Genomic DNA, 72,089 nt, shown 5'->3' with positions numbered 1-72,089 from the left:
AAAAATCATTGATTGAGGAGTCGATAAGGATTAATGAACTTTACAAGAGTGAAGCAATAGTCCCCATGCAGTTGATGACAAAAGAGCAACAGGAAATGTTTGAATCTACTACTACGTGTCATATCTGTGGAAATTTTCTTGGTGATGATCGTGTTAGAGACCATAACCATTTGACGGGTTTGTTTAGAGGAGCAGCTCACAACAAGTGTAACATCAATTTCAAAAAACCTAGGTTCATTCCTGTTTTCATTCATAATTTAGCAGGTTACGACACTCACCTATTCATTAAAGAGTTTGGTAAGTTCGAAAATCGCATATCATTGATACCCAACAACGAGGAGCGGTACATTTCCTTTACGGTCAGTGTGGAAGGTGGAATTGAACTACGATTCATCGATTCATTCAAGTTCATGTCACAAAGTCTCGATAGGTTGGCAAAGAATCTGACTAGATCTCAATTCAAACACATCTCAACATATTACAATGGTAAGGACCTCAATTTATTGCTACGAAAAGGAGTGTACCCTTACGACTACATGGACAGTATAGAAAAATATAGTGAAACATCACTACCTAGTCAAGAAGAATTTTACAATAGACTGAATAAACAACACATAACAAATGAAGATTACAAACAATGCGTGCGATGTATGGACCGCCTTTAACATTCAGAACATGAAAGAATATACAATGCTATATAACGAAACCGATGTCTTGCGGTCTGTGTAATCCTCCTCTTGGGCATCCACAGGATTGCTCACTGCCGTGATTCCAGAAATAAAGACCAGTCAACATTTAAACCAAAACATTTTTAATCATTTATTCATTATAAGAAATTAGGTTGTTAAACTATCATACAAACTGAAGAATAAGGAAGTATACAGAAACAAATTTATGGTCTTGCGTAACTATTTACAAATGCAACCGGTCTGCTACAATACGAAGAGCTCAAATCGAGGCCAGACGAAATTCTTTCACAAACAAATTTAGATGTTAGGGAGTTAAAATAGTGCGATAGGTCTATTCTACGATGGAGAGTAGCTGTTACAGGCTATTATTAACTCGTACTGAAGCGTGGTATCCTTGCAATAGGTTAATACAATGGCTACAAAAATTAATTTGAAACACTACTTATAAAATGGAACAATATTTACATTTGTGTGGCATTCTTCGTAGTACTCTTTTTAATTCTTATTTGCGGGAAATTCAGTCAGAACTTCTAAAGGTCCATTTTCAATTTCGATTTAAAATATTAGGTTTACGATTTTAGCTACACTTTTTTTTGCTAATGATGCTTCATTGACATCAGCAGAGTTTAAAATTCCTCCATTACGTTTCACAATGGCATACACCGCAAAATCATATAGGAAAGGCGCAGGGATCCCTCTAGCAAATTTCTCGCGAAGTAATAATAGGTTTCCAAATTATCTTTTTTAAACCGATTTTAAAAGATTGTAAGTTTTGATCTAAAAACTTTTACATGTTTATAAATTGTGTAACTTTCAATAATTTTCTCCTTTAACTTTTCAAATTCTCGAAAAATGAAATGTTTGGTATTGTATACAGAAAACTCGCCTTCGGCTCGCTGGGGGCTACGCCCCCAGGCCCCCATTTGGGTATTGGCTAACTTCGGGGATAAGCGGAATTCGGGGACAGGAGCGATTTGGTTGGTGGTTCAATTCGGACTTGATGTTTTCCATTTACGTGTCCCTTACTGTGTCATTTCTCGTGGTAAAACACATTATTAAACAGTATTTAGATGTTAGGGAGTTAAAATAGTACGATATTATATATTAATATCTTAGAATGTGATAACTCTTGGGTAGTATGAGTAAGTAGCTAAACTATTTACTTAGGCGTATGGAAAGTAATGATGAGTCAAATGGCGAGGATAACACAATAGGGCAGAAATTAGGTTGTTTACAGAAGAAACCGTACTTTTGGTTACTGTTTGAATATTGACTGGTCTTTATTTCCGGAATCACGGCGGAGAGAATGAAAAGGATCCCCGCTGGATTTAAGGGTTAAATCAAGCAGTGGCAATGTAGTTCCAGGACACATTGTTTATTGTTAAATAACCATCTATATTCTTTTCTTGTAAAGAAACCCCACTACGGAGGAAAATTTAAAAATATAGTTGGCCTCCATGTAGATAACAAAATTCACAGTATTTGTATGCTGGAATATATATGAATCGCTTCATGCAAAAAGGGCTTCAGTCAGCCAGTTTTACTTTTGAGTAATTCAATAAAAACTTTTCTATTTCTATAAACATTTTTTTTAAAAACCTCTTATTATTTTATATATTTGATATGAATACACACCTTTCAACAGTACTAGTGAGGGAAACTAAAATTGTTATTTTTCATAGTGAAAAATTTTTTTTTTACTAGCAGACTGAAGCCCTTTTTGCATGAAAATTAAAATGACCCTTTTAAATATGATATAAAACTTTATTTTTCTTTAATTATTTTTACTTTTTATTACATTAAAATGTATTTTTACTATTTCAAGCTTTTGATTATGAGTATCTGTAATCAAAATTCCAAAGGTATTATTAAACAACAGTTTTTTTTATACATTATTGATTGAAAAATGTACTACAACACCGTGTGGAAAAAAGAAAATTAGTACTAATAAAAATAATATGTTTGAAAACGTAATCAATCATCTTGGACTTCAGGTGCAATGTGGTCAAGTGTAGGCCAATTCATAATATCTTCGTAGAAGTCTATGTGTTCATGGGCAACGTACGGTAGAAGATTCCTGACGTCGTTGATTTTTGAAGCTTTTATGGGTACTTTACCAGCTGGATAACACACAGGTGGTGGCAATGTTGGTTTTTGGTTCTGGTCCTTACACATTTTAAAAGAATGAGTTACAATGCTGTCAATGGTTTTTACTGGCTAATATTATACCAAACTGATTTTTATCAAAGGTCAACTGCTTATAACTGCTTATTTCAAATCTGATTTTCTTTTCTTTTGGAACTCGCTTCGATCTTGTTTCTTGAGATATGCAGCTTTTTTTGTAGTATGTTTTCCAAAAGAGCTTGAAATCAAAGATGTCTTTTGTCTCAACTTCTTTGACAGAAAACTTATTGATTCCTGGTTTTGCGCTGCTGTTTTCTATGAGTTTTCTGATTTCACCCACAGAGTAAATTCTGTCATACTTTTTCACATGACGCTTTTATCGTTGCAAAGTCCCTGTCACAGGGCAAAAAAGAATGGCCTCTGACAGGAAAATACATTGTTATCTTGCTGAAACGGCCGGTGTCAGTAAGAAGCAACAAAAAATCTACTCAGTGCGTGATTTTTGTTCTGCCCGCTGCAGTTATCAGAGAACAGTCGTAACTCTGTATATTCTGGGGGGATGGATTTGAGATAATCCCATAAGAAAGAGCACACTTCATTAGGTGTCTTGCTGGCTGTACCTTCATGGTATACATACACTTTTGCTGACTCTTTTTTTATATCATGAATAGAGAATACATTAACCGTGATTTGTCTTAAATAAAACGTTTCTTGTACGGGAATTTGTGGTATACTGAGATTTTGCATGAAGTCCATACAAAGGGAAAGTACGTGTGGCTCGTTCTTTGAGTTAGCTTCATTTGTAATCTTGATAAAAAACTTTTTTGCTCGTCTTTTATGAATGATAAGCTCGGCAGCAGCTGATCTTTTTGCTACATCGTTCAAGTGAGGACTCTTTAGCTTTGTGTTGAGCTCTTCACACGTGCAGCAACAATCAATTTGCGGTCTGCCAAATCTTAAATTGTAGTTTTCATTGAAAAACTCATAAAAGTAAGCAGAACTACAAATTCCTGGATGTTTGTCGACCAATGCACGATATAAGGCGTTTGTGCAGAGTCTAGCATCTAAATATTTTCTAGTTTTCCCAGAATAATGACTAAGTTTAGTTGGGTAACTTTCAATATGGTCCCTAATGATTTGTTGTTTTTCAATACTCAAAGTGTTTGCGCTCTGAGACTTTCCTCTTTTATCAATAGGGTTTTTTCCTTCCTTGGCAAGGGCTCTCAACCGTTTAACTCGTTTGTCGCTTATTGATAACAGAGACAAAAAAGCTTTGTAACATACCTGCGTCCTTTGGTTACCAACCAGGAGAAAGTATGTATACATTTTGTCAACATTGCGTGCGTCTTCTCCTTTCCTTGGACGTCTTTTCTTGACGTCATGAATTTCAATCAAGTTCTGGATGTACAGGTCCTGATCATTTTTTGATGGAAGGTCAAGAAGGCGTTGCAATATGTTGATTTGGTCAAGTTCAGTCAATCCATCAAAGCATTTAAATCTCTTGCAGCTGAAAAAAAATATTAAAAATTAGTGGTGACAAGTACAGTACATATTAACAAAATAAACCTTAATAAATTTAGGAAAATTTATAGTTTATAAAATTAGGTTAGATTGGGTGTGCAATATACGTACTAATATGACCATTGCAAGAAATTCAAGCTAACAAAATTGTTAATAAATTAAAATGTAAGGACTCTTACTTGCATGGAGGCCCTGTTGTTTTAGCTGGAACTATCCTCCCTTTATAATCTTCATACTCCAATCCCTTGCACCTTGACACTCTCTTAGTATTTCTTTTCCATTCTGATTCTCTTTTTACACGTTTCCTCCCAACTACTACTTCATTTTCTTGGTCACTCTCGGAATCCGTCTCACTAACCATATTGAATACCTATTATCTATAAACTTTAATAATTAAGTGATTTTCAGATCAGTGTAATAACAGTTAAGCAACACATAACCTCAAAATGAAAACCTAACTAAAACAAAGCAGGTCTACCAATCGAGCGAGACATACAACTAATGACCAACAATGCAATCAAAACAGATGTTTTTAATATTCTAGGCAAAAAGGACTTCAGTCACTGACTGAAGGCCTTTCTGCATGGAATATTAAAATTTTACTCTGGTTTTAAGACATTGGAGCAATGGGACTAAAGCCCTTTATGCGTAAAAATGTTGGTACAGTCATTAGCAACGATAACCTATAGCTAACTCAATTTCGCCATTTTGGTGACTGAAGCCCTTTCTGCATGAGGCGATTCATATGTGGAAAGAACTTCGTCTAGCCTCAATTTAAGCTGTTCATAACGCAGCAGACCTGTTGCATTTATAAATATCCATGCACGACCATAAATTTGTATCTGTTTAAATTCTTATTCTTCAGTTTTGTATGGTAATTGAACATCCTACTTTTTTATAGTTTTTCTGACCGGAATTGGCAGAAAACAAGAGCCGATCGTCACAATGACATGTAATCTTTACAGTAAGTCGAATAAAGTCTGTTCTTCCTATTAATGTAGTATTTTAATCCCCACTTAAGAATTCTTCCAAAAATATTGGCTTCAGGATAATGGTAATTGAACAACCTACTTTTTTTATAGTTTTTCTGACCGGAATTGGCAGAAAACAAGAGCCGATCGTCACAATGACATGTAATCTTCACAGTAAGTCGAATAAAGTCTGTTCTTCCTATTAATTTAGTATTTTAATCCCCACTTAAGAATTCTTCCAAAAATATTGGCTTCTGGATACCAGAGTACCATTCTTTTGTAAAAAAATATAGCAAAATCTTCCATACTTTATGCCAAATGATACATCACAAAAATTTATTAGGTAACAAGATTCATTAATCAATACTTTTTGTAGGTTTTAAACCCTGTATATATTTTAAGTGTGGTGCATCGGTTTGAAAACTTTCAGACCGAAAACGATGTAACACGGACATTTGTTTCAGTCTTTTTGTGATATATTAGTAAAGTTATTGTTATCACGTGTTATAGATTGTTTGGTATCCTTTGTAAAAATATTCTTTGTCTGACATCGAAGTAGTGAATAAAATGTTGAAACTGAGCTTTATTTTTGTAACTTTCTTGTGTTAGGATAGTAAATGTTACAGTGTCCTGTAGTTTTTTACTAGTATTAAAATGCGTTTTGTGGTAAAAGCGGGCATTTTTGTTACCTTATTGGATAAATATGTCGTCAAGCATATGTCCAAAAACGGATAACGGACGCACAACCAGTGGCAATTTATGAAGTACAGTTTACTAACTAAATTTATCTGCGAACTATAAACATTAACTGTAGGGCTTTAGCAACTTTATAGTCTAGTATCGAGGGAGCTGTTAGTTGTGGGCACATTTGTTTCAAAGCTAAGGGGGGCGATCTACATAAATACCGCAGATCCTGAATAATTCCCGTTACGTACCGCAGGTGGCCGAGAGGTTAATTACGAGGCCGCTCTAGCTTTATTTATACCGCCATCAGGTATCGGTGGACATTCAATTAATACAAATATGCTTCATATCAACTGCATTGTTATAACGTGAAATTTGTTATTTACTGTCTGAAACATATTTCTATTTGTTGTTTAGAAATACCGGATGTTATAGGGTTTCTTTAATTACCCTGAGGTATATTTTAAGATACCGAGTGATTTCTTAACATGGGTTATATTGGGAATTTTTAACCGTAAGTTTGAATAAACCTTTAAATAGGTAATGGTTATTACTAGTATTTGTATTACTATTATTACTAGTAATAGTAATTTATTACTAGTATTTTATTATTTAGTATTTTATTAGTATTATTATTGTATTTATTACTAGTAATAATTATTACTAGTATTATTACTAGTAATTGTATTACTAGTATTTGTATTACTATTACTACCTAATACTTAGTACTTAGTGATTTACTTTAAAATTATATTTTGAAAATGTCGTAATTTGCCGTAATTTTACAATATGGTAAGCAAATTTGATTTATGTAAAAGAACACGAGGTTTTTTATGACCAATTTCGATTTTAATGCAATTTTAAGATTTGTACTAACTGTTGTCCTTATAATATTATAAAAGTGCTTTTGTTTATTTGTTTGGTTTTTACGCGGTTCCTGGCATGAGTATAGCGATATTCTTATTCCTAAAATTCCTCCTGGCTACGCCCCACTGGTTCTTAAAGTAGGGAATAATGCTATCTTGGTCACTAAAGTTTTGTAATATTAATTAAATGACCCTGTCAAATGTAATCAATTGTTATGTGTAAACATTATTTATTATTTGTTTATATTCATAGTGAATAAATTGTCTAAAAAGGAACCATAATCTTTCAGGCTGTTATAGATTTTCAGTGATTAGGTAGTATTAATCTACGTTATAAAACATAAGAAAGCCAGAATTTGAAATCGGAGACTGTCCTTGAAGCAGTCGGGAAGACCTATGCTAGATAAAATTTTGCTAGACTGTTCTTTCGAACTAATGTACCAATTCCAGGTCTAAAAGTTCTAAAATATTAACACTTTCACTACAAATTTAAAGACTGATATAAAACCAACATTATTTCTCTTTTGGCAGAAGTAGGTTTCTCTGATCTGTGATATATAGACTCTCGACCAACCATGTAGCAAAAACATACTAAGAACGAAATAATTTACATTGGCCATAATTTTTGCATATTTTCATCGAGTTATTAAACGTCCAATGTCTACTAAATTGCTTGCAGAGCAGCGGGTAACTGCTAGTTTCTGTATATATGTACTAGTTTAGGAGTTAGAGGGATTTACATGTATGTAATTCGCTCTTCGACGCACCGTGGTGAGCGTATGTTAGGTATATCCAATCGTTGAATGGTAGAAGACAATCTAGTCTAACTTGCACTATACGTTTAAAGACTTTTATGAATCCTGTCTAAGTTGTCTTAAGGCAAAAGTAGGCTTTTCAGAGGTGTGTATTTATATATATATATATATATATATTATATATATATATATATATATATATATATATATATATATATATTTTCTTGATCGAGAAATAGGCAAATCAGCTTTGGAACAAAAACTAATAAGAACAAAGTACATTAAAACGACCATAAATATACTCTTTTTGACATAATTTCTAGTTCGTGCCAAAAAATCAAACTCGACATTTGCATCGGAAGTATAATTCACTGGACAAATAAATGCTCATACAGGTGCAAAACCTATTAAATTGCGTGGGAAGCCGCCGGTAACTGCTAGTTTCTTTATATGTCTCCTAGTTAAGGATATAAATGTATGTAATTTACTTTTCGAAGCGCTGTGGTGAGGATATTTTTTGTATATCCAATCGTTGAAATCAAAATGAAAATACTCACAGTCCGAAATGTATAATTCTAGCTAGTGATAAACATAGGGTGTTCCATCAGAAAAATAAAATTAGCCCCTACACTGCAAAGTTGTCAAAATGTACTTTCAATGTGAGCCAAAAAGTAAGGACGGTTCTCCGTTAAAACTTTGTCGGTCTTACGATTTAAAAATTACCACTATAACTCATGTTAAAAAATCACTGTGTATAAATTTAATTCCATGCCACAATTTTGTCATATTAGAAGATACTATATATGGTAGGTAGTGTATACTTTATTAAAAAAAACTAAATATAAAATGATAATATAACGGCGGTAAATATGTCCTTACCTACGCGAATTCTAAATTAAACAGTTTGTAAAAGGAAGCCAACAACACAAGCTGGGTCGTATAATACAGCTATAAAATGTTTATTGTTAGGTGTCGTTTTTGTAATATCGTCGGGAGTTGGAACGAGTTGCTTTTATAGTTGTGTTTTTCTAATATTAATTTTCACAAGTAGACATTTATTTCTGAAATGGCTATATATCTAGTTTCTTATCGGTACGCCTTATTAGATGAGCGTTATCGAAGCCTATAACTCGAGAGTCTGGAAATGTAATTTCTGTCTTACCAACTATTACTAGAGAATTGAATTGACGTATAAAGTTAAAAATTTGCCAGAATCTTCATTTTTGTTTAGGCAACATCGATTTTGTGGTGCACGTGACTTAGATGAGGTGAACGTTGATAAACGTTTTTATATTTATCGGAGAGGTAATAAATGTATGTAAAAATTTGAACAAGAAACCTAGTCACATATGTAGCCTAACCATTCGTAAAATATCTGGCAAAATATATCATCTGTATACTTTGCTCGAATTTCATTTCTACAGACATTAAAAGTTCTCTTATGGTACATAACCAAAAATGAAGGGCGAAAATTATGAGCGGGGTGCTTAAATACTCCCCTTTCCAATCAATTTTGCAGGGCATCCGCGGTGTTCTCTCATTAGTCCAGCTGTATCAAACAATAGTCGCAACAAGACAAGTTCTAATCAATTCAAGGCAGTCAACCTGCCTTCCTAACAATTTAAAACTACCAGTACTAACTTGCCAAAGGATTACATGTTCGTTTTTACCCTGACTTTTCACAATCTAGTCTAAAATTAAATCCCAATATTTCGATCCCAAAATTTTCATTTAATTTAAGTTTTAATTAAAAAAATAAATCAATGTAGCTTTAAAAACGCTACAATTGGGTTTGCCTCATTGAAGCCTCGCACTCAATAATCAAACATCCACAACTTTTATGCAAGAACTAGTGTAATGAACGGATCATTATGCGAGTAGTATTGCATTGTTTGAAATTGTGCATTGAATTTTTGACAGCAGAGGGCACATAATTAGGATGAAATACCAACTTCCTTTGTCAGACAGTCAAAACGCGAAGCGTAATTAGATATAATAAAGGAAAAATTAATAGTATTTTAATGTTCCTCTCTACTTAGAGCTTTTTGAGTAATACCATTTTAAAATGCTATAGCACCGCAATTCTAAAATTAAGTAACAGAGTCAAACAATTTTTAATTAGTTATAAACTATTTTTTATTTGCTTTTTCTTAATTCGATCAAAATTTGTTGTGTACAAAAATGTCTGGAAAACGTCAAAACTGCCTGTTATTGCATATCAGTTCCTTCTATATCAGTTGTGTAATAGAAAAACTGTTACATTACTTGGACAAAGCTTGAAACAAGAAAATAGTTATCTGTTGAACCCTTAATATGAGACCTACTTAGTAAGATAGATTGGCAACTTTAATGAACTGCATTTTATCGTATTTGTAGTTTTATATAACACTCTCATATTATCTCCATTTACAGCTTTTACAAAATTAGATTAATAAGTTAGGTGTATTAATGTGTTTAAATGTAAGCTTTACAGAATTATAACAAACTTCTCGATACTAAACGCGAAATTATTCTTTGTACTATATTCTATTTTCTTTTGTCAACAAAAATATCAACAAAAACACCAACTCAATGTTTGGTGTTTTTGTTGACATTCTTAACTACATAACCTTTTCATGAAGTTTTGAAACTACCTTTCAAATTTATACTTAAATCCTATTGTACCTACTGAGCCGGTTCAATACCTATATCTCCCCGCCTCATGTGTGTTTTATATAGTGTATGTGTGTGTGGTTTATTGGCTGCAGAGGCCACTGACCTTTTGAAGGCGTTTGACCTTTCCGGTAGAGTGACGTCAAGACTCCGAGCCGTGGTGTACTGGTTAGGAGTAGCTCCAGTTTAAAATTTTGTTTAATTAATTGTTTTGTTAGTTTTGCTGAGCTATTTTCCTTCTGACATGTGCGGCTAAGTTTACGGCCCCTCACTGAATGAGGTCCAAGAGATGAGTTTGTTTTTCTCCTGTTATCTCTCTCCATCATGCGTGGTCGCAGAGAACCTTCGCTTTTGCGCTCTGCTGAAGGACGGCCACCATGATGGACATTTCTTCTAGTCAACATCTGTGATACCCTGCTCATATTCTTTATTTATTTGTTATTGTTATTGTTGCCATTTATATAGTTTATATTTTGTTATTTAATTTTAAGTTAGTTTTAGATATTATTTAGTTATTTCTTGGATTTCATTAGGAGCCCGCCCTTAGCCGAAGGATACCGGGTGGAATTGGCATTTCTTGTTTCAAATTATGGCGTTTCTAATTTTTGTATGCAGGTGCACCTGACAAGGATTGTTTGAGGTATATACTACTGCAGGCACTTTTTTTTATTTTATTTATTTTTTTTTTATTTATAGTATATATATATATATTTATCTTGACTGGATAGGCCTATGTTATGTCTTAGTGAATGAACCTGAGTATACTGACCACGGTGTTCTTTATTTTACCTAGTTAGTTTTGATCCGACATCCCGTTCGCCACCATGGGCGCGCGCTTCCCTGATGGTTTTGCTGTGGGTGTGCGAGCGGCGATGTACCGGTTTCAATGGTAGGTGGCAGCGGTGGGATAACGAACCCACGCCTCCGAAGAGACTGGTGCCTCAAACCAGACATTGAAACCGCCTCACTGATGAGTAAGTTTTGCTTTCTTTTAAATTTTAGTGATTATTTTTATTTTTCAAACTGTGAAGGTTAAGAGCACATGCTTTTTCCAAATTGTAGTTTTTGCTTTTTATTAAATTTTAGTACTTCTGGCTGTTAACTAAATTTTTAAATTGGCTTTCAAATTTATTCTCTTACACTTTATTTAGTTTTTTTATTTATTTTTATTTTTTTTTTACAGCAACTCTGATATTTACTTGTTGGACGATCCTCTCAGTGCAGTGGATTCTCATGTCGGAAAACATATCTTTGAGAACGTCATTGGGCATAAAGGTGTACTTAAGAAAAAGAACTCGTATACTAGTGACCCATGCCATCACCTACCTGGCCAGAGGTGGACCTGATAGTGGTGCTGAAGGAGGGCCAAGTGACAGAGAGTGGAACCTACAAAGAGTTGTTGGCTCAGAAGGGAGCCTTCGCAGACTTCTTGGTCCAGTACCTTCAGGAGGCTGGCGAGGAGGATCAAGTAGATTTACCAGAAGAGATGACAGAACTGTTAGAATCCAATGTTGAATTGAAACAGAAGCTGGCTCGACAAACGATCTCGAGACAGTGAGAGTTCAACACACTCTCTGCAGAGACAGAGGTCTTCATCGGAGAGTACAAATCCAGATACCAAACTGTTTGACTCAGAACCACACTGCCAAAAAACAACGAGATAAACTTATAGAAGCTGAAAAAGCCGAAACTGGTTCGGTGAAAAAAACATGTGTACATGCATTACCTGAAGTCAGTTGGAGCTGTACTGACATTAGTTACAATAACGGTTCTATATAATAGTTTCTAAAAACAGCAGAAAATATTATTTTTTATTGAAACTTTGGAGTGATTAAAAAAAGTCACATGTTTTGTGAATAATAATTGACATTAAACTAATAATACGCTAGAGACGTTGGTGGGGGGGGGGGGGGGTGGGGGGGGGGGGGGGTGGGGGGGGGGGGGGGTGGGGGGGGGGGGGGGTGGGGGGGGGGGGGGGTGGGGGGGGGGGGGGGTGACCGATCAATTAATTATTCAATTTTAATTATACAAACCTATAGCCTAACCTAATTCATATTGAAATCCCTAAGATTGTTCAATATCTTGTGATGTCGAGTGCATTCAGTATTTTTAATGTTAATGAAACATATTGAGTGTTATCTAATAAAAATTGTGTATTAAACAATATTATATGGAATAAAAGTGTGAAAATATTACAAACATTACTTTCCCTGTTTAAACAATACATTTTTTTCTATATCGGCCATGTTTTCAACTACTGAGTAGACCGATACTTCTTCCCAGGCTTTTCTTGTTGCATTTCTACCCTTATAAATATCTGAAGTGTTGTCCAATAACACAGCTTGTGATTTAACTAGTAATAGTAAAACAGGGCATACTCCTTCCATAACTTATAAACAAGCCACTGAATCACACAAAATGAAGACACCGCCAAAACGGAGCCTAGAATCACATAGGCCACTCAGCCAAAAGGACGACCAGTCTGGAATATTTATTAATAAAAGTAAACTATTGTAAATATTCACCACTGTAATTCATCAAAAGAGGCATAAGAAAGTGTATTAAAAATGAATCAACAAACATTTTTATCCTTAAATGTAAAAGGTTATAAAAAAGCAATAACACTAAAATGTATTATAAGGATTGCATATGCATATCAATCTTTATCCTTACCGGTTCATTTCTGTGCTGGGCACGTTTCAATATTCGCACACAGGCAACCGTATTTTTTATTATTTGTTATACAGATTATATAGGCTAAGTGTGGATGCGGTGTTAGGAGAGAATAGTCGGTTTACATACATTTTACATATTGTAATGCAGCAGTTCCAGTTTCCTCAGTCTTAAGATGGTGGTGAGAGGTGTGAGATTAATCGCTTAGTTGTTATAGAGCGCCACCTTGTTTATGAATAGTTAATGTGTGGATTAGAAACACCCAACAGCAAGAGATGGTGTTTGGTGTTTCCCACTAAATTATTACGGATGACAAATATTTACATTTTAATTTATACAGTATATTCTTACAAACATTTATTACTCATCATTACCAAGTATACAATCCTTGTTAAACATTTTCATGCTATCGTTTTCTTATAATGTTTTTATATCTACGGATAAAAATGTTTGTTTAGTATTAAACTATGCTTGATACATTTTTAACACACTTTCGTATGCCAGTTGCCTCTTTTGATGAATTACTGTGGTGAATATTTACAGCAGTTTACTTTTATTAATAAATATTCCAGACTGGTCGTCCTTTTGGCTGAGTGGGATATGTGAGTCTAGGTTCGGTTTTGGCGATGTCTTCAGTTTGTGTGATTCAGTGGCTTATTTATAAATTGTGGAAGGGATTTGCGCTGTTTTTAATATTACTAGTTGAATCACAAGCTGTGTTATTGGACAAACACTTTAGATATTTATAAGGGTAGCAATGCAACAAGAAAAGCCTGGGAAGAAGTATGTTTAGCAGTCAACTCGGAAGTTGAAAACATGGCCGAGACAGAAAAAATGTATTTGGTAAGTACTTTTTATTAAAACAAAGTAAATTATTGTTTAATAAATACAAATACATACTTTGGCATTTTAATTTATACAGTAAAATCCTACTAACATTTATATTCATCATTACAAGTACAACCCTTGTAAAACATTTTAGTGTTATATCTTTCTGATAATCGTACATCGACGGATAAAAAGGTTTGTTTTAGTTTTATCCTTGATAAAACAACTGCAGTATAAAATATGTTAAAGTATGTGTTCGTAGTCTGATAATAACACCGGTATGGTTTTGTTTCTATTTTATTTTTACAAAAGACAGTTTAATACCATTATCCAGGAAATATGCTGAAACATTTAAAAAAATATTAAACTGATGGTAAATAAAAATAAATGGCTTAAATTCAGAATCATTATCCTATATTATAAAAAAACAGTATTTAGAAGCATACAAAAATCTGAATTTGTCTGATAATTTATCGATGGTTGGAACAGCAAATTTTCAAAGTATTTTTTTATATTTTTTAAAAATTTGCCAAATTTTTGACAGAATACTACTTGTGATTGTTAAGTAAATAATACTGTTACTAAACCTTATTTCTAAGTAACCAAGTGATAAACGAAGATAACAATTTTATATTAATAAAAAAACCAACCCGGGCCGTAATGTACACGTTATATACACAGCATATGTAGGGATACATAAATACACCTAAAATTATACTTCATTGTGCTATAGAGACATCTAGTTTGCGCAGTTGTTGAGTTTTTTTTTGCCAAAACTACATAAAAGATTCAATTTAAAAGAGTTTCCATTTAACGATTTTGAGCTGCCTAAACTTTTCAAATATTTGTGCATGTGGACACATTGGACCATTCATGAAAAGTACATTTGTGTGTCTTATAAATACATTATAATGTGTTGGAGTTTAATCTAGATTACAATATACCAGTATGTCCAAATACACAGAGTATTCTGTTTCCCTTACTTATTTGTATTATTGATGCCCCCAATTTTAGTTCTCTCTCTGCATTCCTTAAGTATATAACCGGTAGCAATGCCCTTTGCTTTAGCAATCTGTACTTATATACCTAAAATTAAGCATTTTGACAATAATCAGAGTATAAACGATAAGAAGACTGAGAGTATAAGTTTTCATTCAAAAATAATGTAGACTTAAAATAATTAATGATAACTTTTTAAATTCATTTAAACTACTTGGCATTTCCCTACATAGTGTTTGTACACTCTGCTGGAATGAACATGACCATGCCCTTTTAGGAAATTGCCAAGAGTGATATTCTTTTTAAGGAAACTAAGGTATTGTGCCAGTCCTGATGTTTTACTGATAGCTTGTTTTGCTCTCTTTTACATTAATGTAATTTACGGTGTACACCTCTAGGGATTTACCGCAAAATAACTTCTACTTTGCAGAAGTGAGCATTAAATGTATTGGCTGGATTATCTAATTAATAATCCTGTAGAGCAAGTTTTCTCACATTTGTACATTTATATTAATGTAAGGGAAATATAAATAATTTTTACATACATTTTAATACAAAATTATCAAACACAAGACACAAGACCTTAATGTACACCGAGTATTAGATTAAGTAAAACAATTAAAAGTTACCAACACCAATAATTTAAATTATTGAATACGTTACCAGTTAAAATTAGCGTGTTACCAAATAATGAGTTTGAAAGTTTTATTTAAGTGGCTTAAATGTAACGAATTTCATATAATGAAAAAGTATATGTCATGAAAATTTAAGATTTTATTTTTTAATTTAAATCATCAACATTGTTCTAGTACATAATATATATTTTGGAAATTTAGATTTATTTTGACGAAGCCTATTGTAATTTGTTAACCTTATTTAAGGGCTAATAGATATTCGTATTTCTTGATATGTCAATACCAACAATTTTTTTAACGAAAGGCAAAGGTCGTTCTGGTCATCTTTTTGGATTTGTTGGCAAGTGGTTTTTTCGGTCAAATTTCTTTGTTAGTCTCCTTGTATTCTGGTAGGATTGACAATTCTAAGATATATTAACCTCAGTAATGATTTAATAAATATTCTTGTAGTGTTTTTCTTAGATCACTTTTCTTTTAGTGGAATTCTGAAAAAAACTGTCCGTACGAGTTTGTGTGAAAGTATACAAGATAAATATACAGAATTTTGTCATGATGAGTCTTGTATCAGTATATCTTCCTTCGTACTATCTCCAAAGCTTGTTCTCTTCCCTGGTTGGTTGATGCGATTGGAGGATACTTCTTATGAAGAAATTAAGAGGTTGTAAAGGTATTGGATTGTCTGCCCTCCCAGCGAAGCTTGCGTCTTTAATTTCTTCACAGCTCTCTTTTTGAACCCGAGGAGACACCAATTTGAGGCTCCAGAACTATCTAAAAGGACATTATATTTTTTTTACTACTTCCTCCCTTTTTGCTTCTTCTCCGTTTTGGGATACTTGCCAAATCAACTGGGAAAACCTCTATAAGTTGCAATTGGCAACTTCATATGATCCTCTTTGTGGTGGTGCAGTAAACAAACTATCTGTATTACTTGCATATTTCTTCAGGAACTACCGCCATGGAGCCCTGTCTCTTTTTAAATATTTAGAATAAATAGTTTTGTTCTTAATTTAAAATTGTATTCTTATATACCAAATAATATTTTCTTATTTGTTATTTGTACCATTGATTTGAAACACATTTAAGTACAGGATCAATAAATTTATTCAAAACAAAATACCGATTTATCTTTCATAAATTATTATATTTTCAGAGAAAATCATTAGGTTAAAACCATCACTCGATTACACTAAATCCGTGTTTAACGTAACAAAAAGTAAAAACCTTAAAAAATGAAATCGGCTCTTTGTCTATATAAACAAAATGTATTATACTACCAAATACATTTTTATATAAGTCGACATAATAAATCAATAGATACATCTTCTAAAAAGACTAAAGAATTTCTCACTGGAACAAACAAACTAAAACAGTAAAGTCAACTAAAATAAACTATTTTCTTAAATAAAAAACAAAGTCAGAATATAAATATACTTTTAATTACGAAATAACACATTTAACTGGAAAGTCAAATTCAATTAATATTTTTTCTGGAGCAAAATCATTGATCCTACACAAAACTTTCTTCAAATCGACCTACCCCCATCAGTGTCATAGTAACAAGAAGACGCTCTCCCCCTTCCAAACTTGTATAAAATGTTCAAACAATTACATCGATAATTGATTTGTCTATCAAAATCTCGGCTCATTTTCTCTTGTTTTTGCTCAAGAGATTTGATGGATAACATGAGCATTGATTGGGATTTTTGTATATTTGTCAGATGTTTGATCATTGAGACCTGATTACCGATAATCATGTCGAATGTGTACTGCATAGTCTGGATGGAGTAATCTTCTCTTAACTTGTGTGTATAATGGCAAGTCAATCCGTGTGGGCAATAATGTGCTTCTTTGAAGTACTTGCATTCCTCGGCTTTCTTAATATACTCTTTTTTCTTTTTTGGATTACGAGAACCAGTGTCCACCTTTGGAGGTTCAGAGATAGGAGAATTGTCAAGTTGATCAGTTGTTTTCTGGACTATAGCGGGTTGCTCAGGTGTTGGATAATAATTGATATACTGACCCATTTGAGCTCTAGTTTCAGGAGTTATCTGATAATATTGTACTCCTGGATGGCCGTCTATCGGCACATATTGGGTTTGCTGGTATCCTGACGTATATCTATACTGTGGATTAGGGTTGTACATTGGGGGATGACTAACAGGATTCTGATATGTAGTTCCTCTCCAATTTTGAGTTCCTTGGGTTATCTCCTCTGCTAGATCTGACCATGATTGAGGGTCTGGATCTTCAATGACATTTTCTGAATCTTGTATCTCCTCTGGCTTATCAGCATTGGATGCCATTTTCAACTTGGCGTAAGATTTTATATATTTGGTGGATTTGCTAACCACTGAGATATATCTTAACAGATTCTCTCGTCTGGAAGAGTTACATAGGAATTCACAACATCTAGGACAAATAATCAGCCTTACTTTCAGTGGTTTAAAATTAAGAGCGCTCCTATTTTTATATCTTAAAGATGGGTATCTCTCACCTATTCGATTGTAGATTGATTTTTGTCGATTGTAACACCAAGTAAACCAAGATACAATGCACCCTAAGATGAATTCTTTTACTATATCACTTAACCGAATATCCATGGGCCACTTAGAATAGGGCTACATAGAAAACACATGTTTCTTTTAAATGTTCTAGTTTTCCTATAACTAGAATTAACCTGTTCTACAATGAATAGAGCTTATGAACCTTATAGGTACACATGGTCTAGCATTATTCAACCTTTTTACTAAGTACTATAATTTTTATGTAACAAATATAAATTATTGTTTTTTTCTATAATATACAAACCGATACACTATCACAATGAAAATGCTTACTAATTTCGCAAACACGTTAAACCTACTGGATCGATAATAATAAAATTTTATTTGGACATTGATATCTAAATTTACGATAAATCCCATCTTGGTATCTAAATTTGCACAACGGCAAACGTTATTAATTGAAAGAGCATGTCGAGCAATGGACTATTCTGTGTAAAAATTATTTTATGATAGTACAACTATACGTTTACACATTTAACCACTGTTTTAAATTTTTACATTTATAGTGTTATAATCGTATAGTAAGCTTTCTTTTTATAAGAAATAATATAACATTTCTTTTTACAACATTTTTACAACGGTGGTTAATGGCACTACTAATAAAATAAAATAAAAAGAGTTGGTAAAAATATTTTTGCTATACATTTTAGTAAATATTAAGTATGCAGTGCTTGATCAGTACTGTAATGTACGTATAAACTATAAAGTTACAATATAACTTTTACCATTAATTTAAAGCCTCTTATGAAACTTATCTTAGTTTTCTTTTGACAGACAGGCTTCTCAGACCTGTGTATGTATATTATTTTCTTGATCGGGGAAACAAAGCAAAATCAACTTTGGCACTAAAAGAACTGACCTGAGTAAATTAAATGGCCATAAATATAAACTTCTGGCTTTGTTTTCTTGATCGTGGTAAGAAGGCATTTTCAAAATTGTCGTCGGAAATAAAATGCACTTGAACTAGAAGTGCTCATGCATTTTCAATACTTAACAAAACTGCCTGCAAAACCGCAGATAACTGCTAGTTATGTATAAAGAATGTAGTAAAATAGTAATAATCAGCAGCTTCAGCAATAACATTTTATTTGTGAAATAATATGAATAAATGAATTTATTTCCCATAAGTACAAGGCAGTAAGTACATATACAGTATTGGAAAAAAGCGAGAAATTAATCCGGCCACTTTATCCAGTAGCGTGACCAGTTGAAACTATATACAATACATTAACATAGTATATCATAGTCTAGAATTTAGAATATTTATAAAAGAAAATCGCTAACTGTAACATCTGTGAGTTCAACTACAATAATTTTGAAAGAAGAAAATAATATTAGTGGATGTATAAGTAATATGATGTAAGTTAAGCAAACAGATGAAACTAACTGTAATTAATATGAAAATAGTTATCCTATATATTAGTTAAGTAGGTGATAAATATGCCTAATAAATGGGTTAAAGTTATATCTTATATTAGAAAACTACCAGCAAGAAAATAACAATTATTTATACTACTTATTTATATGTCTTGTTTTACATATGACATGTAAATTAATATAAAAAATCATCAATAAGTTCAATTTGGAAGTATTCTCTAACGAATCTTTACACTGTTCCATAAAATTATATTTTATACCATCGCAGTATTTTTTTCATTAGCACATATAGCAAAACATTGAGAATATATGCTTGTTTTACTTATCAAATGAAACGGTGACATTAGGTTAAGTCAACGGTTGCTGTCTGATCCTTCAAATGATTTTTAATGTAAAATGAAATAAATACTGACAAAATATAATTCCCGCAGGTGCCTTGACGGTGACCCCAGGCACCCGACCCCACGGCCCGTGACCTCTCTGACCCGGTCTAATATGAAGAGCGCATGTGAGCGCAGCACATGGGAGACTGTGTCAGAGGGCTGGTCCACTGCCAGTACATGGGTCCTGCAGCATTCGCCCAGTGTTTCCACGATATGCGACTTCTTGGGCTGTGTTCTGTTCTCCATTCTTATAGTGCTAGCTTTGCGCATAGTCCGCCAAAGGGTGACTCCACTGCAGCTCCCTTACACTATACTGGACAACAAACAGGCTGCGTGACGTCATCCGTGCAGAGACTTGTGTATTGTAACAATTGTGTTGTTCGTATAAATTTAAAGCATTTAGTGATTTTGTAAGTAATATTGTTCTTTAGTACTTCATTGATATTTTTTTTATTTTCCCTGTTGTGTTTGTGAGTGTTTTACGGAACAATTGTACAATTTGTGCGTATAAAAACAAAGTTTGCTTGCTCGTTTATGTTCGATTAGTAAACCTCTAAGTTTGTATTTGTGATTGATAATGTTTGTAAAATACTTAATTGACCTAGGTATTTATTTTCAGAAAACAACTAGGCTAACAGTTTAAAATTAATCTTTTTGCTTGGTTTTGAGTTCTTTTTTGGAATTTCTCTCTTAATCTACCAGATAATGGTTCACCTACAATGGTATCTATTCTCGAACAATAAGAGTTGATTTTGTGGGGGCCAAAGATGTTTATGATCTTTTTGTAATTTATGTTTTTATTGTAAATAAAAGATTTTGTCGTCAAATATGGTTATCTTAAACATCCTTTTCATAATATTAAAATAAAGTAATATTGAAGTAAACTAAAATTTAAAACAGATTAATTTCTCATAAGATTTTATCCACTCGTGTCAGTAACTCTCTGAAAGTATACAACAAATTAAAACATCATATTATAAAAACTCATTAGTACGTCATATTTATAACGATTGTATAAAGTAAGAGAATCAATAATGGTGATTTGAAGTTTAATACAGAATAATATTTTCCAAGATTTTCCTTTATAGATACTTTCAATGAACCCAAAATAGGATTTTTAGTGGTTGTTTAAAAACCCCGAATAGTATTAGAAACTTTTTTTTAATTTGCAAAAGATTTTTTATTATTAATGTTTAAGAAAACCTTTATCTAAATACAATTTTCATATATGGAATATATTACAAACATTTCTGAACTCTAAAGACCCATTTTATATACTATAATCCCTTTTAAAAAAATGTTCAAAAATAATACCAGAACAGGTGGTTTTAATAATTTTATTTCTAATACCATCATTCTAATACTAACAAAGATTTCCAGTACAGATACTTCCAATGAAACCCAAAATGATTTTTAGGTGTATAGTTGTTAAAAAAATACCGGTAAGTATTTCATTTTCTCATTTTCGCATTTTCGGAACCTTGAAGAGCTGGAACATTACTACAAAGTTGGTGAGAGCTAATACTTTATCGTATCAGCAATCCACTATTCAGGTTCCAAGTCATCCACAGTCATCTTCATGGTCATGGAAGATTACTTAGTAACTCCTGATTCATTGTGGACCTCGTACGTGTTGTAGTCCTGATTAAGTGTTAGTAATTATTGTAGTTTGTGTGGATAACCTTGTAAAAAAACCACCTTATTTTAATGTAATGCTTACTGTCAGTTTCAATATTTTCATTAAACATGTATTGTGAAGTAAATATGGCTGGAGGAATTACAGGTTACCATTTATTTCATTAACTAAGTATCTTTTTTTCTGATTTAATATGTTCCAGATTGTTTTTTGTGTAATGGTTTTAAAAATAATTTGGGGTCCACGATATTGATGATTGGTCGATAGTTGTACAATCCGAAAATAAATTTAAACAATGAAAATGTTAATATTGAATAAATAGTACAGTAGGAATGTTGTGTGATGTATAATAAATTAATTTTCAATAAGAAGCAACCCGAATAATAGCGTCAATAGCGTTGGTATTAAATATTATATGCATAATGTTCTGTCAAAAAAGCATCTTTAGATTGATATTCATGCTGGATTTCGTGATGGTATCTGTAATGATTCCAGTTCCTTTCTTTACCAACCCATTGTAAGAAGAAAAATTTGCATCTGAACACACAACAGCCTCTCTGCAATTGGTTGTTGTAGTGTAATTACATTTTGCGGCCAGTGAAGGTCAATTGTTTAGTTCTTTACTAGTAAACGGGCATCTGTTTACTAATCAACCTTTGTAAATAACTATACTGGTATTTATTATTAGTATAACATGTATATTGAATTTAAATGTCGTGCTATAAAATAAAACTGAATAATAAACGAACACATAATTTTTACTATTTTACATTTTTACTATTTTAAACCTTCTTAAAAGTGAATCCCTTAATGATGGGCGGTAGTGTATTGTACTTATAAAGTTGTTCAAAATCGCTGTAATTGATTATGCCATTTCTATTTCATTTTTATACTCCCTGTTCAGGATCGTACGATGAAGTTTACCTTGTCCTTTCCAGTCTTACACGCGGCAACTCTCATCCTGTCGGATCACTGTTCCTTAACAGTTGCTCGTATTGAAGCAAGCTGTTTCAGGTAAGTGGGTTCAACAGTTTCCAAAACCTTACGACACTGTCTTGAGCCTACAGAAATCCCTCACTGAGAGCAAATTGGCCGCTTTCCTGTGTCGAAAAATATGATCAATATATGTTTGGATTTAAATAAAATATCGAGCACAATTTTTTCACTGGGAAATATAGATAGAATATTTGACTTTCTAAACTCAAGAAGAGCGTTACTTATTGTTGAAGATACAAAACATATAAAATAGTAAAAAGTGTTATACGTATAATCCTCCGCCATGTAATGTGATCTTCATATCTGTCATTTTCTCAGTTGTGGAACCTTGAAGAGCTGAAAAATTACTAGACATGTTGGTGAGGGCTAGTACTTGATAGTTTCAGTGACCCACTATTCAGGTTTCAAGTCACCCATGGACAGTTCAATGTGATCTTCATATCGTTCATTTTCTCAGTTTTGGAACCTTGAAGAGCTGAAAAATTACTAGACATGTTGGTGAGGACTAGTACTTGATAGTTTCAGTGACACACTATTCAGGTTTCAAGTCACCCATGGTCAGTTCAATGTGATCTTCATATCGTTCATTTTTTCAGTTTTGGAATCTTGAAGAGCTGAAAAATTACTATACATGTTGGTGAGGACTAGTACTTGATAGTTTCAGTGACACACTATTCAGGTTTCAAGTCACCCATGGTCAGTTCAATGTGATCTTCATATCGTTCATTTTCTCAGTTTTGGAACCTTGAAGAGTTGAAACATTGCTAGACATGTTGGTGAGTGCTAGTACTTGATAGTTTCAGCGACTCACTATTTAGGTTTCAAGTCACCCATGGTCAGTTCAATGTGATCTTCATATCGTTCATTTTCTCAGTTTCCGAACCTTGAAGAGCTGAAACATTACTAGACATGTTGGTGAGGGCTAGTACTTGATAGTTTCAGCAACTCACTATTCAGGTTTCAAGTCACCCATGGTCAGTTCAATGTGATCTTCATATCGTTCATTTTCTCAGTTTTGGAACCTTGAAGAGTTGAAACATTGCTAGACATGTTGGTGAGGGCTAGTACTTGATAGTTTCAGCGACCCACTATTCAGGTTTCAAGTCATCAATGGTCATGTAAAGTGATGTAGTTATTGTTGATTCACTCTGGACCTCGTACGTGTTGTAGTCCTGATTACTTTTTAGTTATTGTAGTTTGTTTGTTACAATACAAAAATCACCTTTTTTACATGTAATGCTTACAGTCAGTTTCAATATTTTCATGAAACTTGTATTGTGAAGTAAATATGGTTAGATCATTGCATTCTACCATTTATTTAATTAACTAATTATATTTTTTCTAGTTGAATATGTTCTGGATTGTTGCGTTGTAATCGTTTTAAAAAGAATTTGGGATCATTTGATGATTGGTCGATAGTTCTACCATCCGAATATAAATTTTGACAGTAAAAATTTAAATATTGAATAAATAAAATAGTGCAGTAGGAATGTTGTGTAATGTATAATAAATTAATTTTCATTAAGAAGCAACCCAAATAATAGCGTCAATAGCGTTTGTATTAAATATTATATGCATAATGTTCTGACACAAAAGCCACTTTAGATTGATATTCTTGCTGGATTTTATCCGTGATGATCCAAGTTCTTTTCTTTTAATGTTGAACATTTTCTTTACAAACCAATTGTAGTAAGAAATAATTGCATCTTAACACACAAACAGCTTCTCTGGAACCAGTTGTAGTGTACTTACAATTTGCTGGCATTTTAGGTCAATTCTTTATAAATAAATAAGTTCTTTATTAGTAAACGGGTCTCTGTTTACTAATCTACCTTTGTAAATAACTATACTTGTATTTAATATTAATATAAAAAGTATATTGAATTAAAATATCTAACTATAAAATAAAACCAAACATTAAACGAACACATAATTTTTACTATTTTACATTTTTACTTTTTTTAATCCCTATTAAAAGTGAATCCTTTAATGATGGGCGGTAGATTATTTTACTTCTAAAGTCTAAAGTACGATGAAGTTTACCCAGTCCCTTCCAGTCTTACACGCGGCAACTGTAGCTTCTCATCTTGTCGGATCGCTGTTCTCTAACAGTCGCTCGTGTTGAGGCAAGCCGTGTCAGGTAAGTGTGTTCAACCGTTTCCAAAACCTTACGACACTGTCTGCAGCCCACAGAAATCCCTCACTGAGAGTAAATTTGCCGCTTTCTGTGTCGAAAAATATGATCAAAATATGTTTCGATTTGAAACTAATTTTTGAACACAATTTGTCACTGTGAAATATAGATAGAATTTTTGACTTTGTAAACTCAAGAAAATCATTAATTTACCGTTGGAAGTACCAAAGGCTGAAATAGTTAGAAGTATTATACGCACAATCCTCCATCATGTAAGAGGATGTAAGTTATTTCTATACATGCCATTTTTTGAATAATTTGTAGTGTATCACCTTTTTTAGTATTAAAGTCCTATCATAGTCTATTATTTCAGTGTTGTAAAATATGTAATAAATCAATTGTCAATTATAAAGAACACTCATATTGCAAAAGGAAATAAGTAAGAAATTAAACGGTTCAGTTGCAATAGGTCAGTGACAGCAACATTAGTAGATAGGGAAAGAGTGAAAATCGTCTTTTGTTTAAATTTTTCTTACTGGTTTGAGATTGAATCTCTGTTTACTTGACAGTTAACCTTTTGGTCTACCTATTCATAAACGATATTTATTCTCCTTTCCGTTTTCTTTTTTCGCTTTTCAGACTAGTTCCTCTTAAATTTTTCTATTACAATTTAAAGTATATTTAACATAATATGTCTTTCTCTTGTGTTGTTATAGGCTCCTTCCATCAGGGACACGAACTGTTATTTCCTATGAGAAAAAACGCTCAGTGCACTGCGAATTCTGTTTGTGCCCTTGTATGCAAGGCTCTTGGTTTTGAGTTTTCTTCAACGGCCAAGGATACGATTCTCTTCGCTGTTGACTGTATTTACAGAACATTATGTGATCAGAATCGTATGGGTGGAAATCTGTACTTGTGCACTGATGAACTTCCAGACGAATTCTCCATCCAGGGCCAATCCGTAGCCGTTGAAGAAAATGTATTTGTGCACAACACCTTATATCCTGTGACAGAGGAGGATGTAAGCGAAAGTGTTATCTCTCTGTCCAATGATTTAGAATCTCTGATGGCCGAGGAATTTCAAAACATTGGGTCTTTGTTTACTGGACAAACAGTGACAGTTGCTTTTTGGCGCTCTCAGGAACAACTGTACCTATTTGATCCACAACCAGTAAACGAAAATCGAACACATGATTTGGAACATGAAGTGAAAATATTTGGAAATTTTCGCCTAAAAATTTATCTTACGGGCTTGATAGCGGCTAAATGGTTGGTCGTAGCCCAAAAGACGTATTTTAAATAGTTTTAGTAAATAACGTGACCTACAAAAAATGTCTAGTAACATTTTGCCTTATACTAAATGGTCTGGCCGAAAAACCTGTTTAAATGGAAATATTTTAAAATTTTTACGTGAGTATTTTGTTTCTGGAGACGGTAGCGGTCGAACCATTGGTTGTAACTTAAAAATTAAATTTTTAATAACTAGACAATGATTAGATCTACAAAAAAGGTCGAGCACTTTTTTCGTATATACCTATATAAGCCCGATAAACGCTCTCAATGGTAACATGCTTGTCGTGAATTGGCTATTTTAGGTGGTTTTAAGATCTATGCGACCACAATATGTAGAAATTGCTCCAGTTTGGGATTATATCTGGTTGATAAATTTCCCCATAAAAAACCACGTATTCTGATAACACTCACCCCCCTCCCAGGAATTACTCCTGAGTAACTGAAAGCCCCCTGATCAAATTAATAATCTGATAAAGACTAAAAATATGTGCAATTCACCCGGTTCAAGATTGAGTTTGTATTACTATGTAAACGTATGACTACTATACGTTTACTAGCCCACATCGTGAATTGGCTGAGCGTAAGTAAAGCGTCGATAGTAGATAGGGACAGAGTAAATTTCAATTATGTTCACAGACACAACACCCTCTACAAGAGACAGACGTGTGTCATTAACCCCCACCCGGCATTTTCTGGTATGACCAGATAATCTCTTGAGTAAATTAAACCCCCTGATGTCTTAACCCCCGGTAACATTAACCTCCCCCCCCAGGGAATTTCTTGACGACTAGATTTCCTGAGCTAATTAAACCCCCTAAACAAGTTAAAAATACTAACTTATTGTATGTTTTTTATTATATTTACACTCAACAATTCACACTAGCTGCCCAGTGCAGACTTTTCTCCCAAGCTAATTCTCTGATTTAATCTTACACTTTTCACCCTTGCAGGCTTTTCTTTGAAGCCCGATTGCGGGCGAACCGTTAGAGCTAGCTCAAATCTGAGGGGAAATCCTTCGTCAGGAATGAAGTGAACTACAAAAAAGGTCAACGACTTTTCTCTGTATCCTTATTGGTTTGGCCGCAAAACGCTCTGGTAACGTGTAAAATGTTTGTAATTTTCACTTAAAATTTAACTTCCGTGCCTTATGGCGGGTAAACCGTTTGTTGTAGCTCAAAAAACATCGAATCTCTTCTTAGTTGACAGTTAACCTACTGGTCTATCTAGATTTAAACTCCGATCAACGGTTCGGCCGTTATCGACTCCAGAAACTAAATTTTCACCCAAAAATTACAAAAGTATTGCATTTAAACCTGTTTTGCGGACAAATCATTGAGGATAGTAAAATTTAGATTCCGGACTCGATAACGGCGGAACCATTCGTCGTTAGCTCAAAACAAGTTGTCAACAAGATTTAGGAAATGACATAATCTACAAAAAAAAAACCCAGTAACGTTTTGCCCTATCCTCAATAATATGTCCACAAAACAGGTTTAAATGCAATACTTTTGTAATTTTTTGGGTGTGAAAATTTAGATTCTGTTGTCGATAACAGCCGAACCGGTGGTTATAGCTTAAGTCTAGGTGGACCAGTAGGTTAACTGTAAACTAAGAAGAGATTCAATCTGAAACCAGTAAGAATGTGAGAAAATTTAAACAAATGCGATGTACACTATGTCCCTATCTACCATTCTGCTGTTGCTGACACGGACCTACTTCGACTAAACCGTTCTAGGTAGAATAAAAAAGCAATCGCGATAGTTATCAACGTAGCATAGAATAACCACCAAGAAATGAAAATAATCAAAAACAGGTGAAATAATATAAACCTTTAAACCTTGTGTCCGGATGTAACCAATCACCAAATATATCTAATTCCCGAATTTTTAAGCACTTTGGAGGCTTGGGGGCGTAATTTTTACGTGAAATGTTAGACTCCGGGCACCATAGCGGCCAAACCGTTGATCGTAGCTCAAAAATAGATGTAGTACTGGGAATTAGAAAATAACGTGATCTACAAAAAGACTTCAGTTACTGTTTGCCCTATCGTCAAAATAGGAATTTTTTATTTTAAATCCCTCAAAAAAATTTATGAAATTTTACACTTTTCACCCTTGCAGGCTTTCCTTTGAAGCCCGATTGCGGGCGAACCGTTAGAACTAGCTCGAATCGGAGGAAAAATCGTTAGTCAGGAATGAAGTGAACTACAAAAAAGGTCCTATGACTTTTCTCTATATCTTTATGTATTAACCCTCGGTAACATTTACCCCCCACCCCGAAATTTCCTGGTATGACCAAAATAATCTCCTGAGTAAATTAAACCCGCTGACGTCTTAACCCCCGGTAACATTTACCTTCCCCCACAGGGAATTTCCTGGGATGAATAGTTAAACTCCTGAGCAAATTTTACTCCCTTAACATTTAAAAAGTTCTAACTTAGAATCGTTTTTTATCATTACACTAAACAATTCACAATAGCTGACCAGTGCAAACTTTTCTTTCATGCTGTGTATTGGCTAAACCAAAACTCGGAAGCTAAAGTCCGTAGTCATAAAATTACATTTCCGACAAGAAAGGTCTAGTTACTTTTTTTCGTATCTCTAATGGTTAAGCTACAAAACGCCCTCAAAGTCCAAAGTTTGGTTGAATACGGAATGAATCAATAAAATAGGTCTACTTTAAACTTCCATGCTATTTTAATGCTTGGACTTAACCTGTCTCCGAATTCCGCTTACCCCCTCATTTAGCCAACTCACCAATTAGGGGCCTAACTCAGTTAGCATTCACAATAGTATTGTATACAGTATACGATTTGAAACAAAATTTGAAACTAATAACAATACGCTGTGTTTGGATGCATATTAACTAAATTCAAGCAGTATTTATTTCATTTTACTTTGCAAATATAATCTAAATGTAGCAATGGTAATTAATCATATGTGCTAATAAACCTACGTGATAAAGATGCAGCAAAACTGATATGAATGTAGATGAAGGCTATAAGATGTAGGACAAAATAATGGTTGAACTTAAAAGAATGCAACAAAAATAATAGTTTATAAATCACGATGAAAATGAAAATTTGTTTATCGAGTTTTGGATTTGCTGGTAATGATCTTTATCTGTAGACACTTTTCTCAAAGTTTGTACGTTCCAGATTGCAATACTGCTGGCTGTCATCTACGGAGGATTTTCCGTCGACATCCAATGTCCAGAGGAAGGATGTGGGAACCTGACCATCTACCTCGGGCCTAACAGGGACTCCAAGATCGTTATCCTCACTCGCAGTGAAGGCAATCCAGAACATTTGAATGAACACCCGTCTCGACCACTCCCCACGAACACTCCTGTACCTAAAACTAGCTAAATTCCGAGGATCTTTAAATTGAATCAAAGTTTCTTTAAGACTACCTCGCGATATTTGAGGTCTTATACAACTACCTCGAAGCCTTTATTTCGTAACTCAACTTTCAGGTCGACCATCTCTCAAAGTGACCAAAGGCTTCTGGATTTGAGCTATAAAGATATCACAGGTGATCAATTACTTCTCGCCCTTTTTTATAACATTATATTATGGGTGGTTTTAAGATAGTTTGATATGTTTTATTTTTTGGTACCAATAAAAGAGAAATTTCTTGATCCTGATGTTATTTCTTATTTAGGACACCGTGTTTATTGGTTGACAGGTGAAGACCTAGCAGGTCTGCTTTCGCGATTGACTGAGACTGCCCAAGCCAATATCCGGTATTTGTACCTGAGCCATAACCGGATTAGCGATCTTCCGGTCTTCACGTTCATCAGGGCGAGACTCCAGCTGACGGTGCTACGTATAGATAATAATCACCTTGGGCAATCTTACACCACCTTCTCCGAAATATTTAACCTGCATACCCTCAGGGTAAGTTATTTAGCTGTTCTGTGTTCATGTATAGATAACACTGTCGTTAGTGACTACACCAATAATACATACTTTAAAAAGTGGTTTCTCTTGTCCAAATTCTCTGTCAGCTGTAGAAAAGTAATTTAATAGTAATGCTTAATTGTAAATGAACTTTTTATTACTTATGCTATAGAGCATCCACTTTCAAATACTACAGAGTATTAAAACAGAATGGTGCAAAAATAAGTTAAAGTTTATTTTCATAAGAAGAGCTATACGATATCTTGATAATCCGTTTTAAGCGGAACAACGGTTATCGCAAAATAACCGGATAAAGCAACGTCGATGAGTGACCGCTGAGCGATCCTGTCCTTGCAAGCAGCCTGCCTGCCCGGTCGTTGTGGTAGTTCGGAAGTCAATTTTAAGCCGTTGGTCCCCAGGTTAAGTGTTATAGACGGCTTCTTAGCCCTAACTTCGCGTGGTAAAATAAGACATCTTTACTTTATTTTACAATCTTTAAAACTGCATTAAAGAGAATTTATTATATTGGAATTTTTAATTACATTAGAAAAACTTAAATATGCTCTACAAATTAGCGATATGAGTACTGATTTTATTCTCTAAATATCCAGAAGATTTTGAAGAACTGTGCAAAACTAACCAGTTGGTACTCTGTCTCCATGAATTGCAACAGCTGATTGTTCCAACAACGAAAAGGGAATGTTTAAGTTTGTTATTGTCCTCCTCCGTAGACTAATGGTTATAGTCTCGGCTCTTGAACTGAGAGATCACGGGTTCTAATCCCGGGGATGGCTAATCATGTATATCGACGAAACAGTGTGTGTTTACTTTGAAAATAAACCAGTGTACATCGAAGCCGACATAGCTAAGGCTTAAAAGAGAGAAAAAAATGGTTTTGATAAGTTTATAAGTTTTGTCTTCGTTGCTTGGTTCACTAAAGCTAATCCGTTTATGAAATGGCTACCGTAGAGGAAGAAAAGAGTTTAGTGATTTGGAGTATATTGTATGAGACTTTTACTTCTTCCGACAGGAACTGAATATATCACGGTGTGGCCTCACGTCCTTGGAATGCCTGTACAATCCTTCGCTGGAGGTGCTGGACCTGAGCTACAATCGCCTCCAGAGTATCCCAACCTACCTGGATAGACTGCCCAACCTCAACCGCCTGATCCTGGACGGCAACCAGATCCAGTTCCTTCACTACTTCCCGCATAGTTCCAACCTGCAACATCTCTACCTTTCTAACAACAATCTGTCGTATATCAGCAACAACACCTTCCAGTCTTTCAGGGGTTGGTTTCAGGTTAGCTGCTTTTACACCGATAAATGTTACATAGGTTACGAGTAATATATCCTAAATACTATAATTAGTTAATATAATTTCTCAATTTTTAACCGGTTTTATTAACTACTAGGAGTTATCCGCGGCTTCCAACGCAATGTTTTAGGTTTTGCTCCTGTATAAGCACTTCTGGTTCAAGTGAATTATGTTTTGTTGAGTTTGCCTACCAACGATCAAGGAAATATGCAAAAAAGTGTACATTTATGGTAATTTTAATTTACTCTGGTTATAGTATTTTTTGTTCTAAAGCTGAGTTTTTTTTTTTTTCTTCCGATCAAGAAAATTATATTTTACATACTCAGCTGTGAGAAGCTGTATGAATTTTTACATACTTTAGGCAAAATTCAACTTAGATGGATTTTATAATAGTATTTAAATGTATAGTAAAGGTTAGACTACATTGTCTCATATCTGCACTGCTAGCAGTTACCCGCTCCTTTGCACGCAATTTAGTAGGCGTTGAACGTTTACGAACACTGCTGGTTCTAATAAAATATATTTCCTACGCCAATTTCGGGTTTACCTTGTTAAATGGTGTTAAAAAGTCATTGTTACTTATTAAAATATATACTCCGAAACAATGTAAACAATATTTAAAAAATAAACATTGTTTACATAGAACAGTTGATTACATTTGGCAAGATAATGCAATTAATAGTAAACAGATTTAGAGGCCAAGATGGCATTTTTCGCTACTTTTAAAGACCATTTTGAAATAAGAATAGGCCTATATTCATCTCCAAAATCCGCACGAATGGCGATGTAAATGTTCAGTACAATCGGTTGTGTAGTTTACGAGTAAAATCAAAGGCATTTATAATAGTAGTAGGCTCTACACATTAAGTAGTAGACTGCATTTGGTAAAAAGAAAATAAATGCTTTCGTATTACAAATTATTACACGTGGTTTTCAGTTGAGACTCAACAACAACTCGTTGGAGGATGCCAGTTTGATTCATGTAAACCGATTTTTCGTACTGTATCTTGGCGGTAACCCCTGGCAGTGTAGCTGTTCTCTACTAGACATGATGTCTTCCGCAGTCGACTCAGACAGCGTGACGTGAGTATTTACAGAATATTCACCAATGTGTTAATGTTGCTTATAATCTGAGTTGCGTTTTTAGTTTCTCAACTCGCCTTTTTAATCGTACGGACGCTTTGATTCCTTTAGATTTGCGTATCTTTTGACGTTTTTTTTATTTATGTATAAAAGGAGATGCCGATCCCCTTTCAAGCCTTATTCTGTCCGTCCTAATGGGCCACTGGCCTGTGCGAGGATCTTATCAAACGGAATAAGGGAAGAGTCAATACAGTACAAAGTCGATTGTGCTGATGAAAAGTGCTTCAGTCACAAGCAGGACCTGAACCTACGCTATCTCTAGCTCAGACCCAAAGTCCAATGTTTTAGACCGCTCGGCCATCGGCACTCCCATACAATCTACCTATTGATTCATAGATATCTCCTCTTTTTGACGAGCAATGCTCTGTATCTATTTCACAATTTCTGTTTTCGTGTATTATTTGGAAATGATTCTAATTATTGGACTTTATTAAACTACATATAAAATTAATATATCTAACCACAGTACACTTTGTATAGATGAAATAAGGCCCACGTGGACCACAGAGGCTTTGTTGTAGTAAAGAATCTACTTTTTCTCCGAAGTGTTTTATTATAAAAATTATCACGTCGTTAAAAAATAAAAGTTCTCGTAACAAAGTTGTAAACCGGGTCTTAAAACTATAATAATATATATGTAATTGAAATGCTTTAATTCACAGACCTCTTGAATTTATATCAAGAAAACTTCTTAGTATACTTTTTAATTAATATTTTTCTTATATCCCTAGACAAACAAGATTGAGCTATATCTGTTGCTTTGTTATTATTAAAGATGTGAGTTGTTTTCGTAAAAATTCCATCCTTCACGATGTACAACCTGAAAACAAATTAAGTCTTATCATTTTGAGGTTTTTGCTCTCAATAGTTAAGCAAAAGTATATCGAAGCTGCAAATTTGGTTTAATACTTCTCTAATATGTACTGACAAAATACCAAGTAAACAGCTACATGCAATCTTTTGCAATTTTCATATAACTGGCCACTGTCCTACTACTATTGTGTATATTATTTTGAAAGAGTGGCGTTATACCAGATTGTACAAATAGAAGAATTGAAATGTGTTTGTTATAAAGTCGTCGGCACTAGAAACCTCTGGGCGCTAAACGTTATCTATCTAAAAAGTTAATCAAAGTAAAAATTTTGGATACAGTGATAGACGACGCGACTGAGGTTCCGAAAGCGTTTAACAGATTTTACGCGTCTGTTGTTTGCGACAGGACCATTTTCTCAGCTCGAAACCTTTACGCTTGGCACACGACGTCCAGTAACCTCATTGACATTGGCTCCAGTAGTCGAGGGAGAGCTCAAAAAATCATTTAACAGATATATGCTAAAACGTTTTATGGCATTAATTTGATGCCTGTATGGCTAAAAAATACTTTAAACATGTTATGAGATCACTATATGGTCCAACATGCATTATTTCTTTAATTATATTATATTTTTATTACATATGTATTTATATTTTTTTATTTTTATTATTGGTTCATCTAGAATGAACCAGGTATGCGAACATTGCAAAAAATTTCAAGAAGCTGAGTATTTAGTGTTTTGTCAGTACATATTATAAAGGTATTAAACCAAATTTGCAACTTCGATATCCTTTTGCTTAACTATTGAGATAAAAAAACTCAAAATGATACTACTTTTCTCCTCCGGTCAATTTTTCCCAAAAATAGGGGTAACATTGCATTAATTCCCAGAAAGCTGAAAATTTGCATAGATTTTAGGGACACCACTGTTATGAAATTGTGAAAAGTCCCCATCGATCCCATATCTGCAAACATTTTTATTCAAGGTCAAAGTTCACAAAAATTGTTTTTTTTTTTAATTTTTCAGCGAAACGGTTAGTTTTATTTATAAAATATGACAGTCAAAAATTGTAGACCATGCAATTATCTAAAAAAATGTTCTAACGCTTTTTTTCATAACACTAACCATTTTTGAGAAAAAAACCATTACAAAATTTTCTTACGCTGTATTGTCTATAATTTGTAGACGTTTCACGTCACCTTTGAGGTAGTGTACCTAGCGTGCCTTTTTTAATGTTGTTTCACCGGTAGACCTATTCCACAGTCTATTCAGTCAAATTTAATGATTGATTGGTTATTCTTCTTCTTTTCAGTCGTTGCACTATTGTCAGAGTGGTCGTTGCCGATCAGGTACAGCTCGAGTGACAAGTTCCGTTATATACTTGGTTGTAAACATATTTTATTCATCATCATTTTTGAGAAAATACTATTACAGAACTTTCTTACGCTGTATTATTCGTAATAAGCATGACTTCTTTGTCTATGATATCATCGGGTTTGTAATATAAGTAAAACTATAAGTCTGCGTGACTAATACATTCGCATTGACCGATAATTCTGTGAATATGATGTTAAGAGAACGCAGGGACTTAGTTTTTACTATAGTTTTACTTATATTACAAACCCAGTGATATCATAGAGAAAGTAGTCATGCTTATTACGAATAATACAGCGTAAGAAAGTTCTGTAATAGTTTTTTCTCAAAAATGATGATGAATAAAATATGTTTACAACCAAGTATAACGGAACTTGTCACTCGAGCTGTACCTGATCGGCAACGACCACTCTAACAATAGTGCAACGATTGAAAAGTAGAAGAATAACCAATCAATCATTAAATTTGACTAGAATAGACTGTGGAATAGGTCTACCGGTGAAACCACATTAAAAAAGACACGCTATGTACACTACCTCAAAGGTGACGTGAAACGTCTACAAATTATAGACAATATAGCGTAAGAATATTTTGTAATGATTTTCCCAAAAATGGTTAGTGTTATGAAAAAAATCATAAAAAAACAATTTTTGTAGATAATTGCACGATCTACAATTTTTGTCTGTCATATTTTAACAACTAACTAACTGTTTCGCTAAAAAATTATAAAAAAAAACAATTTTTGTGAACTTTGACCTTGAATAAAAATGTTTGCAGACTTGGGATCGATGGGGACTTTTAACAATTTCATAAAAATGGTGTCCCTAAAATCTATGCAAACTTTCAGCTTTCTGGGAATATTTGCAAGGGTCAATGTCTAAATTGACCGGACTATTTCTGTTTTCGTGTTATAACTCGTGAAGGGTGGATTTGATTTGGTGGTACATGAGAAATATTAATTATACTAAGAAGTGTTTGTGACATACATTCAAGAGCTCTGTGAAATATGTCATTTTTATTAATTGCACATAGAGCAGAAGTACATTCATCACAACATCAAACCCTCTGTGCCAATGCCAATAAGGTTACTGAACTTACTATTTTGATAATTTTCCCAAGAATTTTATAGTGCTTACGAGTTTATGGCATACGACTGAGTTACTGCATAATTAGAAAACTGACAACTGCACTGGAAGTCGGAACCTTGGCAAGAATGAATGTGGGATTAGTAGAAGAGCTGTATGTGTTATTGAAATTTCGCTGTAGTGTGTTTAAGAAAATTGTAAATGGTGAATTAAAATTAATCTTGAATTAAAATTATAGGTAGCAATATTTGTGAAATGCGTTACTGCAATATTTAAATGCTCCACTAGCTGAAACAAATGGAGTTATTTCAACCTGAACATAAATTAGTGGTTCCTGGTGAATTGCCTTGTGAAGCCTAATGAATGAATAATCATTTCAACTCTCTGTACTGTACAGTCTTGTATATCTGGCGCATTTTCGATGTACTGTACATCATATTATACTGTACGAGTATATGTATGATAACACAGGCGTTAATACGTTGCAACAATCCAGTTAAAGTGAACTGTTTTAATGGTCTGATTTTAACAACGTTTATTTTTCTGTTATAACTTTTTTTCAAGTGCCAGTCAATTGTGCTGTGGTTATCATAAGCAATTTTTCGTGATCGTACATAATCTTTTTACTGTACAAGCAAACAGTGTGGTCCATGAGGTACATATAAACAGCTTTGATATTATATACTTATATATAGCATTTCGGTGGTCGTAAACGACAAAACACTTAAGAACAAAAATGCGATTGTTTCGACATGTCATGTGAGTGAAATTTACTTTTTTGCTCATTCTACTCGTCAGTTATAATATTTGTTGATAGCAAATTAGCGACAGTGTGTTGCTTAGTATAATTTTCTGACTTGCGTAAGGGTGAAGAAGAAGGAACATTAAGAGCTGAAGGTAATGAGTAGAATAGAGAGAGCTTTCACCATTCAGTGTGTTTTACGTACATCGTGTGTGGTTTACTTCCTGGAAGCTAGTTATTAGCGGAGTTTAGTGGTGAAGTTAAATCGTAGCCAACTGTGTATGATCTTATCTTGGTTAATGTTAGAATATTTTAAGGCAATGCTTAGATTAGAATGGGTTATTCGAGCTTGCGGTATATTGAAAGAATTCCATAGTATTTTATTAAAACAATCAAGGTAATACAAATTAGAAACTCTATGCTATCTTAATTCTTCTTATTGGGTTTCATTATGGGTCCTGCATCGTAAAACCTGGCGAAATTATTTGTTTCATCACATGCTTTTTCTTTAAGAGTAACAGATGTTTTAAAAAACTATTTGTATCTTAAAATCGGTATGGATTATACAAAAATAAATCTATTAAACGCTAAGTAATTGATTTCGAGAAATTCGCTATCAAGAATGTTAGTCTTGAGATAAAATCTTCGTTGTTTTCCAAGACTTATTAAAAGATTTTGACTTTGTTACAAATTTTCACTAAATTTGATACACATAACCAATTAATACTCTCTGTTATCACCAGTTTAACGAAAATATAGGATATGATTAATTTCTGGATTAGGATTTATGCTTTAGTATTTACCGCAACAATGTATCTAACTTATAACAAAATGACATAATTTTGCATCTCTTCACGATTCCCTTTCTTTATACTGGCTTCCTCTTCCGTACCGTGTAGTAAATAAATGTATTACACTTCTATATTCTGTAAATATAAACCAAAGGAAGTTACCGCATAATTAGAGTGTAATAAAAATAAGCATATAATTATTTTACAAATATGGTGTAATATTGTAGTATCAGGTACGTTACACCACGTGTCACGTAACAGGCTTCGATGAGGTTGTAAGCACAATTTCAAATCTACCGCTCATTTCATAACCATGATGTCCTGTGTATAAAAAAATAACAGATAATCATACGGATAAGAAATTGACACAAAAGTAATGCATCCTATTACATTCTTTTCAATGTAGGATTGAAGTGTCATGCAAAATGTAAAGTCTACAGATGATTAAGTACTGTACTTTTTGAGATATAATGCCACGTTATGTATTTACATTTTTGCTCCTAAGTTATATATAAATGTTACCCAGCAGGGATCACTTCTGGCTGGTTTATAACTACCAGTTGAAACCCACCACTGGGCACAACAAAAACCGATGTGCCATTTCAATCTGGGCAACCTTATGGATGTCCAGTAGCGGGACATCACTAACCTCAAATGTTGCGATTCTGGGGTTCATGGGCAATTCGATAAGTTTAGTCTACTTTGGAAGATGACTGTTGGAGTTGGTGGGGTTTGTTCCCTTACCTCAGAGGTTCTTGTTAACCTCAACAAGGGTGTTCCACCCCCTGCCTACTTTAACTGGAGAGGCTGGTTCAGAGCTGGCCTCCCCTTCTTCCGGGATGACTGAGATGTAGTGCCCTAATTCTTCCTCATGGATCTCGATAGGAGGCGGCCCCTACTCCCTAACCTTACCCATCCTGAATATCATGTCACTCCGGAAGCAGCGCAAAGGTTCTTACAGGACTAAGTGCAGTTTATAAGCTTCTTGCCCTAAGAGAAAAAAAATAAAAAAATAAAAAATGTAGGAATGAAGTGTCGTGCAAAATGTAAAGTCTACAGATGATACAAGTACTTGTCGAGATATTTTGCCACGTTATGTATTTACATTTTTGCTCCTAAGTTATTTTTCATAGCAATGCTCAAATAATAAAATTTACTGTGGATACAATTGTAAATGCCAAACACTCATTAAGAGCTGTTTAAAAAGAAATCAAAAAATAACTTTCAGGTTTCAAAATGACGGTCACACAAAATTTCAACTAAAAAAGGGAGTTTTTCAGACTAAAATGTGTAAGAGTAGTGAAGTAATGGTTGTACATTAAAACACGGGTTGTTACGAAACAACGTAGTTGACTACCATATTTTTAAGGCGGCTATTTACAAATATTTGAAATATATATATTAAGAAATAATCCCCAAAGCAATCGTAGGTTTCCAATATAGTGTTGTATATAAAATCCGTATTTTTCAGTATCAATTAGTGGCCATCTCTAGTCAATACCTTGCATTTACGATCTTACCGCATTATCCTCTACTGTTTTATTTAGTGTTATGTATAACATAATTGTGTATTTGTGCAGTTGTCTATTGCCCGAGTGGCCATCTCGTCAATACCTTGCATTTACGATCTTACCGCATTATCCTCTACTGTTTTATTTAGTGTTATGTATAACATAATTGTGTATCTGTGTAGTTGTCTATTGCTCGAGTGGCCATCTCTAGTCAATACCTTGCGTTAATGATCTTACCGCATTATCCTCTACTGTTTTATTTAGTGTTATGTATAACATAATTGTGTATCTATGTAGTTGTCTATTGCCCGAGTGGCCATCTCTAGTCAATACCTTGCGTTAATGATCTTACCGCATTATCCACTACTGTTTTATTGAGTGTTATGTATAACATAATTGTGTATCTGTGTAGTTGTCTATTGCTCGAGTGGCCATCTCTAGTCAATACCTTGCGTTAATGATCTTACCGCATTATCCACTACTGTTTTATTGAGTGTTATGTATAACATAATTGTGTATTTGTGTAGTTGTCTATTGCTCGAGTGGCCATCTCTAGTCAATACCTTGCGTTAATGATCTTACCGCATTATCCACTACTGTTTTATTGAGTGTTATGTATAACATAATTGTGTATCTGTGTAGTTGTCTATTGCTCGAGTGGCCATCTCTAGTCAATACCTTGCGTTAATGATCTTACCGCATTATCCTCTACTGTTTTATTTAGTGTTATGTATAACATAATTGTGTATCTGTGTAGTTGTCTATTGCCCGAGTGGCCATCTCTAGTCAATACCTTGCGTTAATGATCTTACCGCATTAATCCACTACTGTTTTATTGAGTGTTATGTATAACATAATTGTGTATCTGTGTAGTTGTCTATTGCCCGAGTGGCAATCTCGTCAATACCTTGCGTTAATGATCTTACCGCATTATACTCTACTGTTTTATTTAGTGTTATGTATAACATAATTGTGTATCTGTGTAGTTGTCTATTGCTCGAGTGGCCATCTCTAGTCAATACCTTGCGTTAATGATCTTACCGCATTATCCACTACTGTTTTATTGAGTGTTATGTATAACATAATTGTTTATCTGTGTAGTTGTCTATTGCCCGAGTGGCCATCTCGTCAATACCTTGCATTTACGATCTTACCGCATTATCCTCTACTGTTTTATTTAGTGTTATGTATAACATAATTGTGTATTTGTGCAGTTGTCTATTGCCCGAGTGGCCATCTCGTCAATACCTTGCATTTACGATCTTACCGCATTATCCTCTACTGTTTTATTTAGTGTTATGTATAACATAATTGTGTATCTGTGTAGTTGTCTATTGCTCGAGTGGCCATCTCTAGTCAATACCTTGCGTTAATGATCTTACCGCATTATCCTCTACTGTTTTATTTAGTGTTATGTATAACATAATTGTGTATTTGTGCAGTTGTCTATTGCCCGAGTGGCCATCTCGTCAATACCTTGCATTTACGATCTTACCGCATTATCCTCTACTGTTTTATTTAGTGTTATGTATAACATAATTGTGTATCTGTGTAGTTGTCTATTGCCCGAGTGGCCATCTCTAGTCAATACCTTGCATTTACGATCTTACCGCATTATCCTCTACTGTTTTATTTAGTGTTATGTATAACATAATTGTGTATCTGTGTAGTTGTCTATTGCCCGAGTGGCCATCTCTAGTCAATACCTTGCGTTAATGATCTTACCGCATTATCCACTACTGTTTTATTTAGTGTTATGTATAACATAATTGTGTATTTGTGTAGTTGTCTATTGCTCGAGTGGCCATCTCTAGTCAATACCTTGCGTTAATGATCTTACCGCATTATCCTCTACTGTTTTATTTAGTGTTATGTATAACATAATTGTGTATCTGTGTAGTTGTCTATTGCTCGAGTGGCCATCTCTAGTCAATACCTTGCGTTAATGATCTTACCGCATTATCCACTACTGTTTTATTGAGTGTTATGTATAACATAATTGTGTATCTGTGTAGTTGTCTATTGCCCGAGTGGCCATCTCGTCAATACCTTGCATTTACGATCTTACCGCATTATCCTCTACTGTTTTATTTAGTGTTATGTATAACATAATTGTGTATTTGTGCAGTTGTCTATTGCCCGAGTGGCCATCTCGTCAATACCTTGCATTTACGATCTTACCGCATTATCCTCTACTGTTTTATTTAGTGTTATGTATAACATAATTGTGCATCTGTGTAGTTGTCTATTGCTCGAGTGGCCATCTCTAGTCAATACCTTGCGTTAATGATCTTACCTCATTATCCTCTACTGTTTTATTTAGTGTTATGTATAACATAATTGTGTATTTGTGCAGTTGTCTATTGCCCGAGTGGCCATCTCGTCAATACCTTGCATTTACGATCTTACCGCATTATCCTCTACTGTTTTATTTAGTGTTATGTATAACATAATTGTGTATCTGTGTAGTTGTCTATTGCTCGAGTGGCCATCTCTAGTCAATACCTTGCATTTACGATCTTACCGCATTATCCTCTACTGTTTTATTTAGTGTTATGTATAACATAATTGTGTATCTGTGTAGTTGTCTATTGCCCGAGTGGCAATCTCGTCAATACCTTGCATTTACGATCTTACCGCATTATCCTCTACTGTTTTATTTAGTGTTATGTATAACATAATTGTGTATCTGTGTAGTTGTCTATTGCTCGAGTGGCCATCTCTAGTCAATACCTTGCGTTAATGATCTTACCTCATTATCCTCTACTGTTTTATTTAGTGTTATGTATAACATAATTGTGTATCTGTGTAGTTGTCTATTGCCCGAGTGGCCATCTCGTCAATACCTTGCATTTACGATCTTACCGCATTATCCTCTACTGTTTTATTTAGTGTTATGTATAACATAATTGTGTATCTGTGTAGTTGTCTATTGCTCGAGTGGCCATCTCTAGTCAATACCTTGCATTTACGATCTTACCGCATTATCCTCTACTGTTTTATTTAGTGTTATGTATAACATAATTGTGTATCTGTGTAGTTGTCTATTGCCCGAGTGGCCATCTCGTCAATACCTTGCATTTACGATCTTACCGCATTATCCTCTACTGTTTTATTTAGTGTTATGTATAACATAATTGTGTATTTGTGCAGTTGTCTATTGCCCGAGTGGCCATCTCGTCAATACCTTGCATTTACGATCTTACCGCATTATCCTCTACTGTTTTATTTAGTGTTGTGTATAACATAATTGTGTATCTGTGTAGTTGTCTATTGCCCGAGTATGCATCTCCACGCCTAGTAAAACTCATAGACAGTAAGGACTTGGGATGCAAAGAGCAGACCTTTTGGGATTGGGTCCAAGGTCGTGCTGAAGGACTCGAGGATGTGGAAAACTGGTTTCTGCGCCGCGGAGTCCACGCTTACCACACCCTGCTTATGCTGCTGATGGTCGGATCCACGGTGGTCGTCTTGGCCTTCGTGATCCGGGGCCAGAGGCAGAGAACTAGGACTGTGCCATCACCGGTAGAAGTCCCTTATACCATAATTGGTGACAAGGACATCTTTGTGTAGAATCGTGTATTCATTTGTTGATCACTACAGGGTGCATTATGAAAGTAATCCACTTATTCTAAGAAAAATAGATTTATTAATCAAATTGTTACTCAAGTTAATGAATCCATTTCAGACATCGCTTCCAGTATGCTGGACCGAAGTGTTTTAATAAATTGCCCCAGCATCTTAAAATGAATGAATGAATGATTGTTTATTCCATCAACTGTACATGAAATACACTTAAAATTAATGACAATAGTAAAGCACTAAACAGAATTGTTTTGAAAACAGTAGTTTACTAGTTATCTAGTTAAGATATTAATTAAATAATTAATAAGGAATAAAGCCTGCATGGGCATTCAGCCTGTACGCAGGCTTCAGTTGGTCGTCCGCCACAATAACTTAAAATGAAGAACTTAATATCTTTAATAGCATTTAATAAATAAAATGTTCTAAAATTTTAATAACAAAATTTACAATTTAAATTAAAAGAAAAAAAACACGATTTAATATGAGAACTGGCTTGTTAAGTTTAGTAAAAAAATAATTCAGTGTTAGTGAAATGTTAAATTATTCAGAACTTGGCAAAGTTTTGTTAGAAGCTTAAGATCTGGCTACTTGATCATGAAAGCTTGGAATTTCTTAAGGAAGTGTTACAATAGTGTAAATATCTAATCAATCAGTTTTTTTTGATGATCTTTTGTTATTTTTGTAAAATAATCCGGTTATTATTATAAACATGATTTAAAACATTGTTCTCATACTGCTCTTTTTTAATATATTTATTTGCATTTATCTTTTATCCTTCTTAATACTAGTGTATATTTGTTAAAACTATAGCTGACACCACTGAGTTAAATGCTTTAGTTATTACATTACTGGACTCTCAGTTTGTCAACAAGTCTATTGACTATTTGTCTATTTTGTTTTTGTGCATTTTTTATTTGATTATTTTTATTAATAGCTGCTACAGAACTTAACAACATGGCAATTTTATTTTATAAAAAAATTATTACATGTACCTTGCTTGTATAAAAAGGGAGAAATAGATAATTATGTTAATTTTGTTACAAATGGTTGTAAGTCTTCAAAATGCTCTCCTCATGCACCATTACACTTGCGGAGACGATTCTACAAAGCCTGGAAAGTATCCTGGAACTCCCAGACTGGAAAGTCTCTCAGAAACCCTGTAACGTGATTAAGATTAATTTGTTTTAAGAGGTTAAATGTAAGAAAGGACCATATGGTCCTAATTTTGCCTCAACAAATAAGTGTTTCTTTCTTTTTTTTAACGTGAGCATGAGTGATCTTCACCTACTCCCAGCGCTTTCCCTATGAGGGGGAACAAAAACAATTCACACGGAGCCAAGTTAGGACCGTAAGCAGGCTTGAGTACCTGAGGGTATTGTTCTGGGTCAGGTAGGGTAACGACGAAGGCCGTATGGCAGGGAGCATTGTATACCTATAGGTAAAAGGCTACGTTGACAGTTTGTTCAGTACAATTCAAAATGGACGTTTCCTCGGACGTCAAAGAAGACAATCGGCATTGCTTTTTTGGGTTTGGAGAAGATTGTGTGTGCCACCTGACATGGAAGTCTCGAAATACACTCCTCCTCTTTGAGCATTTGATAAGTTTCCACTACATTTTTTCCAATGCCGCACAGAAAAATATGGTCGCGTACCGCTGTGACACAATCGTAAAACATACTTCGTGCAAAGATACGTCCTACTACGTACAAACTGCTTGTACAAACTGAGTTATTATGAGTAAGTAAGAAATAAATATAAACTCTGTGAACACAAAAACAAAAATGTATAAATCAGCCTTTACTAATTCAGAGATCATTCTAACAATATGCGCATGAGAATTCAATCCTAGCTTTTTGCAGAGAACATATTGGACCAGGAATATCTGCCTTCACTTGCGTCATAAAGTGAATAGTTATTGTGACGGTTTCATCACTGGGGAATGTGTTTTTAATCTTTATATTGTTGTTTAAGTAACTAACTCATTCACGGTGAAACAGTAACGACTTACTTAGGGAGAAGAAACTCTACAAAATCATATGAAACCTACAAATTAAAAAGTATCTTTTGATGAATTTTATTATCTCACATACTAATAAATCTTTCCAAATTTATAACTATTATAATGGTGATTTTTTTCTTTCCACTTAACGTTTTATCAAGGGTTGGATTTCATATAGGTTTTCTTTATTGACTCAGTATCAGTTTTCTTATGTGATGAGGCGAATGGTCAAAGTGACGGATTCATCAGTGGAGAATGTAATGTTAGACTCCGTAGTGTTTGTTGCTCAAGTAAATATCTCACCCATTCTGAAATGGTACCAACTAGCTTAGTAATAAGGTTATTAAAATAGTATAAAACATAGAAATCCATCAATATCTTTTACGCCAAAGTCTGTGGCAACTTGACAATGTAAAAGTGGCCCCAGTTGTAATGGGTCTCTAAGCAGCAATATTCAAGTGAAGTGAATCATGTTGCTACTTAGTAGTACAAAAATTGGAATAATTACATCCGGCTCACTTAGTAGTCTGCTTTCGTCGACATACTCATATAAGTAGCCGAGTTGTATTTCAGGGATGCTTTTCAGTCTGTAAACAAATTGAAATATAATAATAATACGTTAAAGTATAAATCATAATGTAAAGTAACAAGACAAATTTCTACAATGGAATGTACAAACTGTTTACAATCCTATAACACATACATAGCCATCAATATCTTTTAATACATTTTAGTACTTCCGATAGCAAAACCTTCCTAAATTTACAAACATGATTATGGTGATATTCTATTTTATTTTGCCTCAACAAAGCTAAGAAACAAATCTCAATAAATAAATACAAACTTATTACTATAAATAACAAATAAGTACAAACTTATTACTATAAATAACAAATAAGTACAAACTGAGTTATTATAGCAACAACGTAACAAAGATGTAAGTAAGAAATAAATATATTACACATTTTTATCGTGCATAGAACAAACCGAAAACAAATTAGGCTAAATGAAGGATTTGTAAATTTTTACTTTTTGTTCTAACAAAATATTTGAACTATACATAGTTTAGTATTATTAACTTACAACTATGTATATGCTGGTTTTTACTTGCTTCTCACTTCAAAATCGTAGATGGTACTTGTTTTTCATCATTTACCTGTGAGCGGATATGATTTTTTTAGGCGAAAAAATTCATTAATATCTTTTGATTTATTTTATTATTTCACGTATCAATTATCTTCCTAAATTCAAATACATGATTATGGTGATATTCTACTTTCCATTTTTCCTTTTTTTTAACAAGTTCCACTTATAGTATTTTAATTTATTGCCATTATAACATAGATTAATTCTGCAAATCACAATAAATTAAATGGCAATGTAATTAAAACATAACTAAGCACATACAGTGGATAAGTACTTAAGTACTAATGTACTAAGTACATTGTGTCTTTTATATTATATATAAAAGTATAAGCAAATTTATACTGCAGTAGCTATGCCTCAACAAAGCTAAGAAACAATATCTCAATAAATAAATATAAACTTAATACTATAGTTAACAAATAAGTACAAACCGAGTTATTTCTGTGCTTGTTTCTTTTCGTATTCCCCGTTAAACTCATCGCCGCAAAATAAACAGTTTTTAAAAGAAAAGTATGACACTTACACGTGCTCTAGTACGAGGCGGACCTTTTTGAGAGGTACTAGCTGATTCCTCTTCATGTTACCGTTTTGCTGCTGCAATTTTTACTCTTATAAGTGAATTGTTTGCGACACTGTAAATGAATTGTCACTGAATTTTACGTTCTTCAAGTAATCAGTAAATTGCTCTCGCCTTGAATACTCGCGTCTTTGAGTTGCCGCAATCAACAGTAACACATTCACTTGAAAATAAAAGTTTAGTGTAAATAAAACAGAATTGCGGACATATTTCAACAACACAAACTTTAGGAGAGAATATTTGAAATAACTTCGTGTTTTCACTACGAAGAAAACAACTTTAGGTGCGACCTCAGAAAAACAGGCAGACAGAACGGCTACAAGAACAATGGAATGGATGGCAGAAGTTGTTCAAGGGCACTAGGTCTCTTAAAATTAGGGACTTCCGTTTTCTTGACATCATATTCACAGTATTATCGGTCAATGCGAATGTATTAGTCACGCAGACTTATAATTTTACTTATATTACAAACCCAATGATATCATAGACAAAGTAGTCATGCTTATTACGAATAATACAGCGTAAGAAAGTTCTGTAATAGTTTTTTCTCAAAAATGATGATGAATAAAATATGTTTACAACCAAGTATAACGGAACTTGTCACTCGAGCTGTACCTGATCGGCAACGACCACTCTGACAATAGTGCAACGACTGTAAAGAAAAAGAATAACCAATCAATCATTAAATTTGACTGGAATAGACTGTGGAATAGGTCTACCGGTGAAACATCATTAAAAAAGACACGCTAGGTACACTACCTCAATGGTGACGTGGAAACGTCTACAAATTATAGATAATACAGCGTAAGAAAATGTTGTAATGGTTTTTTCTCAAAAATGGTTAGTGTTTTGAAAAAAATCATAAAAACAATTTTTGTAGATAATTGCATGATCTACAATTTTTGTCTGTCATATTTTAACAACTAACTAACTGTTTCGCTGAAAAATTAAAAAAGCCATTTTTGTGAACTTTGACCTTGAATAAAAATGTTTGCAGACTTGGGATCGATGAGGACTTTTAACAATTTCATAAAAATGGTGTACCTAACATCTTTACAAACTTTCAGCTTTCTGGGAATATTTGCAAGGGTCAATGTCTAAATTGACCGGACTATTTCTGTTTTCGTGTTATAACTCGTGAAGGGTGGATTTGATTTATTATATTGGAATTTTTAATTAAATTAGAAAAACTTAAATATGCTCTACAAATTAGCGATATGAGTACTGATTTTATTCTCTAAATATCCAGGAGATTTTGATGAACTGTGCAAAACTAACCAGTTGGTACTCTGTCTCCATGAATTGCTACAGCTGATTGTTCCAACAACGAAAAGGGAATGTTTAAGTTTGTTATTGTCCTCCTCCGTAGACTAATGATTATAGTCTCGGCTCTTGAACTGAGAGATCACGGGTTCTAATCCCGGGGAGGGCTAATCATGTATATCCACGAAACAGTGTGTGTTTACTTTGAAAATAAACCAGTGTACATCGAAGCCGACATAGCTAAGGCTTAAAAGAGAGAGAAAAAAAATTGTTTTGATAAGTTTATAAGTTTTGTCTTCGTTGCTTGGTTGACTAAAGCTAATCCGTTTATGAAATGGCTACCGTAGAGGAAGAAAAGAGTTTAGTGATTTGGAGTATATTGTATGAGACTTTTACTTCTTCCAACAGGAACTGAATATGTCACGGTGTGGCCTCACGTCCTTGGAATGCCTGTACAATCCTGCGCTGGAGGTGCTGGACCTGAGCTACAATCGCCTCCAGAGTATCCCAACCTACCTGGATAGACTGCCCAACCTCAACCGCCTGATCCTGGACGGCAACCAGATCCAGTTCCTTCACTACTTCCCGCATAGTTCCAACCTGCAACATCTCTACCTTTCTAACAACAATCTGTCGTATATCAGCAACAACACCTTCCAGTCTTTCAGGGGTTGGTTTCAGGTTAGTTGCTTTTACACCGATGAATGTTAAATAGTTTACGAGTAATATATCCTAAATACTATAATTAGTTAATATACTTTCTCAATTTTAAACAGGTTTTATTAACTATTAACAGTTACCCGCGGCTTCTTACGCAATTTTGCAGGTTTTGCTCCTGTATGAGCAATCCGGGTTCAAGTGAATTATATTTCCGACCCCAATGTTGAGTTTGCTTTCTTCCCATGATCAAAAAAATTATGTTAAAAAGTGTATATTTATGGTCATTTTAATTTACTCAGGTCATAGTTATTTTTGTTTTAAAGTTGAGTTTGCCTTTCTTCCAATCAAGAATATATACAGGGTCATTCGGTTAGTGTTTACCGGCACTTTCTGAGCTGATTGTACTATAAAAAATAAAGAAAAAAGTTCATATAAACATGGGTTCGGAAATGCTTCCTTACTGGGTTATGGCCAATTGAAGATTTCACAAAAAATTGTGTGCAGGAGGTCAAATGATGATTTGCCGCGTGTTTATAAAGAGATATTTATAGGCGAATGCAAACTTTTTCTAACGGATTTTTAGATGAGAAATTGAATAAAGTTCATCTCATAGCTGTATCTCATTTTAGTTTTTTTTGTTATACTACAAAAAACAGAAATAAAATAATTTTGAAAACACTTTTTTAAGGTTTAACGGACAATTATTTTGTTAAATAGGCATTGAAGACCCACATTTTTACAAAGAAACTTGCAGAAAAATTTAATTCTGAATAAAATTATGTGCCACACGGCTATTAACAGCGAAGTATTAGTTTCTGGAATTTAATTTTACAACAAACATTCTACCAAGCAAGAAATTCCAAAGCAAAGGAAAACCGCATTTTAATGACATAGAGTAGCCTACACATAAGATTTATTAGGATGCAATTTAAATTAAGTTTTAAATAAATTATTGTTTTTCATCTAAAGCTTATAATACTATGTACCACTTTCATAACAGGTGTTCAAAAATCAGTCCTTGTACTTCAATACACTTAGCAGCTCGCTTTCTGATTGATCGAGTTATCCTCCGCAACGCTGCACGATTGTTTTTGATTTGTGCGGTGGCGGCATCTTCAATTCGATTTATTAACTCTTCACGTGTATTTACTTTTTCCTGGTACACCAGGTTCTTCATCCAACCCCATATACAGAAATCTAATGGAGTTAGATCTGGTGATCTTGGTGGCCAAGTGTGTGGTCCACCGCGACCAATCCATCGCCCGGGAAACTGCTCGTTTAAGTGCATTGTTACATTATGGGAAAAGTGGGCAGGGGCACCATCATGTTGATAAATAATAATATTGCACCTTGCTGCTAATGGAACATCTTCTAATAATAGTGGTAGTTGTTCTGTAAGGAATTCTAGGTACATGCGGGAATTTAGATGTCCTCGGAGAATGAATGGTCCTATTAATCGATCATGAATGAGTCCACACCATACATTTACACTAAATCTGTGTTGAAAGTTGCGCACGATTGTACTATGTGGATTTCCCTCTGCCCAAGTGTGTTCATTGTGAAGGTTGTTGACGCCATCTCGGGTAAATTGAGCTTCATCAGTGAATAAAATGGTTCTATGATGTTGACGGTTTCTAATTAACCAGTTGCAAAATTCCAATCGAAGAGGAGGATCTGTTGGTTGAATACTTTGAACTTGTTGTTTATGGTAAGGGAACATGCTATTTTTGCGCAAAGTTCTCCATACTTCAGACTGAGACACTGCGAATCGCCTAGAAAGACGCCGTGTACTGACACCAGGACTGCGTTCAGTAGCCATGATTATAGCCTCTTCCATATCTACATTATTCTGGGCAGGGCGATCCCGATAATTATTAATACTAGGAAGTTTACCTGTTACTCTTAGGGTACGAAATGATCCACTGATCGTTTTTGGGTTTGGAACTCTGCGATTAGGAAATCGTCTTCGGTATTCTGCAGTAGCAGCGGTTGCATTTCCGTCACAAACGCCTAAGACAAATACCATGTCGGCATATTCTTCCGTTGTAAATAACAAAGGCATTGCAATTGTGATAGTAAGTTACTTTAAAATACACTTCACTAACAAACGAGTAGTAAATTAATTGTATTAAATTGCACTCATTAAACTAGTACAGTATTGATAAAAAATAATTTGGATTCCTCAATAAATTGCAGTGTATTGTTGAACAGCTGATTTGTGATACCAACTTATAAAAACATAATTTACCTTCTGTAAAGCTAACGTGACAAAGATATGTAGGTGCATGATGTAACCATTTGGATAGTCCTAAAAAGTAATAGTATTATTGTTTTTTAGTTGAGCATTAATCTATTAAAATCGTATTTACAATTGTATGCTAATCAATTATTTGTGTACCTTATATCATTACATTACGGTGTTTATTTACTAAATACGTATTTCTTGCTTGGTAGAATGTTTGTTGTAAAATTAAATTCCAGAAACTAATACTTCGCTGTTCATAGCCGTGTGGCACTTAATTTTATTCAGAATTAAATTTTCTGCAAGTTTCTTTGTAAAAATGTGGGTCTTCAATGCCTATTTAACAAAATAATTGTCCGTTAAACCTTAAAAAAGTGTTTTCAAAATTATTTTATTTCTGTTTTTTGTAGTATAACAAAAAAAACTAAATGAGATACAGCTATGAGATGAACTTTATTCAATTTCTCATCTAAAAATCCGTTAGAAAAAGTTGCATTCGCCTATAAATATCTCTTCATAAACACGCGGCAAATCATCATTTGACCTCCTGCACACAATTTTTGGTGAAATCTTCAATTGGCCATAACCCAGTAAGGAAGCATTTCCGGACCCATGTTTATATGAACTTTTTTCTTTATTTTTTATAGTACAATCAGCTCAGAAAGTGCCGGTAACACTAACCGAATCACCCTGTATATATGAGGACCCTAGAAGTAAAGGGGTATAAGTGACAAAAAGCTAAATTTGAGTAAACGCTGTTTAAAGTTGAGCCTTCACTGTAGTTGCCACGATGTTTAAATGATAGTTTTTCTTCTCCAGTTTAGTAACTGTAGTCATTACTAATATTATTAGTAAAACAAACTCATGATTTTATTAATATTACTCATTTTGAAGCTATTTTTATATTGCTAAGCAGCACTTGTACCCTTTTACTTCTAAGATAAAGGCCAAAAACGTGAAGAGATTATAAAGTTTGAGTGAAAATGTATTATTTACAATAAAACTAATACATAATTAACGTCATTGATCTATGATTCATCATCAGTGTCATAATTGTGATCTTCAATTTGGTCTTCTTCCTGTTCAGTTTGGCCTTCTCCTTGGTCAGCCTCTTCTATGTTTGCTCGTTCTTCATCATGTTGACCATCATGTCGGAGAGTTATGAAAACCCATGGTAAATTGGAGGTACATAGTTCAGCAACTGCTGTAGATTTGAATATTTAGCTTGCTTAACCCGTGAGGGGTCCCCTTGTTAGATGCCATCTAACAAAATAGTAGTAGCTCTGAAGAAATTTTTTTTTATTTTCTAATTTAGCCTCCTGAATCTTAGCAAGTGCCTCATAGGCTATATAACACGTGTTTTCACTGTGGTTGTGATATGATTCATGCGTAGGCAGTGGAGGGGGGAGGGTTGGAACGCGCGCCGCATACTCTGTTAGTTGCCATCTCGACACGGACCATTCACGTTGGCGCATTAGTTAGGCGACATCTATACACGGGACTGATCGCGTTAGCGTTTTGTATGCTTAGTTCGCGTTTCTTATGAACAAAGTTTTTTAGTCTTTTATTGTTATTTGAGTGTCTAAGTGAAACATTTTAGCGTAGAATTAATTTCAAGTGTCACTTAGTGTGGTGTTATGCAGTTTAGCATTGGAAAACTTCAAGATGTCTAAGATTCAAGATCATCTTATTCTTAGTTGGATTGAAGAGGATGAAGAGACTTTTCCTAATCTTGGTAGTGATAGTGAACAAGATGCCCCTTCAGAGCATTCACTCCACGATTCGAAACACTGAACAGTCTGGTGAAAGTGACGGGGATCTAGAGGATGCAAATGTAAAGCTTTACAAATCTGGATGCTCCATCAACGTCTGGCTATGGACATAGCGGTGCACGAACCTGTAGATCAGCCAGTTAAGGGAGCCTGGACCTATCCAAGTGCAGAGTAGGAGACAACATCCCGGTCCAGTGTATGTAGGTAAGGATACTTTCACAAAATGGTACATTCATAAATCTGATGCTAGAAGAACGAAAACTTCTCAACAGAAATATTATAAAAAAATTGTCAGGGTGTAAAAGGCGCTGCTAAGAACAGTAGAACTATCTTTGATTCATGGAAACTTTTCTTCCCAGATCAAATGATTCAGAACATTGTCAACTTTACCAATGACGAGTTGGATGATATCTCCTCAAACTATGCTCGTGACAAACAAGATTGTCCTAATACTAATGTTGATGAATTGCTATCATTTTTTGGGGTTCTTTATATGTTAGGAGTAAAAAAAAGGAAACCACCTAAACACTAGTGAAATGTGGGTCAATGATGGAACTGCCCCTGACTTTTTTCAAAGCAGTCCATGTCTCAAAAAAGATTCCATCAGCTTGTAAGAGCAATCAGATTTGATGACAATAGAACCAGGGGAGGAACGTAAAAAAATTGACAACTTGGCTGCATTTAGGGATGTATTCGAAACTTTTGTCAGTTTGTGTAAGGAACACTACACTCCAGGAGAGTACGTTACTATTGATGAGATGCTGGAGGCATTTTCGGGGAAGATGTAAGTTCAGACAAATACCTGAGCAATAAACCAGACAAGTATGGTATAAAAATTTATGCAATGTCGGACGCTCGAACATTCTATGTGTTGAACATGGAAATTTATCCGGGCAAACAGCCCCCGGGCCCCTTATGCGTATGACAACTCAGCAAGTAGCGTGGTTTTGAGACTAATGGAACCTATCGACAGAACAGGAAGGTAACATTACGATGGATAATTACTCTAACCTCTGTTCCCCTTGCCAATGAGTTGTTCATGCATCATAGAACCACTATAGTAGGGACTATAAAAAAAAATAAGCGAGAGATCCCCAGATTCATTTAAAGATGTCAACGGTAGACCAGTAGGCAGCAGCATGTTTGCTTTTGGCTGTGACCCGAATAGAGCCACATTAGTCTCCTTATGTCCCGAAAAAAGGAAAAAATGTTTTGATGTTGTCGACATTCATGATGATGACTCTATTGATCCCGATTCTGAGGCTAACAAAACCAGAGGTCATTACTTTTTATAACATGACCAAAGGTGGGATCGATGTTGTAGACAGAAAGAAAAAGGACTACTCTGTAAAACGTATTAGTAACAGGTGGCCTTTGACGATTTTTTGTGTGGACTCCTGAATCTGGCAACTATAAATGGTCAGATTATCTACAACCTGAATACAAAAGACACCATGCAGAGGAGGACTTTCATAACGATCCTTGCGAGGGACCTAGTAAAGCCGCATATTCTACATAGAGCTTCTATTCAGACCCTCTCACTCCCGTTGAGGACCAGCATCAGGGCTGTCGCCGGTGTAGAACTTCCTGAGCCAAAACCCCCCACCAGGTAGGGATTGATCTTTTTTACCAGTAACTAAAACTGTATACATTTAATATTTTACCGATAAAAAACACCTTGGTCTTACAAAAAAACTCTAATACTTCTTGATTGTGAACACAATAAATTCTTTGATCCGATCCTACATATAAAAAATATATATATATGTATATATATCTGTTTGTATTTTTTTTTCAGTTGTCGAGGGACGAAAACCAAGGTGTCACTAACTGCCTGTCAGGAAAAAAAACAGGTTTACTCCATACAAATGCTCAGCTTGTGAAAGATCCGTATGCAAGGAGCACACTGCCAAAACAAGCTATGGTGCCACAACTGTGCAGCAGAAGGGAACATAGATCTAAGTTTTTGTTTCTTGTATTAGTTTTTCCACTTCACATGCATTATTTTTACATTATCAATTTAATTTAGAATGTCTTAAGTAATAAAAAAACATTTCCTTAGTAACTGAAAAAAAATTATTTCAACCTTCTGCATTGTGTAAGTAAATGGGATAAATTAAAAAAATCCAATAGTTAGTAATTATTTTTGTTATTAATTTTTTTAAATTGCCTGACACTTGTAAAATACAAATTAACTTATCAGGAAACAGGTACAAATTGCATTATAAGTGCAAGTTTAAGATTTAAAAGCAATAGAGAGCAAATAGCAATAAAAAACGCAATGTTAGATGGCAGCTTATACAGGTGACCTACTACGTAAGTGGAATATACGGGACTCCTCACGGGTTAATACGAGGCCTTTTTTCAATCGGTACTGGCAACAGATTTAGCAGAATGGCAGGGATTTTGCCAGCTCGAGTGGACTTCATAGATAGCTCATTAAACTCTTCCAAGTCACTTGCAGCTGTCTTCTTGTAAAACAGGGTGAAAGGCTTGTCCTGATGGAAATGTAACCACTTCATACTCTGTATTCCATTTACGCTTTTCTTGAAGAATGGCGCAAGTGTGTGAAAGTCTAAAAAATCGTTATTTTCCATCTGTACTGTAAAGAACTTTCTACTTGTAGAAGTAACTAGCTCCATCCAATGTTGAGGCACATACAGGTCGTTTTGGGTTTTTTTTCTTTTTCAACTCTATTAAACCAAAGGCTTAGTCACACTCGTTATAAGAATGGCCACTTGCAAAACATCTATGATCTACAGTTTTTAATATTAGTGTTTCTGACAATGTAGAGCCAAAATTGTACTGTCAGATGACTCTTATTTTGGCCCCCACAGTTGTCACTAAATGCAGTTATGTGTTTCACAGATGGCGGAAGGCTTCTGATATATTTTAGGAGACAAGATGATATTTTCTGACATCCACGTGACGCCTGACCTTCGTGCCACATAAAGAAAATGGGTTGTTCCAGTCTGTAGGTTATGAACACCTACGTTAAAAGTCCATAGTTGCCTAAGTAATATGCTTTAGAAGTCGATACATTAGGAGTTGGCATAGTCTTTTGCAAGTCAAAGGTCATCGCAACTCTGTTATCATCCTTTAGCTTATGACACTCTTATTTTGCTGTTCTTACGGCTTCCGCCTTACGTATATTTTAAAGTAAAAATAAAATCAAATCATAATATTGCTTTAGACCAGCAATACCATTACCCATTTACAATGAAAACAAACTCAATTGACAGTCTGACACAGTGGAACAGGGGTACAAGTGCACTTGTACCTCTTCTCTTCCAAGCCCTACTGATAGTTGGCTTGGAGGTTAAGTGCTTTGCTGCTAGATAGCAGCACTTGTTGGACTCATCACTTAGATCTCTTTACTACCAAATAGAATAATTTATTTCCAGCTCAGTGATGCAGTTATCTTAATATTTAAAAAAATGTCACTTATAACCCTTTACTTCTAGGGTCCTCATATTATATATTCACAGCTCTGAGAAGTCTACTTTTGTCAAATGACAACTTAGATGGGTTTTTTAACAGTCTTTAAATGTATAGTAAAAGTTAGAATACATGTTCTCATATCTGCACTGCTAGCAGTTACCCACTACTTTGCACGCAATTTAGTAGTTGTTGCACGTTTACGACCAATGCTGGTTCTAGTAAACTCTTTTTGACGAGCAATGCTCTGTATCTATTTCACAATTTCTGTTTTCGTGTATTATTTGGAAATGATTCTAATTATTGGACTTTATTAAACTACATATAAAATTAATATATCTAACCACAGTACACTTTGTATAGATGAAATAAGGCCCACGTGGACCACAGAGACTTTGTTGTGGGAAAAAACCTTTTTCTTCTCCGAAGTGTTCTATTATAAAAATTATCACGTCGTTAAAAAATAAAAGTTCTCGTAACAAAGTTGTAAACCGGGTCTTAAAACTATAATAATATATATGTAATTGAAATGCTTTAATTCACAGAGCTCTTGAATTTATATCAAGAAAACTTCTTAGTATACTTTATAATTAATATTTTTCTTATATCCCTAGACAAACAAGATTGAGCTATATCTGTTGCTTTGTTATTATTAAAGATGTGAGTTGTTTTCTTAAAAATTCCATCCTTCACGATGTACAACCTGAAAACAAATTATGTCCTATCATTTTGAGGTTTTTGCTCTCAATAGTTAAGCAAAAGTATATCGAAGCTGCAAATTTGGTTTAATACTTCTCTAATATGTACTGACAAAATACCAAGTAAACAGCTTCATGCAATCTTTTGCAATTTTCATATAACTGGCCACTGTCCTACTACTATTGTGTATATTATTTTGAAAGAGTGGCGTTATACCAGATTGTACAAATAGAAGAATTGAAATGTGTTTGTTATAAAGTCGTCGGCACTAGAAACCTCTGGGCCCTAAACGTTATCTATCTAATAAGTTAATCAAAGTAAAAATTTTGGATACAGTGATAGACGACGCGACTGAGGTTCCGAAAGCGTTTAACAGATTTTACGCGTCTGTTGTTTGCGACAGGACCATTTTCTCAGCTCGAAACCTTTACGCTTGGCACACGACGTCCAGTAACCTCATTGACATTGGCTCCTGTAGTCAAGGGAGAGCTCAAAAAATCATTTAACAGATATATGCTAAAACGTTTTATGACATTAATTTGATGCCTGTATGGCTAAAAAATACTTTAAGCATGTTATGAGACCACTATATGGTTCAACAAGCATTATTTATTTAATTATATTATATTTTTATTACATATGTATTTTTTTTATATTTTTTTATTTTTATTATTGGTTCATCTAGCATGAACCAGGTATGCGAACATTGCAAAAAATTGCAAGAAGCTGAGTATTTGGTATTTTGTCAGTACATATTAGAGAGGTATTAAACCAAATTTGCAGCTTCGATATCCTTTTGCTTAACTATTGAGATAAAAAAACTCAAAATGATACTACTTTTCTCCTCCGGTCAATTTCGCCCAAAAATAGGGGTAACATTGCATTAATTCCCAGAAAGCTGAAAATTTGCATAGATTTTAGGGACACCATTGTTATGAAATTGTGAAAAGTCCCCATCGATCCCATATCTGCAAACATTTTTATTCAAGGTCAAAGTTCACAAAAATTGTTTTTTTTTTTTTTTTTTTCAGCGAAACAGTTAGTTTTATGATAAAATATGACAGACAAAAATTGTAGACCATGCAATTATCTATAGAAAATGCTCTTACGCTTTTTTTCATAACACTAACCATTTTTGAGAAAAAACCCATTACAACATTTTCTTACGCTGTATTGTCTATAATTTGTAGACGTTTCCACGTCACCTTTGAGGTAGTGTACCTAGCGTGTCTTTTTTAATGTTGTTTCACCGGTAGACCTATTCCACAGTCTATTCCAGTCAAATTTAATGATTGATTGGTTATTCTTCTTCTTTTCAGTCGTTGCACTATTGTCAGAGTGGTCGTTGCCGATCAGGTACAGCTCGAGTGACAAGTTCCGTTATATATACTTGGTTGTAAACATAATTTATTCATCATCATTTTTGAGAAAAAACTATTACAGAATTTTCTTACGCTGTATTATTCGTAATAAGCATGACTACTTTGTCTATGATATCATTGGGTTTGTAATATAAGTAAAACTATAAGTCTGCGTGACTAATACATTCGCATTGACCGATAATTCTGTGAATATGATGTTAAGAAAAACGGAGAGTCCCTAATTTTAAGAGACCTAGTGCCCTTGAACAACTTCTGCCATCCATTCCATTGTTCTTGTAGCCGTTCCGTCTGCCTGCTTTTTTGAGGTCGCTCCTAAAGTTAGGCATTTTGAGGACGGCCGAATTGACCTCCCGTTGTCGTCTTTAAAAATGAAACAAAGCAATCATTATGGAGCAACAAAATCGTGTTCAAACCCGATGAGAGCAACAATAGTGCTTGCGGTGTCACCAGAACGAGACTGCGCTGCTTTTATAACTGGATCTTTAAATGAAAGGGTTGTAACGTTACTAATTTTACGACGAGATTTCTGTGCTTGTTTCTTTTCGTATTCCCCGTTAAACTCATCGCCGCAAAATAAACAATTTTTAAAAGAAAAATATGACTCACTTACACGTGCTCTAGTACGAGGCGGACCTTTTTGAGAGGTACTAGCTGATTCCTCTTCATGTTACCGTTTTGCTGCTGCAATTTTACTCTTATGAGTGCATTGTTTGCGACACTGTAAATGAATTGTCACTGAATTTTACGTTCTTCAAGTAATCAGTAAATTGCTCTCGCCTTGAATACTCGCGTCTTTGAGTTGCCGCAATCAACAGTAACACATTCACTTGAAAATAAAAGTTTAGTGAAAATAAAACAGAATTGCGACATATTTCAACAACACAAACTTTAGGAGAGAATATTTGAAATAACTTCGTGTTTTCACTACGAAGAAAACAACTTTAGGTGCGACCTCAGAAAAACAGGCAGACAGAACGGCTACAAGAACAATGGAATGGATGGCAGAAGTTGTTCAAGGGCACTAGGTCTCTTAAAATTAGGGACTCCGTTTTCTTAACATCATATTCACAGAATTATCGGTCAATGCGAATGTATTAGTCACGCAGACTTATAGTTTTACTTATATTACAAACCCAATGATATCATAGACAAAGTAGTCATGCTTATTACGAATAATACAGCGTAAGAAAGTTCTGTAATAGTTTTTTCTCAAAAATGATGATGAATAAAATATGTTTACAACCAAGTATAACGGAACTTGTCACTCGAGCTGTACCTGATCGGCAACGACCACTCTGACAATAGTGCAACGACTGAAAAGAAGAAGAATAACCAATCAATCATTAAATTTGACTGGAATAGACTGTGGAATAGGTCTACCGGTGAAACATCATTAAAAAAGACACGCTAGGTACACTACCTCAATGGTGACGTGGAAACGTCTACAAATTATAGACAATACAGCATAAGAAAATTTTGTAATGGTTTTTTCTTAAAAATGGTTAGTGTTATGAAAAAAAATCATAAAAACAATTTTTGTAGATAATTGCATGATCTATAATTTTTGTCTGTCATATTTTAACAACTAACTAACTGTTTCGCTGAAAAATTAAAAAAGCCATTTTTGTGAACTTTGACCTTGAATAAAAATTTTTGCAGACTTGGGATCGATGAGGACTTTTAACAATTTCATAAAAATGGTGTACCTAACATCTTTACAAACTTTCAGCTTTCTGGGAATATTTGCAAGGGTCAATGTCTAAATTGACCGGACTATTTCTGTTTTCGTGTTATAACTCGTGAAGGGTGGATTTGATTTATTATATTGGAATTTTTAATTAAATTAGAAAAACTTAAATATGCTCTACAAATTAGCGATATGAGTACTGATTTTATTCTCTAAATATCCAGGAGATTTTGAAGAACTGTGCAAAACTAACCAGTTGGTACTCTGTCTCCATGAATTGCTACAGCTGATTGTTCCAACAACGAAAAGGGAATGTTTAAGTTTGTTATTGTCCTCCTCCGTAGACTAATAGTTATAGTCTCGGCTCTTGAACTGAGAGATCACGGGTTCTAATCCCGGGGAGGGCTAATCATGTATATCCACGAAACAGTGTGTGTTTACTTTGAAAATAAACCAGTGTACATCGAAGCCGACATAGCTAAGGCTTAAAAGAGAGAAAAAAAAATTGTTTTGATAAGTTTATAAGTTTTGTCTTCGTTGCTTGGTTGACTAAAGCTAATCCGTTTATGAAATGGCTACCATAGAGGAAGAAAAGAGTTTAGTGATTTGGAGTATATTGTATGAGACTTTTACTTCTTCCAACAGGAACTGAATATGTCACGGTGTGGCCTCACGTCCTTGGAATGCCTGTACAATCCTTCGCTGGAGGTGCTGGACCTGAGCTACAATCGCCTCCAGAGTATCCCAACCTACCTGGACAGACTGCCCAACCTCAACCGCCTGATCCTGGACGGCAACCAGATCCAGTTCCTTCACTACTTCCCGCATAGTTCCAACCTGCAACATCTCTACCTTTCTAACAACAATCTGTCGTATATCAGCAACAACACCTTCCAGTCTTTCAGGGGTTGGTTTCAGGTTAGTTGCTTTTACACCGATGAATGTTAAATAGTTTACGAGTAATATATCCTAAATACTATAATTAGTTAATATACTTTCTCAATTTTAAACAGGTTTTATTAACTATTAACAGTTACCCGCGGCTTCTTACGCAATTTTGCAGGTTTTGCTCCTGTATGAGCAATCCTGGTTCAAGTGAATTATATTTCCGACCCCAATGTTGAGTTTGCTCTCTTCCCATGATCAAAAAAATTATGTTAAAAAGTGTATATTTATGGTCATTTTAATTTACTCAGGTCATAGTTATTTTTGTTTTAAAGTTGAGTTTGCCTTTCTTCCAATCAAGAATATATACAGGGTGATTCGGTTAGTGTTACCGGCACTTTCTGAGCTGATTGTACTATAAAAAATAAAGAAAAAAGTTCATATAAACATGGGTTCGGAAATGCTTCCTTACTGGGTTATGGCCAATTGAAGATTTCACCAAAAATTGTGTGCAGGAGGTCAAATGATGATTTGCCGCGTGTTTATGAAGAGATATTTATAGGCGAATGCAACTTTTTCTAACGGATTTTTAGATGAGAAATTGAATAAAGTTCATCTCATAGCTGTATCTCATTTTAGTTTTTTTTGTTATACTACAAAAAACAGAAATAAAATAATTTTGAAAACACTTTTTTAAGGTTTAACGGACAATTATTTTGTTAAATAGGCATTGAAGACCCACATTTTTACAAAGAAACTTGCAGAAAATTTAATTCTGAATAAAATTATGTGCCACACGGCTATTAACAGCGAAGTATTAGTTTCTGGAATTTAATTTTACAACAAACATTCTACCAAGCAAGAAATTCCAAAGCAAAGGAAAACCGCATTTTAATGACATAGAGTAGCCTACACATAAGATTTATTAGGATGCAATTTAAATTAAGTTTTAAATAAATTATTGTTTTTCATTTAAAGCTTATAATACTACGTACCACTTTCATAACAGGTGTTCAAAAATCAGTCCTTGTACTTCAATACACTTAGCAGCTCGCTTTCTGATTGATCGAGTTATCCTCCGCAACGCTGCACGATTGTTTTTGATTTGTGCGGCGGCATCTTCAATTCGATTTATTAACTCTTCACGTGTATTTACTTTTTCCTGGTACACCAGGTTCTTCATCCAACCCCATATACAGAAATCTAATGGAGTTAGATCTGGTGATCTTGGTGGCCAAGTGTGTGGTCCACCGCGACCAATCCATCGCCCGGGAAACTGCTCGTTTAAGTGCATTGTTACATTATGGGAAAAGTGGGCAGGGGCACCATCATGTTGATAAATAATATTGCACCTTGCTGCTAATGGAACATCTTCTAATAATAGTGGTAGTTGTTCTGTAAGGAATTCTAGGTACATGCGGGAATTTAGATGTCCTCGGAGAATGAATGGTCCTATTAATCGATCATGAATGAGTCCACACCATACATTTACACTAAATCTGTGTTGAAAGTTGCGCACGATTGTACTATGTGGATTTCCCTCTGCCCAAGTGTGTTCATTGTGAAGGTTGTTGACGCCATCTCGGGTAAATTGAGCTTCATCAGTGAATAAAATGGTTCTATGATGTTGACGGTTTCTAATTAACCAGTTGCAAAATTCCAATCGAAGAGGAGGATCTGTTGGTTGAATACTTTGAACTTGTTGTTTATGGTAAGGGAACATGCTATTTTTGCGCAAAGTTCTCCATACTTCAGACTGAGACACTGCGAATCGCCTAGAAAGACGCCGTGTACTGACACCAGGACTGCGTTCAGTAGCCATGATTATAGCCTCTTCCATATCTACATTATTCTGGGCAGGGCGATCCCGATAATTATTAATACTAGGAAGTTTACCTGTTACTCTTAGGGTACGAAATGATCCACTGATCGTTTTTGGGTTTGGAACTCTGCGATTAGGAAATCGTCTTCGGTATTCTGCAGTAGCAGCGGTTGCATTTCCGTCACAAACGCCTAAGACAAATACCATGTCGGCATATTCTTCCGTTGTAAATAACAAAGGCATTGCAATTGTGATAGTAAGTTACTTTAAAATACACTTCACTAACAAACGAGTAGTAAATTAATTGTATTAAATTGCACTCATTAAACTAGTACAGTATTGATAACAAATAATTTGGATTCCTCAATAAATTGCAGTGTATTGTTGAACAGCTGATTTGTGATACCAACTTATAAAAACATAATTTACCTTCTGTAAAGCTAACGTGACAAAGATATGTAGGTGCATGATGTAACCATTTGGATAGTCCTAAAAAGTAATAGTATTATTGTTTTTTAGTTGAGCATTAATCTATTAAAATCGTATTTACAATTGTATGCTAATCAATTATTTGTGTACCTTATCATTACATTACGGTGTTTATTTACTAAATACGTATTTCTTGCTTGGTAGAATGTTTGTTGTAAAATTAAATTTCAGAAACTAATACTTCGCTGTTCATAGCCGTGTGGCACTTAATTTTATTCAGAATTAAATTTTCTGCAAGTTTTCTTTGTAAAAATGTGGGTCTTCAATGCCTATTTAACAAAATAATTGTCCGTTAAACCTTAAAAAAGTGTTTTCAAAATTATTTTATTTCTGTTTTTTGTAGTATAACAAAAAAACTAAATGAGATACAGCTATGAGATGAACTTTATTCAATTTCTCATCTAAAAATCCGTTAGAAAAAGTTGCATTCGCCTATAAATATCTCTTCATAAACACGCGGCAAATCATCATTTGACCTCCTGCACACAATTTTTGGTGAAATCTTCAATTGGCCATAACCCAGTAAGGAAGCATTTCCGGACCCATGTTTATATGAACTTTTTTCTTTATTTTTTATAGTACAATCAGCTCAGAAAGTGCCGGTAACACTAACCGAATCACCCTGTATATATGAGGACCCTAGAAGTAAAGGGGTATAAGTGACAAAAAGCTAAATTTGAGTAAACGCTGTTTAAAGTTGAGCCTTCACTGTAGTTGCCACGATGTTTAAATGATAGTTTTTCTTCTCCAGTTTAGTAACTGTAGTCATTACTAATATTATTAGTAAAACAAACTCATGATTTTATTAATATTACTCATTTTGAAGCTATTTTTATATTGCTAAGCAGCACTTGTACCCTTTTACTTCTAAGATAAAGGCCAAAAACGTGAAGAGATTATAAAGTTTGAGTGAAAATGTATTATTTACAATAAAACTAATACATAATTAACGTCATTGATCTATGATTCATCATCAGTGTCATAATTGTGATCTTCAATTTGGTCTTCTTCCTGTTCAGTTTGGCCTTCTCCTTGGTCAGCCTCTTCTATGTTTGCTCGTTCTTCATCATGTTGACCATCATGTCGGAGAGTTATGAAAACCCATGGTAAATTGGAGGTACATAGTTCAGCAACTGCTGTAGATTTGAATATTTAGCTTGCTTAACCCGTGAGGGGTCCCCTTGTTAGATGCCATCTAACAAAATAGTAGCTCTGAAGAAATTTTTTTTTATTTTCTAATTTAGCCTCCTGAATCTTAGCAAGTGCCTCATAGGCTATATAACACGTGTTTTCACTGTGGTTGTGATATGATTCATGCGTAGGCAGTGGGGTGGAAGCGTGCGCCGCATACTCTGTTAGTTGCCATCTCGACACGGGACCATTCACGTTGGCGCATTAGTTAGGCGACATCTATACACGGGACTGATCGCGTTAGCGTTTTGTATGCTTAGTTCGCGTTTCTTATGAACAAAGTTTTTAGTCTTTTATTGTTATTTAAGTGTCTAAGTGAAACATTTTAGCGTAGAATTAATTTCAAGTGTCACTTAGTGTGGTGTTATGCAGTTTAGCATTGGAAAACTTCAAGATGTCTAAGATTCAAGATCATCTTATTCTTAGTTGGATTGAAGAGGATGAAGAGACTTTTCCTAATCTTGGTAGTGATAGTGAACAAGATGCTCCTTCAGAGCATTCACTCCACGATTCGAACACTGAACAGTCTGGTGAAAGTGACGGGGATCTAGAGGATGCAAATGTAAGCTTTACAAATCTGGATGCTCCATCAACGTCTGCTATGGACATAGCGGTGCACGAACCTGTAGCTCAGCCAGTAAGGGAGCCTGGACCTATCCAAGTGCAGAGTAGGAGACAACATCCCGGTCCAGTGTATGTAGGTAAGGATACTTTCACAAAATGGTACATTCATAAATCTGATGTTAGAAGAACGAAAACTTCTCAACAGAATATTATAAAAAAATTGCCAGGTGTAAAAGGCGCTGCTAAGAACAGTAGAAACTATCTTTGATTCATGGAAACTTTTCTTCCCAGATCAAATGATTCAGAACATTGTCAACTTTACCAATGACGAGTTGGATGATATCTCCTCAAACTATGCTCGTGACAAACAAGATTGTCCTAATACTAATGTTGATGAATTGCTATCATTTTTTGGGGTTCTTTATATGTTAGGAGTAAAAAAAGGAAACCACCTAAACACTAGTGAAATGTGGGTCAATGATGGAACTGCCCCTGACTTTTTCAAAGCAGTCATGTCTCAAAAAAGATTCCATCAGCTTGTAAGAGCAATCAGATTTGATGACAATAGAACCAGGGAGGAACGTAAAAAAATTGACAACTTGGCTGCATTTAGGGATGTATTCGAAACTTTTGTCAGTTTGTGTAAGGAACACTACACTCCAGGAGAGTACGTTACTATTGATGAGATGCTGGAGGCATTTCGGGGAAGATGTAAGTTCAGACAATACCTGAGCAATAAACCAGACAAGTATGGTATAAAAATTTATGCAATGTCGGACGCTCGAACATTCTATGTGTTGAACATGGAAATTTATCCGGGCAAACAGCCCCCGGGCCCTTATGCGTATGACAACTCAGCAAGTAGCGTGGTTTTGAGACTAATGGAACCTATCGACAGAACAGGAAGGAACATTACGATGGATAATTACTATACCTCTGTTCCCCTTGCCAATGAGTTGTTCATGCATCATAGAACCACTATAGTAGGGACTATAAAAAAAAATAAGCGAGAGATCCCAGATTCATTTAAAGATGTCAACGGTAGACCAGTAGGCAGCAGCATGTTTGCTTTTGGCTGTGACCCGAATAGAGCCACATTAGTCTCTTATGTCCCGAAAAAAGGGAAAAATGTTTTGATGTTGTCGACATTTCATGATGATGACTCTATTGATCCCGATTCTGAGGCTAACAAACCAGAGGTCATTACTTTTTATAACATGACCAAAGGTGGGATCGATGTTGTAGACAGAAAGAAAAAGGACTACTCTGTAAAACGTATTAGTAACAGGTGGCCTTTGACGATTTTTTTGTGGACTCCTGAATCTGGCAACTATAAATGGTCAGATTATCTACAACCTGAATACAAAAGACACCATGCAGAGGAGGACTTTCATAACGAGCCTTGCGAGGGACCTAGTAAAGCCGCATATTCTACATAGAGCTTCTATTCAGACCCTCTCACTCCCGTTGAGGACCAGCATCAGGGCTGTCGCCGGTGTAGAACTTCCTGAGCCAAACCCCCCACCAGGTAGGGATTGATCTTTTTTACCAGTAACTAAAACTGTATACATTTAATATTTTACCGATAAAAACACCTTGGTCTTACAAAAAACTCTAATACTTCTTGATTGTGAACACAATAAATTCTTTGATCCGATCCTACATATAAAATATATATATATATGTATATATATCTGTTTGTATTTTTTTTTCAGTTGTCGAGGGACGAAAACCAAGGTGTCACTACTGCCCTGTCAGGAAAAACAGGTTTACTCCATACAAATGCTCAGCTTGTGAAAGATCCGTATGCAAGGAGCACACTGCCAAAACAAGCTATTGGTGCCACAACTGTGCAGCAGAAGGGAACTAGATCTAAGTTTTTGTTTCTTGTATTAGTTTCCACTTCACATGCATTATTTTTACATTATCAATTTAATTTAGAATGTCTTAAGTAATAAAAAAACATTTCCTTAGTAACTGAAAAAAATTATTTCAACCTTCTGCATGTGTAAGTAAATGGGGATAAATTAATAAAATTAAAAAAATCCAATAGTTAGTAATTATTTTTGTTATTAATTTTTTTAAATTGCCTGACACTTGTAAAATACAAATTAACTTATCAGGAAACAGGTACAAATTGCATTATAAGTGCAAGTTAAGATTTAAAAGCAATAGAGAGCAAATAGCAATAAAAAACGCAATGTTAGATGGCAGCTATACAGGTGACCTACTACGTAAGTGGAATATACGGGACTCCTCACGGGTTAATATGAGGCCTTTTTTCAATCGGTACTGGCAACAGATTTAGCAGAATGGCAGGGATTTTGCCAGCTCGAGTGGACTTCATAGATAGCTCATTAAACTCTTCCAAGTCACTTGCAGCTGTCTTCTTGTAAAACAGGGTGAAAGGCTTGTCCTGATGGAAATGTAACCACTTCATACTCTGTATTCCATTTACGCTTTTCTTGAAGAATGGCGCAAGTGTGTGAAAGTCTAAAAAATCGTTATTTTCCATCTGTACTGTAAAGAACTTTCTACTTGTAGAAGTAACTAGCTCCATCCAATGTTGAGGCACATACAGGTCCTTTTTGGGTTTTTTTCTTTTTCAACTCTATTAAACCAAAGGCTTAGTCACACTCGTTATAAGAATGGCCACTTGCAAAACATCTATGATCTACAGTTTTTAATATTAGTGTTTCTGACAATGTAGAGCCAAAATTGTACTGTCAGATGACTCTTATTTTGGCCCCCACAGTTGTCACTAAATGCAGTTATGTGTTTCACAGATGGCGGAAGGCTTCTGATATATTTTAGGAGACAAGATGATATTTTCTGACATCCACGTGACGCCTGACCTTCGTGCCACATAAAGAAATGGGTTGTTCCAGTCTGTAGGTTATGAACACCTACGTTTAAAAGTCCATAGTTGCCTAAGTAATATGCTTTAGAAGTCGATACATTAGGAGTTGGCATAGTCTTTTGCAAGTCAAAGGTCATCGCAACTCTGTTATCATCCTTTAGTTTATGACACTCTTATTTTGCTGTTCTTACGGCTTCCGCCTTACGTATATTTTAAAGTAAAAATAAAATCAAATCATAATATTGCTTTAGACCAGCAATACCATTACCCATTTACAATGAAAACAAACTCAATTGACAGTCTGACACAGTGGAACAGGGGTACAAGTGCACTTTTATCTCTTCTCTTCCAAGCCCTACTGATAGTTGGCTTGGAGGTTAAGTGCTTTGCTGCTAGATAGCAGCACTTGTTGGACTCATCACTTAGATCTCTTTACTACCAAATAGAATAATTTATTTCCAGCTCAGTGATGCAGTTATCTTAATATTTAAAAAAATGTCACTTATACCCCTTTACTTCTAGGGTCCTCATATCATAATATAGTATTTTATTTGACAAGTTCACAAAAAGGTGATGCTCTCTTGTATTCTTCTTGCGGATTGTCTTCTGGACTCCACTGATCCAAAGTAACACCACATCTAACGCAGGTAGTCGCATCATCAGTGCCCAAGGGAGAACCAGACTAATGCCACAATTGCAAGAGATCCAAAGGAATTGCTTAAAATATTCACAAGCCCACGGGTACAATTGAATCGTTTATTTCAGAAACCCCTAACTAACAAAAAGTAAATTTTAGGAAAACAATAAAAAACTCTCCTCTACAAACACATTTTTTTTTCTTTATCTTAGGTTTTTTACGTTGGTTCCACCTACATTTAGATATTGCTTAGTTGTGTTTTTATCTCTCTACATATTACATTTTTGTAGAAAAAAAATTATTAAAAAAAAATCAGTTGAAGGGTTTCTGCACCAAATGGTTGTTCCATATACACTTTTCATTGTCTTTATATTATTTATGGTATTTTTGGTGTAGTTAAAATAAATTACACACTGAACAAGTGTCAAAAATGATTATTTATTACAGAGAAAACATCTATTTGCAAATAAAAAGACAGAAGTGCAACTTATTCACACCCTTGATCCACTTCCTCAGGGTTTTCAGAGTCAGTTTGTAGGCCACAGTAGGATTGCATTATAAAAATGTTCATAACCTCTCGTGTACTCAGTTAATTTTCTCAAATCCTGTATCTTTTTCTTGTTAATGGGTACCTGAAACCATTCCACTTTTTATAAAAAATGCAGTTTACTGATGAGAAATAAAATAACAAAAACTTGTTTGCTAATTTTATCATTCCTTTACATTATTCTCATGGAGTTAGTCTAAATTTTAGTGGAACAAATTTTAAGAAATAAGTTTAGGCTTACCTTTCCTTGGGGATAGGCCGGCTGATTTGGTAGTTCTGGAGGCTTATCACATTTCAGGAAGGTGAATGTAGATGAAATCATACCATCAATAAACGGTTTCAACTACTACTTTTCCCTTTGTTCTTGAGCTGAAACAAAACTGCTTATATGTTGAAAGTTTGAAGGGCTCCTTGTCTTTTTTTCGGAACATTCCTTCCTGAAGTTTCATCAGAAGCAGAAGTGGACTTTTTATAAGAAAGTGGCCACCAGTCCTTGAAATTCAAGATTTCATCTGTTTTAACCATGTGAACTGAAAAGCGGCCTGTATTACTAGCCCTCAAAATAAGTTCTCTATATTCTTCAGGGGTGTAGATCCTGTCTACCTTTCTTATGAGACGCTTTATACAACCAAAATCCCTATCACAAGGAGAGTACGAGTGCCCTCGTACTGGGAAGTTGTAAGTGATTGTCTCTAGGTTGCAGTTGTCACACAAATTCATTAAAAAACCTAATTACAGTGTTGTTCTTGTTTTGGCCGAAAGGTCCATCACTGAATAAGATCAAATGTTTTACAGAATCTGGGATCTCCGTTTTTATATAGTCAAAAATAAAAGAACACACCTCATTGGGAGATTTGTTTTCCTTCCCCTTCGTGATAGACGTACATCTTGGCCTTATTTGATTTCAAATCATGAATTACAAAAATTGTTTACCCATAATTGCCTCATGTAAAATACCTCCTGTACGGGTATGTGGGGCAGGGGGAGGTTCTGCATAAAATCAAAACATATAGCAACAGTGTCATCATTTGTATCTTCACTTGCTAACTGTAAGGAATGATAAAATTTTTTTGCTCTCCTTTTGTGAAGAATTAGCTCAGCAGCAACATTACGTTTAGCATTGTCACACATAAGGGGATCCTTTAATTTACTGGAAAAACTTTCGCACTGACAGCATACGTCAACTTGAGGACGACCAAATGAGAAATTAAAATTTTCCTTAAAGTAGTAGCCGTAATAAAAGTTGTATTTTACAACTTTTTCTAGATCAGGATGTTTATCTATAAACATTTCATGCATTTTCTTGACAGTAAGCCGAGCATCTAAGTATTTCTTTGGCTTACCACCATAATGAGTTTCCTTTATTTCATATGACTTTATATGTTGATCAATAAGTATACAGATATTTCCTGGTATGGCGTTTCCACTTCGGGTTTTGCCCCTCAAGTCACGTGGACTTTTCTCCTGGAGCAAAAGCTGACAAATCCTTTTCATACGATCAGCTGAAATTCCATGGACTTTTAAAAACACACTTTTGCAAACAGGTATAAGACAACCGTTAATTTTTTAAATGATAAACATAAGTATGATTTCTCTTGAAACTTCTAGTGTCCTGTTCCATTAGCTCATTTGGTTCTTCACTCATTGATTCAATATTTTGTCCACATTTGGAACGCCTACCAATTTCTTTGGCCTCAACAAGTGTTTTGAAGGTAGACATCTTGAGCATTTTTTGTTTCCAGGGAGTAAAAAAAGTTCCAAATGTTTTTCTTGGACTCATTGTTTATCTTACGATGACATTTGATTGGACACTTACAAACTATATCCTCGGTAAACACTTTACTTGACACCTGCTTACCTTTGTAGGAAACATAACCTGCCCCCTTTACTCTGGCATCACGTATGAATATAACGTTTATAACTTTCTGGTCGTGTTGTTCCTCTTTTCTTCCTTGGTGGTTGTTGCTCCTCATCAGAACTTTCACTCATTGTGACAAACACGTATAGTTAATAAACAAAACTGTGATCACTATTCACTAACTCAGATTTCTGACAAGTTTAGGTTTTAGGTTAGTTAAATAAGCAGTATTAACAAACAAACAACAGCTGACCAGAACTGAATGAGTGGGAAAATGCTACTGGCTCAGTGTTACCAACTGTCATTTCTCATAAATTTAAAATTATCCCCTATTTGTTTCAGAAACCCCTCAAGTGTTGTCACTTGAGGGGTTTCTGCACTAAACAGAATATTCACTTGCATTTTTAGTGTTGGTTATAGAGGTTACAGATAAGGGGTTTCTACACCAAACTGTGTGTTTATACTAATACTATAGTTTTTCTAACAAAAAGTCAAATTAAAAAAAATGTCGGTTAGGGGGTTTCTGAAATAAACTATTCAATTCAACACTCTCTTTGAGATCAATGAAAAAGTACTTTTAGTCAACTGGCAGCACATTGACAAGGTCGGAGAATCATTGAGAACCCTAAACGTAGTGTTAGCTACTTTTACCACCTCTCAGGCTCAACACAAACTTTACGAACATCTAAAATCTTTGTACGATCAGGTGCTGTACTACGATACAGACAGTGTACTGTACATTTCCAAGGAGGGTATGCACAGAGTCCCCACAGGCGACTACCTAAGAAAGATGACGGTCGATTTGGTTGACTACGGTCCGGGGTACTACATAGTAGAATTTGTTTCTGGCGGTCCCAAGACGTACGCTTACCAGGTATGTTAGACAAACAAACTCTCTGGTTGAAGTATGTAAAATAAAGGGCCTTACTTTAAACTTTCAAACGTCACAGAAATTAAATTTTGAAACACTCAAAAGAAGGTTCATAGCAAAGAAAAACAAACTTTTGAAATTACGGAAAACCGAATTAGATGTACAAAACATAATAATGTGGTCACTGTAAAAGAGAAAAAAATATTTAAAATCACTGGTCCTAAAAGAAAATATAACATTAACAACAGTATACTATCTTACGGTTACAGAAAAAGGGCAAAATACATCACACACCTATCTCATCCCACACACCCTTGAAGATCGGTATCAACCCGCAAGGCCCTGACTCCTCAAAATAGCTAAGCAGCTCTTCTTTATTTTCAAAGCTTCTGCACACTTGAAGAGCTGACAGGGCTTGTAGAGTCGGGACCTCGTCCCATGTGATGCAGTCCTGAATACCATAGGGGTCGGGTACGGGTTTGACACGGTTACGATGCGGTGAAATCGTACTTTACGACCGGGTTACTGCAACAGGGACGAGGCCCCCCAAAAGTAACGTCGCCACTCGCGCAGTGCATCCAGCTCCAGCTGACGACCAGCCTGCGACCATTCTTCGTCAGAGATGGAGGACGACGAAAGTGGTGGTGAGGGTGCAGTTCTTGTTTGTGCAATTCTCTTGCAATACCAGCTCTAACAGCTAATGTATTCATCATGAGTTATACTCTGGTAGTGAAAAATAAAAACAACAATATATCATAATATAGTATTTTATTTGACAAGTTCACAAAAAGGTGATGCTCTCTTGTATTCTTCTTGCGGATTGTCTTCTGGACTCCACTGATCCAAAGTAACACCACATCTAACGCAGGTAGTCGCATCATCAGTGCCCAAGGGAGAACCAGACTAATGCCACAATTGCAAGAGATCCAAAGGAATTGCTTAAAATATTCACAAGCCCACGGGTACAATTCAACACTCTCTTTGAGATCAATGAAAAAGTACTTTTAGTCAACTGGCAGCACATTGACAAGGTCGGAGAATCATTGAGAACCCTAAACGTAGTGTTAGCTACTTTTACCACCTCTCAGGCTCAACACAAACTTTACGAACATCTAAAATCTTTGTACGATCAGGTGCTGTACTACGATACAGACAGTGTACTGTACATTTCCAAGGAGGGTATGCACAGAGTCCCCACAGGCGACTACCTAAGAAAGATGACGGTCGATTTGGTTGACTACGGTCCGGGGTACTACATAGTAGAATTTGTTTCTGGCGGTCCCAAGACGTACGCTTACCAGGTATGTTAGACAAACAAACTCTCTGGTTGAAGTATGTAAAATAAAGGGCCTTACTTTAAACTTTCAAACGTCACAGAAATTAAATTTTGAAACACTCAAAAGAAGGTTCATAGCAAAGAAAAACAAACTTTTGAAATTACGGAAAACCGAATTA

General features: G+C 34.7%; 3 protein-coding genes across 3 annotated transcripts; all 3 read left to right on the top strand.

The window, feature by feature from the left end:
* Positions 1–25,382: 25,382 nt before the first annotated feature.
* Positions 25,383–59,946, top strand: LOC124358517 (osteomodulin-like). Its single transcript, XM_046810812.1, has 5 exons — positions 25,383–25,508; positions 28,938–29,129; positions 29,187–29,313; positions 29,467–29,678; positions 59,556–59,946. The coding sequence occupies exons 1-5, from the start codon at positions 25,383–25,385 to the stop codon at positions 59,856–59,858; spliced, it is 960 nt and encodes a 319-aa protein (XP_046666768.1). The 3' UTR covers positions 59,859–59,946.
* On the top strand, positions 31,951–42,667 carry LOC124357871. Its single transcript, XM_046809956.1, has 2 exons — positions 31,951–32,082; positions 41,727–42,667. The coding sequence occupies exons 1-2, from the start codon at positions 32,048–32,050 to the stop codon at positions 42,031–42,033; spliced, it is 342 nt and encodes a 113-aa protein (XP_046665912.1). The 5' UTR covers positions 31,951–32,047; the 3' UTR covers positions 42,034–42,667.
* A 4,178-nt stretch (positions 59,947–64,124) lies between the features above and the next one.
* Positions 64,125–65,810, top strand: LOC124357867. Its single transcript, XM_046809950.1, has 2 exons — positions 64,125–65,389; positions 65,577–65,810. Exons 1-2 carry the CDS (start codon positions 65,236–65,238, stop codon positions 65,729–65,731), a joined length of 309 nt encoding a protein of 102 aa, XP_046665906.1. The 5' UTR covers positions 64,125–65,235; the 3' UTR covers positions 65,732–65,810.
* The last annotated feature ends 6,279 nt before the right edge of the window (positions 65,811–72,089 follow it).

The sequence above is a fragment of the Homalodisca vitripennis genome, chromosome 3 (genome assembly GCF_021130785.1).
Source record: "Homalodisca vitripennis isolate AUS2020 chromosome 3, UT_GWSS_2.1, whole genome shotgun sequence".
Classification (NCBI taxonomy): domain Eukaryota; kingdom Metazoa; phylum Arthropoda; class Insecta; order Hemiptera; family Cicadellidae; genus Homalodisca; species Homalodisca vitripennis.
The sequence above is the reverse complement of the archived record's forward strand: the minus strand, read 5'-3'. Positions and strand labels throughout refer to the sequence as shown.

Coding starts and splice junctions, on each gene's coding strand:
- LOC124358517 (XM_046810812.1), top strand. CDS start 25,383: ATGGGTGGAAATCTGTACTTGTGCACTGATGAACTTCCAGACGAATTC. Junction 25,509..28,937: donor ATCCTGTGACAGAGGAGGAT/GTAAGCGAAAGT, acceptor TGTACGTTCCAG/ATTGCAATACTGCTGGCTGT. Junction 29,130..29,186: donor CACTCCCCACGAACACTCCT/GTACCTAAAACT, acceptor AGTTTCTTTAAG/ACTACCTCGCGATATTTGAG.
- LOC124357871 (XM_046809956.1), top strand. CDS start 32,048: ATGATGTCTTCCGCAGTCGACTCAGACAGCGTGAC. Junction 32,083..41,726: donor GTCGACTCAGACAGCGTGAC/GTGAGTATTTAC, acceptor GTATCTGTGTAG/TTGTCTATTGCCCGAGTATG.
- LOC124357867 (XM_046809950.1), top strand. CDS start 65,236: ATGCAGAGGAGGACTTTCATAACGAGCCTTGCGAGGGACCTAGTAAAG. Junction 65,390..65,576: donor TGAGCCAAACCCCCCACCAG/GTAGGGATTGAT, acceptor TTTTTTTTTCAG/TTGTCGAGGGACGAAAACCA.